At 41.1% G+C, this 55,023-nt stretch overlaps 1 protein-coding gene across 2 annotated transcripts; it reads left to right on the forward strand.

Moving 5' to 3' along the window:
- Positions 1-5,900: 5,900 nt before the first annotated feature.
- Positions 5,901-52,694, forward strand: rab34b (RAB34, member RAS oncogene family b). Of its 2 annotated transcripts, none has more exons than XM_052035799.1 (11): positions 5,901-6,238; positions 10,891-10,958; positions 16,438-16,529; positions 32,334-32,399; positions 32,998-33,099; positions 36,097-36,161; positions 42,326-42,377; positions 44,196-44,277; positions 45,168-45,258; positions 47,402-47,509; positions 49,905-52,694. In XM_052035799.1, the coding sequence occupies exons 2-11, from the start codon at positions 10,905-10,907 to the stop codon at positions 49,970-49,972; spliced, it is 780 nt and encodes a 259-aa protein (XP_051891759.1). In that variant the 5' UTR covers positions 5,901-6,238; positions 10,891-10,904; the 3' UTR covers positions 49,973-52,694. The 2 variants fall into 2 exon arrangements, with proteins under 2 accessions (XP_051891759.1, XP_051891758.1); XM_052035798.1 differs by having other exon boundaries at positions 6,053-6,192.
- Positions 52,695-55,023: the final 2,329 nt, after the last annotated feature.

The following is a 55,023-nucleotide window of genomic DNA, read 5'->3' on the forward strand; positions in this document are numbered from 1 at the left end:
AGTAACCAGGCATCGGCTACTGATTCTCTGGTTCCTCGCAGGCTGCCCTGATCGCTTTATGAAAGCTTACTGCAATGCTTTTGAATTGCTTTTAATGGTCCTTGACAATCAGAGGTATTTAAAATAATTTATATTGAAAAGAATAAAGATTACAAGTTAGAATATATATTTTTAAAATAATGCTACACGTTAGTTAAATCATATTAAGAGTAAGTAAAATCATTAAATAAGCACAGTTACCTACACATATCTTTTTAATGAAGGTTGGCATCCTCATTCAAAAGAATCAGTTTGCACTCCATGTACTAGTCATTCCTGCCGAAAAGTTCAGAGGCCAGCTCAGTGCTGAATCCAGCAATGGAGCAAGAGGTCCAAGACTCTGCTATCTGACCTCCAGCTCATTCCTGACTTCCACCCCCGGTAAAGTTGCAACATGGAAGTCAGCAATGAGTTGACCTGCATGATGTTGCCATCCAGATGTTCTCCACTCAACTGCTTGCTGAAACTCAACACATTCCCTCCCATTAAAAATGATGTTCTGGACAGTCTGGCTATTGTGTCCAGATTGGCTACTTCATTTCCCACATTACAACAGTCACTATATTTCTAAAGAATCTCTTTGGTTTTAAAATAGTTTGAAGCATTCTGAAATTATGAACTAAAAAAAACAAGTCTCTTTTTCTTACAGTTACTTTAACATTGCAGGTCTTTTTGATAATTAAGACACTCATCTGATTCAGGTAGCACCCTCATCTTAAGATATAAATTAGGGTTCTATTAACCAGCTACTTTAATGAAATCCTGTGGCCATAATATTGCTTAATGGAAACAGGTGGAGCAAATGCAAAGGCTTGAATAAAATATAAAACTTAACACTGTGGGGCTGGGTGCGCCAGATGTCACCAAGAGTGTTTGGACTGCTTGCACATGATATCTCTATCATGTTAACCTCCATCACACCTAACTATCATGTTAACAAAACCCTTCCCATCTCCTCTGCCAATGCTGCAGTATTACTTGAGTGGTGGGTGATACAGACAGAACCCACCATCTTACCTCCAGACCCACTTCAAGTAAGCAGCTCACAACTTCACTGAGTCAGTGTTAAAGGAGTAATAATGTAAAACTGTGTCTTCAGGCCTTAGCGATGGAAAGCAGCTTGGAAGAGATTCCTCACAATTCCCTTCTCTCCATCAATCTTTCCCTTCTTCTTTTGCCTTCCTGCCCCATCACCCAGTATCCCTATCCTCTCCTGCACCACCCTGCTTTTGTTTAATCCTGTTGGCAAACTATAAATATGCGATCATGCAAGGGACAAGACATCTGAAGGGACAATTAATAGTCAACCACATGGGCGGATCAGGAGTCACTTATTGACTAGACCAAGGGTGGCAGTTTTCCTTCCTTGAAGGGCATGAATGAACTTTATGACAATCTCATGGTTTTATGACCATCATTACTGATACTATAGATTTTTTAAATTCCAAATGTATTCAATTATTAAATAAAATTCATCAGCTGCTATGGTGGGATTTGAACTTGTATCTCCAGATCAGTAATCCAATTAGCTGGTCTAGTGAGTTAACCATTAAGTTAATGTGACTGTTGGTACTTTTAGCCGACTGGCTATTCACCATTCATTTTACATCAACATGTTTATTTTAAAATGGTTGATACATCCACAGAGATAAAATTGCAAATAACAGCTGACTGCATTAACCTTTCTTCACCATGTTGTGTCAGCATTAGACTATCTATTGGAAATAAAACAGCAAATGGTGGAAAAACTCAGCAGGTCAGGCAGCATCTGTGGAAAAGGAAACGGTCAATGTTTCAGGTCAGCGACCATTCATCAACCCTTTACGCAGATGCTGTCTGACCTGCTGAGATTTTCCAGCATTTTCTATTTTTAATTTAGATTTCTGATACTTGCAGTTTTTTTCTGCTTTTCAGACTATTTATTGAGTTGGATTGTCCTGGATCTGACCCATTGCCCAGACTCACTTCCAGAAGTCAGTCCCTGCCCAACCACATGTACGTTTTCTAGATATGGAGGGTTGGACACATTGTATTTTCACAACTGACAGGCATCTGCTGAGGCAGACCGGGCTCTGAATGACAACTGGGCCTCAGACAGCAGATTCTGAGACCCTGCCCCTAGACAACCATCACTGTCAAAAGCTGTTAAATTCTCTTTACCAGAGGGTCGCAGTCTCAAAATAAAAGCTAGGTCAATTAGGACTGAAACAAGAAGAAGTTTCTTCATTCAGCCAGTGGTGGTTAAAGAGATTTAAAAACACTTGAAACAGAGAAGTAAAATAAATAAAGCACATACCTGCACTAAACTTTTTCCAGAATCAATGAACCTATTCAAATGACTGGGTCATTGATATGTGCCATCTCTCCCAGGAGGAAAGCAAAGGGTCAGCTGCAAAGTGTCAGGCCTTGGAGGAGTTAGTCAGATGTGCAGGAATCTCCAGCATGTAATGGACATTTTGCTTTTCACTGGGCATGTATTGAAGTCTCCTGAATGGCTGATAGTCCACTTCAGAGCTGAGAGCTATTGCTCAGCACCACTTGGACCAACACCATAGTAGGCTTAGCCCGTTAAAGATCATACAAATATAAGAAACATAAGTAGGGCAATGGGCCCCTTAAGCCCAGTGCATCATTCAAAGGATTATGGCTGATCTACATCATTACCATCTTCCCACCTTAAATTTACATCCCTTGATTCATCTAATATTTAGAAATCCATCAATCTCTATTTAAAATGGAACTGAGCCTCCATAGCCCTCCAGGTTAGAGAATTCCAAAGATTCACCATTCCCGTGAATGAATAATTGTCTCCTTGTCTCAGTCCTAATTAGCACACTCCTGATTCTCGATCAGCACCCCTGTCCTAGACTCCTGAGCCAGGGGAAGTATTTTCCCTGTGCCTAGCACATCAAGCCCTCTGTGCTGTCAGGGTTCTCCATGATTCTGTTTGCCCTTACAATGTCACCCTTAGTTCTAAACACCAAGGGAAACATACACTCTGTATCTACACTGTCAGTCCTCTGAGACTGCTCATTCTTTTAAAACTCTAGAAAATGCAGACATAGCCTACTCAATGTCTCTTCATATGACAGATCTGCATCCCTGGACCCAGTCTGTTGAACCTTTGGTGCACTCACTATAAGCAAGCATATCCTTCCTTAAGAGAAGAGATCAAAATTGTGTAAAATGCTCCAGGTGTTGTCTCACTGAGATACTAGACCATAAGATATAGGAACAGAATTAGTCCTTTTGGCCCTTCGAGTCTGCTCCACCATTCAATCATGGCTGATTTTTTTTAACCCCATTCTCCCACCTTCTCTCTGTAACCCTCAACCCCCTTACCAATCAAGAATCTATAAATCTCTGCCTTAAATACACTCAATGACTTGGTCTTCACTGCCCTCTGTGGCAATGAATTCCACAGATTCCCCCCCCCCCCCACCCTTCTGGCTGAAGAAAATCCTCCTTATCTCAGTTTTAAAGGGATGGCCCTTCATTCTGAGGCTGTGCCCTCGGATCCTAGACTTTCCAAAGAATGGAAACATCCTTTCCATGTCCACTCTATCCAGGCCTTTCAGTATCTGGTAGGTTTCAATGAGAACCCCCCCTCATCCTTCTGAATATTATGTAATTGCAGAAAAACATCTCTACTTTTGGAGACACAAGAGACTGCAGATGTTGGAATCTGGAGCAACAAACAGCCTGCCTGAAGAATTCAGCAGGTCAAGCAGCATCTGCGGAGGGAAAGGAATTGTCGACATTTTGGGTCAAAGCCCCGCACTAGGACCTCTACTCTTGCACTCAAATCTTCTTGTAATAAAGGCCAACAAACAATGTGACCTTCTAATTACCTGTTGTATCTGCAGGTTAGCCTTCAGAGACTTGTGCACAAGGATGCCCAGGTTCCTATGAACAGCAACATATCCCAATCTCACTATTTTTTAAAAAATGCTCAGCATTTCTGTTCTTTCTGCTGAAGTAGCTAAACTGTATTGTAACCCAGCTGCCAAGTTGTTGCCCACTTACTCATTCACTTGAGGCATCTTTGCATTGTCTTCACCACCTCATATTCACCGCCAAACTTTGAAATGTTATATTTGATCCTCTCAGCTGAATTGTTGATATAGATTGTGGATAGATGGGGCTCAAGTACAGCTCTCTGCAGTATCCCCACAAGTCACAGCCTGTGAAGAACTCATTTATTCTAGGTCTTTGTTTTCTAGCTGTTAACAAACTCTCAATCCAAATTAGTATCTCACAGACATTCCATGTGCTCTAGCCTTATTTACCAACACCACATGCAGGACTATTGAAAGTCTTCTGAAAATCCAAATATACCACATTCACTGGTTGCTCTTCTTCTAATCTACTGGATATATCCTCAAAGTACGAGATTAGTCAAACATGATTTCCCTTTCCTAGATCCATACTACATAAAGCCAAGCGTTTAGACATATATACACTCATGACTGTGTGGCCAGATTCTGCTCTAACTCCATCTACAAGTTTGCAGATGATACCTCTGTTGTAGGCCATATCTCAAACAGCGATGAATCGGAGTACAGGAAGGAGATAGAGAGCTTAGTGACATGGTGTCATGACAACAACCTTTCCCTCAATGTCAACAAGACAAAAGAGCTGGTCATTGACTTCAGGAAAGGGGGTGGTGTATATGCACCTGTCTACATCAACGGTGCTGAGGTTGAGAGGGTTGAGAGCTTCAAGTTCCTGGGGGTGAACATCACCAAGAGCCTGTCCTGGTCAAATCACAATGCCACAGCCAAGAAAGCTCACCAGCACCTCTACTTCCTCAGGAGGCTAAAGAAATTTGGTTTGTCCCCTTTGACACTCACCAACTTTTATTGATGCGCCATAGAAAGCATCCTATCTGAATGTATCACGGCTTGGTACGGCAATTGCTTTGCCAGGACCGCAAGAATCTGCAGAGAGTTGTGGACACAGCCCAGCGCATCATGGACACCAGCCTCCCCTCCTTGGACTCTGTCTTTACCTCTCGCTGTCTTGGTCAAGCAGCCAGCATAATCAAAGACCCCACCCACCCAGGTCATTCTCTCTTCCATCGGGTAGAAGATACAGGAGCCTGAGGGCACGTACCACCAGACTTAAGGACAGCTTCTACCCCACTGTGATAAAGACTATTGAACGGTTCCCTTATACAATGAATGGATTATGACCTCACGATCTACCTTGTTGTGACCTTGCACCTTATTGCACTGCACTTCCTCTGTAGCTGTGACACTTTACTCTGTACTGTTATTGTTTTTACCTGTACTACATCAATGCACTCTGTACTAACCCAATGTAACTGGACTGTGCAATGAATTGACCTGTATGATCAGTATGCAAGACAAGTTTTTCACTGTACCCGGGTACCAGTGACAATAATAAACCAACACCAATACCAAATCTCCTTTTGCGACTGGGTATTACATTTTGCTTGATTCTGCTCCTGCAAAACACTTCAGAGCAATTGCTACGTTAAGGCGCTATACAAATACAAATCAGAGACAAAAGAAATTCTGCAGATGCTGGAATCTGGAGCAACAGACACAAAAAGTGCTGGAGGAACTCAGCAGGTCAGGCAGTATCCATGGAGGGAAATAAACAGTCGACGTTTCGGGCCGAGACCCTTCATCAGGAGTGGGAAGGAAGGGGGCAGAAGCCAGAATAAGAAGTTGGGGGGGGGGGGAGGGGGAGTACAGTTGTTGTTAATGCCAAATACTGGGGGAAATCGTACTCACATTCTTAAAATATCTTTGAATGAACAATTCTCTTAAGAGTTTTAAAAGAGCAACAAAACTCCTCCCTATACCTGCGCATAAAGCTGTGATCTCTCTTTTCCTTTAGCTGAAATATCCAGCAGTTGCTGAGGTTCCTGAGATAAATCAACAGGGTGCCCTGGAACGGGGAATGGAAAACAGCTGCCGACTTTAGCTGGGCGCCTTGCGGGGATTGGGGAATTTTCTCCACAAGAAAATCCGGCCACGTTGGGATGATCTTTACTTCTCCTGGGCGGCGAAAGTAAGGCGGAGATCGCCGATCGTAATTACATCTTGCTCCAGCCCGCCGGTCCGCTCGGAAACTTAACGAAACGCCGCGGGATTGTGTGGCACTTTCACAGACATTAACAAGGTGAACAGAAACTTTATTCCAAACTCTCCGTCAGCGCCGCAATCGGGTAATGTTATTTCTCATTACTTTGGAAGCAACTCGAACTAATCCGCGTTGCTTTAAAACAACAATCGCACTTTAACTGTGATTTTATTTTCGTATGAAACCAACCTTTCAGGCAGAGTATTTGTTTTAATGTTTAGCGATTTGTAGAGAGAGGCGATTGCACCGATATAATTGCATCGAGACTTGCGGGCTCAAAAGTTAGGGAAGTAAGTATTGGTATAAAATCCAGATTTCTCACTGGCCTCAAACGTTAATACTTTGTGCCAAGGTGATGTAATTGTAAAAATTCGTGCAGATGATTATTCCTTTGAGTTTCGATTTACAAACACAGCGGACCCATTAATACAAACTTTGCAATAATCGTTCATTGTAACATTTATCTTGGCTCCCTTCCAGTGGCGAGGAAGTCATGTTTTGTAGTTTCCGGAGAGAGAGAGAGAGAGAGAGAGGGGGGGGGGGGGAGATGACGGTTTGAGATTGAGAAGTTTTGAGCAAGGGAATGGTTGGGAGGACAAAAGGTGGAGGAGAAAGGCCTCCTTTCTTTGGGGGGCGGAGTGGGGGGGAGAGAACGGGACGAGGAGGAAGTCGAGGGAAATAAAGCCAGTGAATTCACCTCTCCAGAATCCCATCTGTTGATCCTGCATTCCTTTCTTATTTTCAGGCGACTGACTTCCCTGAAAAAAGTTGCTGTGTATGATTTTGCCAACAAGAGCTAAGTTTAGTCGAGTTTAGAGTCGCCAGTTGTCCAGAACCGGGCCGAGGGAGAGCTGTTTATATTCAGCTGCATTTTGTTGCCAGTAAATTGCAACCAACTGTTGGCAATCGGACTGGGATGCAGGCACACGTCACAGTACAAGGGGGGGGGGGGGGGGGGGAGAGAATGCAGATGTGCCCCTAGCACAGGCAATGCATTTCCATTCCGCAACCCTGTCCTATTTTAATGGTTGTCTTCACAGTTTGGAATTTTCGTAACATGGGGAATTACTATGGACAGCAGGTTATGTGTTGTGGAGGAAAGGGTTTTTGAAGCTCATGACTTGAAAAACGTAAGAAAGAGAAGCAAGAGTAGGCCATTCAACCCCTTACGCCTTGTCCATTCTTCAATAAGATCACGGCTGATCTTTCTGTGCACTAATCCCGGAGACCCTGATCCAGCTAATATCCAAAAATCTGTCGGTCTTTGACTACTTAGTGACTGAGCTTCACAGACCTCTTGGGTGGAGACTCACGACAATCTGGATGAAGAAGTTTCTTTTTACTGAGCACTGAATGGATTACCCCTTGTTTTAAACCTACCACCCCTGGTTCTAGATTCCTCAACCAGAGGAAAGCTCATTCCCACATCCATCCTGTCAAGCTCTCTAAGAAATTTGTATGCTTCAATGAGATCAGCTCTCATTCTTTTAAAATCTAGAGGGCGTACAGCTTTTCTACATATTTCTCCTCATGGAACAAACCTAGCATCCCAAAAATCAATTTGGTGATTCCTTGTTGCATCCTCTCTATTGCAAGCATAGGAGGACTAGAACTGCATACAGTGTTCCAGGTGTGGTCTTACTGGGTCACTACGTTATAGCAATATGATGTTTTTTACCCTTATGCTCAAATTCTCTTGTATTAATGAGCAACATACCATCAGCCTTACCAATTTCCTGCTGTGATTCATGTACAAGGAAGCCTTGGTCCTTCTGAACACCAATACTTTTCAGTCCTTCATTTTTTTAAAAAAACATGTTTTCTACCAAAGTGGATAAACTTGCATTTTTCCACGTTACGTTCCACTTGTCATTACCTTGCCCATTCAATTAGTCTGTCAATATCTTCCTGAAGCTTCCCTGTGTTCTCCTCACAACCCACGTTGCCAGTTTTGTATCATCAGAAAACTTGGATATATTACACTTGATCCCCTCATCTAATTCATTGATATAGATTGTGAAGAGCTAGGGTGCAAGTACCAGCCCCATCCCATTAGTTACAGTCTTCCAGTCTGAGTTATTTTCAGACTGGAAGACTATAACTAATGGGATGGGGCTGGTACTTGCACCCTAACTCTTCACAATCCATATCTTCTCTGGTTCTGTCTAATCAACCAATCTGATGTGCTTTAATTTTGTTTAATTACCTCCTGGGAAACTTTTATCAAAGTTCCTCTGACAGTGCAAAAGCCAAGAACCAACCTTGTAGATTTTTTGCATTGTTGATCAAGTTTGCACTACCTCTGTGGGGATTCACTCAGTTACCCTAAATCCATGGAGCATTGGCATGAACAGAATTCAGAGAGATTTTTAGAAAGGAGAGAAGAAAGATTTGCAATTCTGTAGCTTCTTTCATTGCTCATCTCAAAGTACTATGGCCAAAGGTATACTTTTAAAGTACTCTTCTGCTAGGGTAGGCTTCACACTACTTAGCAAATTAGGACTTTGCACTCACTAAGCATCAGATTGCAGGATTACCTGAAAGCAAAGACTGGTGTATATGTTGCACCTTTCATGTCACTTTCAGGACATCCCAAATGTTTTACACTCAGTGAAGTACAACGGAAGTGCAAGTTCTGTTGTAATGGAGGAAACACGGCAGCCAGTTTGCATGTGCAAGTTCCCACGAACACCAGCATGTTAATGGCCATATAATCTGTTTTAGTAATGTTAAGAGCAGGATAAATATTGGCCAGGCCAATTGGGGATAGCTCCTCTACTGTTCTTTAAAATACTGCCAAGGAATCTCTTCTGGGAGAGCAGATGACAGTCCGGTTTGACATCTCATCATAAAGGCAGCACCACCAACAGTGCAGCATTCACTCAGTGCTGCGTTGATATATCAGCCTTTTTATCTGTTCATGGACATGGATGTTAATGAAATGGCTGGCATTTATTATACACCATGAATTGCCACTTGCTGGGCCATTTCAGAGAGTAGCGGGGGCAACCGCATTGGTTTGTCTGATGATGCACATGGACCTAACTGGATGAGAACCAGAGACTTCCTTTCTTGATTTACTTAAAGGGACCAGATGGATTGTTTGGAGCTAAGAAACACAACCTCTGATGTCGTGAATATTTTTTCATAACTAATTAGTGAGCCAGGCCAGTTGTTCGAATTGCCAGTGGTGCCCAAGAGTGTTGCAAGCCTGCCCAGCGCAGATACAGTGTTTCACAAAGGGGAGAGTGGTTCTAAACTTTCAATGCCAGGCACACCATCTTGGTGCTACTTCTCCTCGAAGCAGCTCCACTTAATTTTATTGGAGGCCAACTCCTAATTAATTGCGAAACTTAAGTTTTCGGCATTGTTACCTCATTGGTGAGTAAAGTCAAAAAATGAAGATCAACAATGTGAGATATAAGAAAATGAATGTAGTATTGACCCAACCTTTGGATGTGGCCTTTGGGATTCCATGACGCCAACAATGGAATCAAAATAAAGAAGAACCCATCTGATAATTATTACTCTGAAGTGAAAGGAATGAAGACTGATTGGCTGCTGAAAAAGGCCAAGGTCTCATCTCATCAGATCGTGACCTTAACTATTATGGTAAAAGGACAAACACTTGACAAAGACACAGAGAAACCGGCGCAGGCCAAGCACTCTAAAACTCATTCTGCCATTCAGTAAGATCATTGCTGATCTGCGACCTTGGCTGCATTTACCCTTTAGTATTTGATCCATAATTCTTGTTACTTTTACCCCAGAGAAATCTATTATCTCAATATTGAAAGCAAAAATTGGCTCAGCACCCACAATATTTTAAGGAATATGTTCCAGATTTTCATCATCCTTTGGGGGAAAATGCTTCCTGATTATAGATATTAAATGGTCAATATCTAATTTTAAGATTATACTGTCTTCTTGATACCTTGTTGTAGTGGAAATATCTTGAACAGATTATTTCTCAGTTTTCTTAACCATATTTGTGAAGTCCAGCCTCATAATCTGACAAGCCCCCCCCCCCCCCCCCCCCCACCAAATCATCTTGGTGATATTTTTTCTTCTCACACCTTGTGACTTCCCTCACCGACCAGTTTACAATGTTATAAAAACAGAAAGTGCTGCAAATATTCCACAGGCCAGACAGCATCTGTGTTAATGTTTCATGTCATCAGAACGTTTCTGATGAAGGGTGTGTGACCTGTAACATTAACCAGGTTTCTCTAACTATAGATTCAGTTTGACCTGCTGAGTATTTCCAGCACCTTCTGATTTTATTTCAGATTTCCAGCATCTGCAGTTGTTTTTTTCATTTTGTTTTTGACTCTATCCTTTTCACAAGGTGTTTTTTGTGGTGTTGATGGAGGAGATGCTATCCATTCAGACTTCCCAAATTGAACTTCATAATTTGCCGCAGTGGGATTTGAACCCACAGCCCCAGGGTTGCTGGTCTGGTATTCTAATCACTCAGCTGCCATACACGTATAAGTGCCCTATTCTTGGGCATTGGATTATTACTTCCATGCAAGAATTTTATTTACTGTGATCAGAACATGATAATAGTTTATTTTATTTTGCATATTTATATTTAATTTAAAAGAAGATTCATTATAGATAAAGAATGAAAGATGACTGATTTATCATGGATTACACAAAGCAGTTTTGTGAATGAAATCACTTTTTAACATTCAAAAAATTCACTGTTTTTATTATCTTATTTTCTCTTCTCAGAGGAACTACCAAAAATGAGTGTCCTTCCACCAGTTAGAAGAGACCGAATTATACCAGAGCTGCCCTCGGTAAAGTAGGCTTTTGCTAATGTTTGGACCATCGTTCACACTTTTCTAAATCTGTTTATGTATATATAAAAAGACACAGTACAAGAAATGGCCGAACAATAACGTGTTCACATTAGTATGCATGCAGGATTGTTGGAATCAATGACATTAGTAATGCAATTAGCTTTCTGATTGGCTAAACTCCAACTCATCAGATGATAAAATGGGATAGATTCCAGAAATTTAACTTTTTAAAGGACACATAATACAGTGTAAATCAGATTCACTCAGCCATGGTGGGAGTTGCCATCCATATTCCCTTATGATATAAACAAAGGTCTTTCAGCCTGTTTGAGCCTATGCCAGATTCCATTCCCCGAATAATGTTCCCTGTAACCTATTCTTCCCAGGTTCCCATGATGTCCCCCAGATTCTACTACCCACCTCACGAGGGGAAACTTAGGGTGGGCAGCTAACCTACCAACCTACCCATCTTTGGGATATTGGAGTAAACCAGAGCACCTGGAGGAAACCCACTTGGTCACAGGGAGAACATGCAAGTCAGCACCGGAGGTCAGAATTGAATCCAGGTCACCAGCAGTATGAAGGGGCACATACTAGCTGTGCCACTGTGCTGCCTTGATCGTAAAGTCCTCGATTCACACAGTAATAGCAGGAGCTCCATGAGGTTATTTAATTGGTTAATTTAACAGACATCTCGATAAACACTAGGAACTGGTGTCCTCAGATTCTGCACAATATGCACAGTGTGTAACTCTCTTGAAATTTGAATTTTAAGAACAGAATCCAGGCATTTTCAATACTATATTGCATGAGTGACAATCAAAAAGTTTATATATACACCTTGTGACTGTATAAGCCTGTAAGTAACCTGTCAGATTATATCTAACAATGATGCAGGTAATTTTCAAATTAGCTGAAGTAAGAATGTCTGCGGAACTACTTTCTCTCAAAAAGGTGGCGCAGTACTGTGTCCCTTTCTGTGAATGCCAAATTATCAGCAGATATACAGCCATGGTGCACCACATCTGGTCCAGGGAATGTTTCTGTCCAGCCTAAACAGCATATCCTTGCAGTTCTGCTTTTGCAACAATGACTCGCTCCAGTGCCGATAGTCTCCAGGACAGCCTCAACAAAATAAGTAGCCTGTGACATCATCAGGGAAATGCCTGGGCACCAGGAGACAATCTGTGCAGGCTGCAGCTTAAGGTCTGAGATGGAACTTGACTTCCCCCTTTGTCTGCTCTGTGAATATGAGGCCTAGATCCCCACTGCCCTCCACAAGTCATGCTCCAGAGCTTGGGACCCACCCAGTGTTCTGCTTTGATCAACAATCTGTCTGGTACTGGCACCAGAGGCTAGAGACCCAGGGACAATATCAGGCCCACTCTGGTTTTCTGAGGTTGAGATGAGATCCCAGTCCATATCCAGCTCTGGACCTCAGTGTACAGTGCTGGTGGACACTGATCTGGAAAGGAGCTCCAGAGATATGGTAAGTGGACCAGCCTGGGGGCAGTGAATGAGGCAGCAAGGAGACAGCAGGGGAGCAGTGAGAACCTTGAAATGTGTGTCTTCAAAGATGAGTTAAAATATTGGTATCATGGTTAAAATGAAACATGTTTCTTATCTGTGACCCTGGAAGTGGTTTGGATTGTCAATATGATCTGCCTCTCAAAAGAAGTTATGCACCACTGATGTGTAGCTTATGGATTACAGGTGGCAAAAGGTGCTTATTAAAAGAAGTGAACTGTCATAATCAGCTTGTAACGTCAATACACCATATGGAATTGAAATATATGTGTTTGTGTAAGGAATGTGTTACAAAATACTCCATGTTACAAAATGCTCCACCTAACAAATCCCAGTGCTAGGAAAGAACTTAGTTTTTTTTGTTTCATTTGATATTAGGATTTCAGATGATCATATTATCTATCTGGTGTCAGAGACTGATTTACGTGCCTGTAAATATATTCCCAGGTAAACCACTGAGGCTTCCTACATTGAATCAATTAAACACAGTGGATAAAGAAACATTACATTTAACATCAATACACTTCCATCTGCTAATATGTACACCATTTCAAGGAAGCGGATTTGTTAGTCAAATGTATTCTGCAATGGAAATGTTGTATTTTACTTTAAAGCAACCATTTATAATTAAAGCCAATTTACTAGTCCAAAACACTTGGTCAAATGAAGCCTTGACTAAAATTTTCAGATTGAAACACCAATATCTTTTGTAATTCAGCCATGCCATTACTCACCTTATCTTGGTTAGCATCTTCTCTTCATGCTGACAATGCTAAAAGTGATTGGGTTTCTGTTAGTGTTGCAACAAGCAATTGGGCCCTATAATTCTGGAATAGCAGTCACAATCTCCCCTTTAACAAGAAACTAGAGTATGTTTAAATATTGGAGTTCATGTATATACATATATCAAATGGATCAAGTTAGAAAGGGTGTGTGTTACAAACATGATGGTAGATTTGCCTATGCTTGTGCTGTTGTCTGTGATTGATAGAAATGCTCACTGTTTATAGCCCCAAATGTATCTGGGTGAAGGCCCCAGAGGTTCGGGTGAGGGGGAAGGGGGAGAGGGATCCTGTGAAACTGCACCTCCAGCAAGATTTTGCACTTTCAGGAGAGGAAAAAGAAAAAGAAGCTAAATTACAAAATGTAAGAGATAATTGAACATTAAAGAAGACTCACAGAGTCCAAAGGAAGAGTTGAAAGCCTCTCAAAGTTTGGAGAGAATGCTCAGCCTCTGTTGTCCTTGTTTACGAGGTCTTCATCAGTATATATTTATAAACTGTTACAAGTAATTTTACAGCAACTAAATTAAAACAACAAATCTTAAAACTAATCTGTCAGTATAAACACAAACCTTTGAATTACTTCTCTTTGTTGTTAAGAGATCGATAGATTTATGGGTATTAAAGGAATGGAAGGATATGAGGATGGTACAGGAAAATGGCGCTGAGGTAAAAGATCAGCCAATGTCTTATTGTGTGCCAGAGTGGCCTTGAGGGGCTGAATGGCCTACTCCTGCTTCCACTTCTAACATGGTGAAAATAATTAGTTACCAAAGCAGCTGGGAAAGGAGTTTTGGATGATTGTGTCAAGCACTCATGCAACTCAGGTCATTCACAATAATTTCAAGGCTCTTGCTTATATTCACACAGAAAATGGCAATGTTTAAAATTAATCAAGAAAATTAAAAAGCCCAAAGATTTGGCTTAGTGGGTGGCAAAATGTTAACTGCACCCATTGAGAAGTTCTATAGGTCTGAGCATGAATTGATTTTAATGATCGCCAACAGCAATTTTACTTCAGTCACAATACATTGCATTTGCAAAATAACCTTGGCTTTCATTCACATTTAGAAAAGTTTGGAATGCTTGATCAAAGAGCTGTTTTTGGCACTGTGGTTCTTGTTGAGACTTGTCACTCAAAAGGAAAGCTTTTCTCACTTACTAGAAGGCTCCTTATCCTCCATTGGCACGCATAAATTTAGCTGTCTTATTACAGCCAAGGCTATTTATTTTTGTGTGGTCTGCCAGTTAGCCATCTACAGGCTAAAAAGCATCAAAGCTTTGGAAATAAAAATAACAACACATGCTGGAAATCTGAAATAAGAATAGAAAATGTTGGAAATATTCACCAAGTTGGGCAGCAGCTGTGGAAGGAGAAACAGAGTTATCATTCTGGGTCAAAGACACTGTCAGCTTTTTTGAAAGAGAAGTTGCAGTGGATTCAACAGTAAGTGGGGTGGTGGTGGAGGCAAATACGTTGGTCAAGTTCAAGAGATTGTTAGATAAGCATATGGAGGAATTTAAAATAGGGGGACATGTTATATAGTCTTAGGCGTGGTTTAAAGGTCGGCACAACATGGTGGGCTGAAGGGCCTGTATTGTGCTGTATTGTTCTATGGTTAAAAAGCTGCAGGTGTTAGCCACCTGAAATAAAAGTGGAAAATGCTGGTAATGTTCAGCAGATCAGGTAGCATATTTGGCCTGAAATGTTAACTCTTTTTTTCCACAGATACTGCCTGACTTGCTGAGGCTTATCAGCATTTTCTGTTTTCATAACGTCAAAGTTTGAACAGAATTTAGTATCATAGGTTACTATTCCAATTTCTCAGAACTGTATTCAGAATAGGATATGAATGTACAAAACCTAGAGATTACAATCTGTACAACTGTTAACCATGAGTTTCAAGGAGACCCTTGTTTGTCATAAACCCTTAATATAATCCTGAACTGCATTTTTAAAGCTTGTTGAGACATTTTGCTGATATGACTAGCAACTTGATGGAGCACTGGGATGGTTGAGCAGCTTTTAAATGGATTAGAGATATTGAAACCCTGGTACTTACACAGGAGTCAGTGGGCAATGGATTGGTGCTGGAAGATCCCTGTAAAATGGAGGCTGCCACAATAATGCCACTAAATTTGGTGGCTAAAATGTGCGCGAATGGTGGTGGACAATTAACAAAAAGTGCCTGTCAGCAGAAGACACTGTGAACAATGACTGAGCCAGAACAATGAAGTGCAAGGCCTGCAGAAGCTCAACAAGTTCTCACAGAGAACACATAGCAATCTTCTTTCACATAGCAATCATATGGAAATAATATGTTGATATAAGACAGCATTTATACTGCATCAGCATTATGGAGGGACTGTGGTAATACCTCTTTGACACAACTCATTCATGAATTAGAATAAATTGGTTGCACTGATTCTGAACTCTAGTCAGAAATTTTTAACTCTGTTTATGTAGAATGAATTAGAAAGATTGAAATTGGTGATAATGAAGGGTTGCTGAGGACAGCATTAAGAACAGGTGTTCAGACCATGTCACTGTGCCCATTAAGACAGGACTAACCTTCAGGTGACAACTAATTACTTTGTTGATTGTAACTTGCATTTAAGCCCATTGCACCTGTTTTCAAGGTTGCAGAGGTATTTCAGGTGCCCCCTCCACACTTTCACTGTTTATTTCCTCAGTGGCATTAGATATCTGTGAACATATTGACTACATTCCTAGGGGAAGTGTTAGTAAAGTGTGTGTGAACAGAAAACAGATTATGAATGGAGATGATTTAAATATTCTCTCTCAATCTGCTCAACCAGTTATTTCCTAATTTGCATAATGTTGAATGCTTCTTTCCAATGTTATCACTTCTTTCTTGAAGAGATTGTTTCAGTTAACCTAAAAGAGGCTTGTTCATGTGGCCACTCTTCTTGTGTGAGTGCAGGTGGTGTGTGTTGGCTCTTTGTTCAACTGAGGAGAGAATCAGAACCCAGCCTAATCCTGTCCTCATGTAATGAACAGCGCCTTTGTTGCGTTTTTAGTCTGGTGGTATTGATTTGTTGCTCCCTTCAGCTCAACTCATTCAGTCAGGTTTAGTTGAAGACTACCTTCAATTTTTAAATAAGAACACCACTTTACTGTGATTTGACACTTTTTGCTTTTTCAGTGTTTCACAAAAGAAGCTGCCCTCCACACACAAGATGTATTCAATCCCAGAGTGAAGCGTGCCTGCCACAATGACCGGACAGGAACAGTTGGGTAAGTCCCTTCTAAGAACTTGCAAGTACCCCTCATGAATGGAGGTGACCTATAAACATCAGAGTAAAAGTAATTCTATCTCTTGAATTTGGTGAGAACAAATCCAGTGGTTAGTAAGTTCTTATCAATGAATATTTTAGCAACCAGCAGATTGCTGTAGAATTGTTTGAGGGGAAAAAAAAGTCTGTTGTGAGATCTCAGGAGTTGTTGTTGGGGTGATGTGCCCAGTTGATCTCAAAACATCTTAATTCTGTTACATAAACATTAGGTGAATTAATTCAAAGTTTAATTACTTCCAGATTTTGACCAACTTTTTCAAGTGTAATTATTAACTTTCACTAAGGGAATACAAACACTCTAGTCTAGGTTTTCATACTAAAGTCAAGTTTATTGTCGTATGCACAAATGCAATGAAAAACTTACTTGTAGCAGCATCACAGGCACATAGCATCAGATAAGCAGCATTCACAAGAAAAACAAATTATACTCAATTTTTTTTTTACAAGAAAGAACACCATAAGGAGAAAAAATACAAAGTCCATATTAGTGCAAAGTGGTTACAGTGTTGCTATACTGAGGTAGTGATTAGGGTTATGCAGGTTGGTTCAAGACCTGAATGGTTGAAGGGAAGTAGCTGTTCTTGAACCTGGTGGTATGGGACTTCAGGCTTTTGTACCTCCTACCTGATGGTAGCCATGAGAAGATGGCATGGGCCGGATGGTGGGGATCTTTGATGATAGATGTTGCTGCCTCCTGTAGATACTACTAACGGTGGGGAGAGATGTGCCTGTGATGTATCGGGCTGAGTTCACTACTCTCCGCAGCTTCTTGCATTCCTGCGCATTCAAATTGCTATACCAGACCACAATGCATCCTGTCGGGATACTGTCAACAGTACATCTGTAGAAGTTTGTTAGAGTGTTTGGTAACATGCCAAACCTTCTTAACCTTCTAAGAAAGGATAGACACTGGTGTGCCTTCTATGTGATTGTATCTGTGCTGGGCCCAGAACAGATCATCCGATATGTTAACGCCCAGGAATTTAAAGCTGCTGACCCTCTCCTCCACCAATCCACCAAGGTGGATAGGTGCATGTTCACCCTCCTTCCCCTTCCTAAAGTCAACAATCAGCTCTTTAGTTTTACTGACATTAAGCAAGAGGTTGTTGCTGCACCACCACTCAACCAGGTGTCCTATCCCACTCCTGTACACTGACTCATCACCACCTGTGATTCGTCCAACAGCAGTGGTGTTGTCGGCAAACTAATGTTATTTTAATGCCTCGAGTTAAAATAATGAGAATCAGAAGTTTTAAGCCCTGATTCGGGATTTTCTGTTCTTGAAAAGGTGATGCACGTATTTCAAGCTTGTTTTCTAATTTTTATTTTCAGAAGGTTACATAGAATGTTTTGCCAATCACTTGAATTACGTTGAAGAAACTTGAACTTTTGCAGTAATCATGTAGACTTCCTGAGTACTTTGGCACAAAGCAAGAGTCTTGCAAGGAAAAGATAGGTAGAAATACGTGCGCTAACATTAACTGGAGTGCACCATTGGCAGAGGTGAGGAAACCATGCTCACCATTGACTTTGAGGTTGTATTGACCTAACCATCTCGGTGACGTGGACTCCTTTTGTGAAGCTGCCTCAAAGGCGTTTCTGGTGTACATGTAGCTAACACCAGGACTATCCTTACAGCTCATCATATTAACAATTTTGTTATGGACCACAAATCAAGAAGGAAGGAAAAGCAGTTTTTAACCAATATTTTAAAGAGCATAAAATAAAGGATGCACTAGATTACGATCAAAACTGGAACATAATAAGTTTAAAAAGATAAATATTTATTATTTTGAAACAATTATCTGATGGAACTACAAACGATGTGTATAAGATGGGTTTTGCTCAGACCAGGGAGTTTGCTAAGCAGTAATTATGGCTTAGCGTGCTATCATTAAAGATTCACTAATACCTTCTTAAACAAAATGCAATATTTTAAAGGGATTTTACAGCAAGGTTTAGGTTACAGCAAGGTTAGTTTACTCACTTCTCTTGATTGAGGTGGAAAAAGTTGCAAACAGTGCACTTTGGATGAGAGCTGGATTACTGACGGAAACTTTGGGGTTTCCACAATGTTATACTTGTCTGACAATCCTGAAGTTCCAGTCAATTTCGTAGTGTAATGACAGTGAATATTATTAACTGATTGCTGCTTCCACAAAATTGAGACCATTATTTAATGAAGGAAATTGGTGTTATAGTTCGAAAGTAGACTACACACTAAAGATTCCTCTTTTTTTCCTTAATGGTTCCTGCAGAGCCGTTTGTTTTTCACATACTTAAAAGTTACTGGATCTGAATTGAATACTGAAACTTCATTGTTTTCATAATCTGGCCCTTTGCCATTTGTTTTTCCTCATTAAACGATATAGACTGACTCAAAAGTCAAGTGTTTATTTATGCACTGTATCAATGAAACTTGCACCAAGCTGTTATGTGGCACTGTGACACATTTAATTATTGGCTTATCCAGTCCAAGTCTGTTGCAATTACGTTAAACACTTTTTATTTCATGTCAATCTAATCGGGGGCCAAGCAAAATCCAAGTTTGATAAAAGAAATGTAAAATTCTCAACTTGGCCTTTGTACTGTATAGAGGGATCAGACAAAATTTATTTTAAAGTCTGTATAGACATCATTGGCTAGCTGACATTTATTTCCTATCCTAGTTGTTTAAATAGCTTGCTAAACCATTTCAGAGGGCAGTTACATTTGTGTGGGATTGGAGTTACAAGTAGGCAGATGTTAGTGAATTGTTTTTTTAATAATTAAATTGCTTCATGGGCAGATTTTCTTTAGAGACCAGATTTCTTGCTGAAATGAACTTGTCACATAGGAATTGAATTCCTGACGAGAGGCTTTCACTTAGCATGAAGAACAACTGTTTATTAGTCTTTCCAGGACCACAAGATTAGTAGCAGGAAGTGTCCATCAAACCATAATAGTAGATTGCAGGGGCTTGGACAGATACTTTAAACCTTCACTTGCCACAGGTGAGATGCCAGATGACTAGACTGCAAATGTGGTAGTGTTCAAGAAGGACAGCAGGAATAAACCAGGTAATTACAGACCCTTGAACCTATCGTCGGTGGTAGGTAAGTTACAGGAAAACAAAAATTGAGGAACAGAATTAATCTGCACTTGGAAAGGTGGGAATTAATCAAAGACGATCACCATGGTTTTGTTAAGGAAAGACCCTCGCTGACCAATTTGATTTAATTTTTTGAAAAGGTAACAAAGGGTATTGATGAGGGCAGTACGATTGATGTAGGGTATCTGGAATTCAGTAAAGCCTTTGACAAGGTCCCGCACGGAAGGCTGGTCTGAAGCGTTAGAGCTCATGGGATTCAGATCAAGTTGGCAAATTGGATCCAAAATGGGCAGGAGGCAGAGGTTGATAATGGATTGTTGTTTTAGTGATTGGAAGCCTCTGATCTGGGGTGTACCACCGGGATTGGCGCTGGGACCCTGACTGTTATAAACATTAATAATTTGAATGTGAATATGGGATATATGATTAGAAAGTTTGCAGATGACACAAAAACTGGTGGTGGTGTTGAAGTTGAAAGGTTTTCATAGGTAACAGGATAACATTGAGTTGGTAAAATGGGCAGAGCAAGGCCAGATGGAATTTAATCCTGATAAGTGTGAGTTGATGCATTGTGGGAGGATGAATAAGGCCTGGTTATACACAATGAGTGGTAGAGCCTTGGGGACTGTTGAGAAAAAAAGGGACCTCAGTGTACAGTATCAAGGATCCAGGACATAGAATATAAGAACAGAGGCTATGGTACAACTTTATAAAACGTTGGTTAGGCCACAGCTGGAATACTGTATGCAGTTCTGGTTGCCACACTATGGGAAGGACATGATTACACTGGAGAGGGTGCAGAGGAGATTCACCAGGACGTTGCCTGGGATGGAACATTTTGGTGATGAGGAAAGACTGGATAGGCTGCGTTAATTTTTTCCTTGGAGCAAAGAAGACTGAAGGGGTCATGATTAAGGGATACAAACTTATTTGGGGCATAAATTGGGTAGCCATGTTCCCCATAGCAGAGGTACCTTTAAGGTAAGGGGTTTAGAGGGAACCTGAGGAAGAATTGCTTCACCAGATGGTGGTTGGAATCTGCAATGCATATCCTGAGAGAGGTGGTGAAGGCAGGTACTTGCACAACATTTAAAAAGTATCTAGATGAGCATTTGAATCGCCAAAGCAGAAAAGAGTCTCCCCAGATCACGAATGACCCTGACTTCGAAAATCTGACCTGACGCAAATTCTCCCATGCATTTTTAAAGCATTTTTCAAGCTAGTAATAACAATAAAATGTTTCATGGTATTCATTAATGACTGGATACAGTATATACTCCTTTAGTTTAATTATGGGTAGCATTAGGGTGATAATTAAATAAAATTAAAGAATTATAGAAAGTGTATGTAGAGAATATGGTATGGGTAGCTATAGAAAAATGATGTATCTGATTTGCGGACAGTTCTCAGGAACGTAACCCTTGTAACTTGGGGATTGCCTGTACTGGAAAATGGGATTAGCACTGGATTCTTGATGGTCTGTTCTGTATGACTCCATGACTCTCTGACGTAGCGTTGGTGGTTAATTGAATTGCTGTCCTTTGAGGTGTGGGTTTTGTTCAGTCATTGGCAGTTCCCTGCATGAACCTGCAGAATTCCCTAAATCTGGCTTCCAGGTATATCTAGCAAAGTGCATTCAGCAGCTTTGGGTTGCTGCTAGCTAAGTGAGAGCCGTACTTTAGAAATCTTGAGATACTACCATCACAATGACACCAATATGAAAAAAGATCTACAAACAATTTATCCTGGCTGCACTGATTTGTCCCGTTTATACTGTGGGGAAGATTCCATCAACACCAGCAGCGCGCACAAAGAATCAAGTGCACCTCAATCACATGCTTAATGTCAAGCACTTCAACATTGGCCAATGAAAATAAAAACAAAATGCAGATGCTGCAAATCTGAAAATGCTCAAAATACTCAGCAGGTCAGGCAGCATCTGTGGAAAGAGAAGCAGAGATCATGTTTCAGGACAAAGGCAAAAGGTTCTGTCTTTTTAAAAAAAAAATTCCAATCTGGAACTGTTTCCTTTTCAACAGATGGTACCTGACCTATGGAACGTTTCCACTATTTTATGCTTTTATTTCAACTTTGGCATACTCTATAGTTAGAAAAAATTATATCCACTGGTTGTAGCATTTGTGTAGGTGGTCAACCAGTGCAAAGTGGAAAGCCATCCATTAAGCTGCTTCTCATTGTTCTTTGTGAGGAAAACCATCTGATCTGGTTTCCTTATCCAGTAATTGAGAGCTGCCACCATCAGCAAATGCACTGTTAAGTAGATATTGTTCAGATGCTTCTGAGGGAATAAAGGGTGTGGCCAAACAGTTGTAAAATTTAATGTTGCCACAGTTTCCTAATCATGTGTTTTAAACCATTCTAAACAGGCAGCCTAGATATCTCTAATACCCATTCTTTTACCCTCATCAGTTCCAGTTATCATTGCCAAGGGTTCTGAAGTTAGGCCACACATATAGCCAGTGGCAGAAGATAATAGGCTGGTGGGTGTCTTACAGCAGTGGCACTCTTAATAGTATACCAGGCAGGCACGGTGGTGTATTGGTTAGCGTAACGCTATTACAGTGCTAGCGAGCCAGGTTCAATTCCGGCCGCTGTCTGTAAGGAGTTTGTACGTTCTCCTCGTGTCTGCATGGGTTTCCTCCGGTTTCCTCCCACATTCCAAAGACGTACGGGTTAGGAAGTTGTGGGCATGCTATGTTGGCGCTGGAAGTGTGGTGACACTTGCCCCCAGAACATTTCACTGTTTTGATGTACATGTGACTAATAAGAAATCTTATGCATGCTAGCAAATTTCTCTGTCAGGGCTGAGGGTTGATGAGGCTAAATCAGCAATGAACAGAGGCTTTAACCACTGGGCCTCCTCTTAGTCGAATTAAGAGTAACTTACACAGCACTGAAGTGTCTTTTCCTGAAAGGTTTTTCCCCTAATTAGTGCTGGGTTTGCATCCCAAGAACCCTGCTGACTGAAATCTGGATGCACTCTGCATCCTATGATTCAAATCTGGCTGTACTCTGCACTCCAACTGAAATCTGGCCGCACTCTTCTTCTCCTGTCTAGAATTTGTCTGTACTCTGCATCTTCCAACTGAAATCTGCCCGTGCACCTCCCCCCAACTGAAATCTGGCTGTAGTCCATGTCTTTGGACTGAAAAATATTCACCTCACAAGTGACTGAAGCAGATTTAAAGAAAATGCTTTGACTAATGTCTGAAATGACAGCAGTTTCCTAGAGACCACAGTATCTTGATTTGTTTCCATTAGGGGTGGCCTGTACCTTCCATATATGTCTGTCAAAGTGAGCTAACTGAAGAGGAATGTGGCAATGTTGGAGGTTCTGGCACTGCACAGACAGAAGAGGGGTGGGGACTGTGAGGAGAATCTTTTATTACTTCACTGCCTCAGGGTATTGTAATCCTTGAGTGTGTGTCTCAGCAAGAACAGAATAAATCTGATTGTGGGAATTCAGCATCTTCCCATGGGATTTTAACCCTGGTCTCAGTAGCTCTCAACAAACAGTGGTTTGGGTTTGAGATTTTCCTTTGCTTCTTGAGGATCTTCCTCTAATTCTGGTTGGAGTTTTGTGAAAGGGACTGAAGTTAAACCTAAAAACGGTTAAACCAGCCCCTGCAGGAAGTCCCTGATAAGCATTCATATGACTCGGATATAGAGGGGGGCAGGGACACCTTGCAGTAGAAGTATCCACAGCCCTGGGCTAGAAGTGAGTATGTGTCTGAGTTTCTTTAATGTTACTGCACTAGACCTAGAGAGAGCTAACATCCTTTATTGAGAGCAGAGACACGAGGTTCTGTGGATGCTGGAATCTGGAGCAACACACACAATGCTGGAGGAACTCAGCAGATCTGGCAGCATCTATGGAGAGAAATAAACAGTCGATGTTTCGGGTCAAGACCCTTCATCAGGACTGGAAAGGAAGAGGGCAGAAGCTGTTCGAGTAACTTCTGGTAACCCCACCCCCCCCTCATCTCTCCCTTTTTTTATTTCTCCTTTGTCTTCCCTCATTCCTGTGGCCCTATCTCTTTCCCCTTCCCCCATCCTCATGACCTGCCCATCTATTCCCCTCCTCCTTCCCTTTATTCCATGGTCCACTGCCCTCTCCTACTGAATTCCTCCTTCTTCAGCCCTTTGCCTCTTCTACCTATCACCTCTCGGTCCTGATGAAGGGTCTCGGCCCAAAACGTCAACTGTTTATTTCCCTCCATGGATGCTGCCTGAGCTGCTGAGTTCCTCTAGCCATTTTTGTGTATTACTCCAGATTCCAGCATCTGCAGAATTTCCTGTGTCTCCACCTCTCAGCTTCTTGCATCTTCCTGCCCCCACCCTCCTACCTTCCCTCTCTCACCTGGACTCTCGTATCACCTGCCTGAATGTACTCCTCCTCCTCCTCCTCCTCCTCCTCCTCCCCTGACCTTATTCCTGCTTCTGCTCTCTTCCTTTCTGGTGCCGATGAAGAGTCTTGACCCAAAACATCAACTGTTGATTTCTCTCCATAGATGCTGCCTGATCTGCTGAGTTCCTCCAACATTTTGTATGTGTTGCTTTATTGAGAGCAGCCATTATCAAACTGAAGAGCAGTCTCTGGTATAACAATTTTGGAGATAAGACCACATTGCACATTTCATTCTTAACTTCCAATTATCATCTCAGTGTGGATGGCATAGCTTTGGATGCTGTGCAGTCAACATGACTTCTTGAGCAGTCCCTTAGGGTTAAGAAACAAGATGCTGGAGGAACTCGGTGAGTCAGACAGCATCTGTGGAGGGAATTGGACAGTCGACAAAGGGTCTCAACCCACAGTGTCGACTGTCCATTTCCCTCCACAGATGCTGCCTGACCCGCTGTTGCTCTGGATTCCAGCATCTGCAGTCTCTTGTCTCCCTTACAGTCAAGAATGACCTACTTCCACTCCATTTCTGTGGGATGGGTGGCTGGCACTGCCACAGGTGGGACAGTGGGTGCCAGAAAACATCAGGAGAACCCCCAGCCACCCACCTGGTGCCACAATGTCAGCAGATCAGTCTCCTCCTTCTGTGGGCGAGCTGGTGGGTCCCAGCTGATAAAGGCAGATCATTACTGTGGGAGTCAGAGCTACTCACTTGGCCTCCATCTTTCACTAGGGAAGTTCTGCTGACTGCAGAGAAGCACTTGTCTGGTTTACTCATGAGCAGGGACCTTCTCAAGGTACTACAACTGTGATAATGAGGAATTAATGATGTATCTTTGGTTTCGAGCTCCCTGCTTCTGCAGAGTAAATGCATGGGATAGCTGTGCTCTGTAGACAGTTGAGTCCATAAGTCACAACAGGCACCAGCATCAGAGGAAAACTGAGAGGAGATGGGAGGAATATTTTATGATAATCTAAAAATAAACTTTAGAAAAGTAAAGAGCAAATGCAAGAGACATGTAAAGTTGAAAGAAAGAAATGCTGGTTGTTCATGAAAAGGAACAGAGGTTCATCTTTTGAATCCTTGCCAGAATGCTGTTGTCACTGATGAGAGGTCTCGACCCGAAATGTCGACTGTTTATTTCTCTCCATAGATATTGCCTGACCTGCTGAGTTCCTCCAGCATTTTGTGTGTTTTTCATTGCATCGAAGGTGGAATGCAATTGGAGCTCGTTAGACTTAACCAATACTAACTATGAAAACAAGCTGTAGTTTGCACCAGCCAGTTGATGTTCTATATGGGGACAAAATAGCCATTTATTTTGTTTGCATGTTTGTACCTGCCCATGCTCCATTGATGGGGGAGGGGTGTTAACAACAATGCAAGAATTTGCACATTCTTTAAGTATCAATCATTGTTCAGTCGGCTTGTTCTGCAGAAAGCTAATACTTTAAACTCACTGCTGTCTGTGAACTTGCCAACTAAGGGATCAGGCTCAGGCTGTGAGCACTTCTGGCTTAATTCACGCTCCCCCAGGGCCACTTCAATTAAAGCCTCAAAAAGCAAAATCACTACAGATGCTGAAAGTCTCGCATAAAAACTGAAAATGTTAGAAACACTCAGCTGGTAAGGCAGCATTTGCGCAGAGAAACAGAATTAATATTTCAGGACGATGACCTTTCATCAGATCTGAAACATTAGCTCAGATTCTTGCCCCACAGGTTTAGCCTGACCTACAAGAGACTTGTTATTGATGGAAAAGGTCTCGGTCACTTAGTTGATGCCAGAAGACTGGTTCACCAATATAGACCTTGCCCCAGATCCCATAAAGTATATCACAGCAGAAGTAACTGCATTAATAAAGTTAAAGACAGTTGCGAAGGGGAGAGGGTGGTTGGAAAGAAGAACTGGAGTACAATGAAGGAAAGGAGCTTGATAGAGTGCAATAAAGCAGGGTGACCATCACTTCATAAGAAAGGATAAAGTGCAATACATGCCTTTAAAAACAAGGGATGTAGTCTGGCAGTTTGCATGGGCAGAGCTTGTTTGGGCCAAACCTCTCAGGAGGCCCTGTTGACATGTAGGGTCTTACTACGAGGGCCAGTACGTTCCAGTAAGGACAGGTTTATTTTTGCAGTTTTTTTTGCAGACTCTGCAGAAAATAATTTATAAAGATGGTGGTGGTTTGGGGGGAGAAGATACTTGTGTTACCCCATTTACCTGCTGATGGTTGTTGGGCCCATGTAGGTCAGGCAGCAGGAACTGGTTAGGCAGAGTGAACAACCTGGCATCTGTAGTGCAGAATCAATGACTTCCCTTGCTCAAAGAGGGAAGGGAGCTAGGGTGGCTTGTGGATCATATCACTGCCGCGAGCAAGACTTCCACTCCTCCCCCACTGCCATGCTGGTGGCTTTGGACCCCAACCATTAAAATGCTGTTTGCTTACAGCCATTTTCCAAGGTCTAGGACTGGATCTTTCTAATGGAGACACAAGAAACTGAAGATGTTGGAATCTGGAGCAAAAAACAGTCTGCAGGAAGAACTCGGTGGGTCGAGCGGCATCCTGATGCAGGGGTTCGACCTGAAACATCAACAATTCCTCCTCTTTCCCCCACCCCCCACCCAGATACTGGTCAACCTGCTAAATTCCTCCAGCAGATTTAGTTGCACTGGATCTTTCTAAGTTGAGCCTGAGTCAAGCAAGCAGGGACAGTGGTCACCCTGCTCTTTCTTCAGCTGAATATTCTTCCTAAAGTGTCATAGAGTAGATGATGAAAATGCCCTCTAAGGCTGTTCTGTACCTTTATTAATATATTAATTTCTCAATAGAAGCTTCCTCAGTTTAATTGCTATCCTCCGCAGAGAAATATGCAATAATCCACCTCAGCTAATCACAGTTTCCTGTGCCCAGGAAGATTTCACTCAAACTAACCCCAGGCTCTCCTCACTCTTTGCAAACAGTGTGAAACTATTGGATGTAGTCCCTTGCCCTAAGTATCTCAAAGCAGAAAACAATGTCCTCTGATGCTGTACTGTATCCTCCATAAAATGTTGGTTCCTCACTATTTTTAGTAGAGACTTCCTCAGTTTAATTGCAATCATAGCTAGCCTAATCCCAGGGTTAGGTATAGGGTGAACATCACAGCTTGAAAGCAGTCTCAGCTTCATCTTATGTGCGCACACAGATTCCTGCATGAGTCACTAAAGAACATTAAAAAAAACCAGAGGGCATGCATTTAAGGTGAGAGGGGGTAGGTATAGAATAGACATGAGGGGTATGTTTTTTACTGAGAGTGGTGAGTGACTGGAATGCATTGCCTGATAGGGTGGTGGATGCAAATTCATTGGGTGCTTTTAAGAGTGGTTTGGATGGGTACATGAATGAGAGGAAAATAGAGGGATATGGGCATTCAGTAGGTAGGAGGAAATAGCTATGTCGGCACAACATTGTGGGCTGAAGGACCTGTTCTGTGCTGTACTGTTCTATGTTAAATAGAGACAGAAGGAGACCAGTCAGGCACATCACTGCTCCGCCATTCAACAAGATCATTCACCTTGGTGCCACGTTCCTGCACTAACATCATAACCTTGATTACCTTAAAATCCAAAACTGTAATCTCAGTCTCAAGTATACTGACTGACTGAAGTTCCACTGTCCTCTAGGCTCGTGAGTTCCAACCATTCACTGCCCTTTTGGTGAAGAAATTTCTTCTTGCCTTCTTCCTGAATGGCTGACCCTTTATTTTAAGGTTATGGCCCCTGGTTTTTGGCATACAGTCAGTGAAAACATCAGCTCCCCTTCTACCATGTTAAGCCCTATATTTCAATGAGATCACCTCTCTTTCTTCTAAACTCATAGCCCAGTCTGCAAATCTTTTCTCGTATGACAACGTGCCATCTCAGCAATGTGTCTAATGGGGCTGGCACAAATACACAATGCAATAAAGGACTGGGGCTGGATTTTTGTAGATCAGGATTATCATGACCAAATAGGGACAGATAATCACTCAATGATAGGGAGGAGGGAAAGAGGAGATGTTGGCCCATGAGTGAGAGAGAAAAAAGAAATCCTTAAAAAGCTGATGAAATGGAAGATAGTAAATGATTATAAGAAGGACAGGGATTACTTCTTTTCAGGCTTTACACATGCAAGTTGCCCATAGCTTATCTAGTCATGCAAAGGAATTCATCCCTAGTCACATGCACGAAGCATACGGAATTATCCAAAATTCAGCTTCCCGGACTTCAGTCCTGCTCCTCCTACCAGTAGAAATACCCTAATAAGCACCTACCTGTCAGAGCAGACAGCTTCCACCTCCCTATTGCTGTCAGGTTTCCTGAACCCTGGAAGTCCTAGCTGGCACCTATTACATTTAAAGTTGATTATTGACTGCACCATTGGTTGCCTGATTGAAATGTGATGAATACATAGGACACAAACCCAGACTGTAACCTTCTACAGTAAGGGTGTCAGCAGGTGCAGAAGGAACCTTTTGGAAGACATTTCCTGATTTATCATCTGTAACTTGTACTCCCAGATCTCCCACCTCCCTCCACCAACCCTGCCCTGCCTGTCATGGCAGTGGATAATGTCAGGGCTAATATTTTTTGGGTTATTTTAGGCATCCAGTAAAGCTTCTCATGTGTAAATAAATAACGACACAAATTCAACAAATGACCATGGAAAAATGACATAGGCAATCCATAAGCCTTGTTCAAGCAGAGTATCAAGATTAGGAAATCGCAGGAATACAGCCATATCCAATCACTCCAAGCAGGCACCCCATTGTTAAACAATGGGGACCTCCATCCTCTCCTTTGCTGACGATCTCGTTTATTATTTTCATCCTTCTGTTAACAATCCAAGTGAGATTTACAACCTTATAAGAAATGAGAACAGGATTGCCATTCACTAAAATCACTGTAAATCTTTGACCTCAACTCCATTTTTCTATCTTTTCTTCATGATCAAAAGTATTCTGTGTAACCAGCACTATTGTTACTCTCTATGGCTCAACCACACTGACCAAACACGTAGCATCACCCCACTGACCCTATGAGAAATGGTAACATTCAGTCACACCAAGATGCAGAATCTGAATGCAATTAAGGTTTGGAATTTGGGACCAGTTCCTCCAAATGAGTGTGTGTTCCTCTAACGTAAATCTTACCAGATTACTCTTTAAAAAGTATCAAGTATTCAAATAAAACAAGTTTCTTTTCATATCTGAAGGACAAACCTAAATTAGTTAACGTTGACTAAACGGCACCAACTGGTAATTCGGTCTGCTCACTGTGACTCAGCAGGGACAATGTTTGAAACTCAGTACAAAGTGACGCTCAATATGTTGACTATATAATTATGGATATATTTACTGAACCTATTACTAATTAGGCAACAGAAAACTGCTTGCTCTTTACAAAGTACAACAGTATAGGGCTTATGTTGAGTTTACCAATATCCATTGAGTTCACACAGATTGTGTTGAACATGTTGAGTTTACCAATATCCATTTATAGAGAAATTGGTTTGGATTATACAGAGCACATCCATTTGCTCAGCATTAAGGATTTTCCAATCTGATATTGAAGCTTGATTAATATGAGGTTGCTAAGATAGCTCTATGCACAATATTTTTGATGGCACGTTATAATATGCTTCAGTTCAGATGTAGCTAGGTAACTGGGCCTTGTTCATACAAACCCAGGAGCTGTTGTCACATTGAGCAAAGGTTAAAATAGGGAGGAAGAGGCTGGAAGGTAAACACTGTGTTTTGTTTTGTTTTGTTTTGGAAAAGAGAAACAAATATGCAGATTCTTAAATAGAATGAAAGCCTATGCCAGAGGTATTGGTTTCTGACTCATGAATCTCTCATATCTGATACAAATTAAAAGTAAACATGCTGAACATTGCCAAGAGTAACAGAGCATTTACTTTTGAGTTACAGCAAGTTGTGTGACATCTTTCCATGAGGGTCCAGTGCCATTAGCAGCACTCTTATGGGAAGACAGCTTAAGACAATCAATAAGCAATAAAATGGTGATTGCTTTGGTCACCATGGCTATTAACATAATAAATACCTCAGTACAGTTTTCATCCATTTATTAATTCAAATTGTAATGGTGGAAAACCTTAACGATTTGTTAGAAATACTAAACAGAAATTGTTGCAATTATATTTATGAAATTGCTGACATGCCCAGATATTCACCTTTGTATCTGAAGTGTTAAATGTGTGATGTAATGGTGTGTGCATGTTGTCCCCTGCAGAGGAAATTCAACCTATTGATACTAATTTGTTCAAAGATGAATTTCTCCCCCAGAGCCACCAGTGAGGTTATTAGCCCAATGCATTGTTTCAACTATCCAGGAAATATTTTTAAGTCTAACTGGTGCAAAGTACTAGCAACCAGTAACACTCTGTGGGATTGTACTGACTGTACACCTGTATCAATGCAAAGTGTACAATATTTGTATTTTCCCTACTTTTATCGAAAATGTTATTGAAGGAAATAACTCAGTGCTGTTAAAGCTTCAGATATTAGGATTTCCTTGCTTTTGGCAACTCATGCAGAGTCAATGTTAAACACTTCCAGATCAAGCACAGCACATTCCAGATGTAGAATGAAGCTTCCTTAATTTTTTCTTATCCCCAGAAGAGCACAAGTTATTGCATCAGTGCAAATCTTTCCACTTTCCAAACCACTATCTATCCTGGTCAGAACCACGGCCAAGAAAGCTCACCAGCACCTCTACTTCCTCAGGAGGCTAAAGAAATTTGGTTTGTCCCCTTTGACTCTCACCAACTTTTACCGATGCACCATAGAAAGCATCCTATCTGGATGTATCACGGCTTGGTACCGCAACTGCTCTGCCCAGGACCGCAAGAAGCTGCAGAGCGTTGTGGACACAGCCCAGCACATCATGGACACCAGCCTCCCCTCCTTGGACTCTGCCTTTACCTCTCGTTGTCTTGGTGAAGCAGCCAGCATAATCAAAGACCCCACCCACCCAGGACATTCTCTCTTCTCTCCTCTTCCATCGAGTAGAAGATACAGGAGCCTGAGGGCACGTACCACCAGACTTAAGGACAGCTTCTACGCCACTGTGATAAGACTATTGAATGGTTCCCTTATACAATGAGATGGACTATGACCTCACGATCTACCTTGTTGTGACCTTGCACCTTATTGCACTGCACTTTCTCTGGAGCTGTGACACTTTACTCTGTACTGTTATTGTTTTTACCTGTACTACATTAATGCACTCTGTACTAACTCAATGTAACTGCACTGTGTAATGAATTGACCTGTACAATCGGTTTGTAAGATGAGCTTTTCACTGTACCTTGGTACAAGTGACAATAATAAACCAATACCAATACCAGAGCTGTGGAATTTGATTACAAATGATTCACCAATTTTCATGTAGTTAGGCGGTTTGTAGTGGAAATGGGGAGTGGGGAATGCCTCCATGGAAAAGGAGCTTGAAATTGTAGGAAGAGATCATTCAACCAGATGCTCTCTTTCAGTGTGCCCTTATTTCTATTTGAACATTCACTGCATTAATATTATCTCTGCAATCATGTTAGGACTGAGAACTGCAAGCTGTTAGGAGAAAAGGAGCGTTGTGTTGGGACTAAGGACTTAAGAAATTTTGTAACTATCAGATGCTTTACTCTTTCAAACTAATTCTGGTCCACAGTGACCCCACAAGGCCAATTCTCGGCCATACCATCATATGGGATCCAAGTGCTCACACAGATGGAGCAAATAAAGACCTTTTGGGTTTAATGGTATTTACAAATATAACACAACATTTACGTGCAGACTAATGAAATAGGACAGTTAAGTGGCCTGGGGTTACCCCCATTCATTCAACTGGTCATTCAGCTGTAAAGAACTGGAGCTATTTTCTCCAAGCTAGAGGATATGGGACAAAAATAGGTCAAATCGTACTGTATTATTAATGGACAAATGTATATCCACAAGAGGTTGTCTTGTCTACTAATTTCATAAAGACCTTATTCCCTTAAAATGAAATTGAGCAGCTCCTCAGTTAAAACAATGGGCAGTGAAATTTCATACAAATGCAATAACATGGCTGTTTTAAATATCACTGGACTCCCTACAGGAGGAGATCAGCTTTTGTCAAATATAAATCTAAGTCATACATGCAATTTTCTGTAGTTCTTTTTAAGGTCTCTAAAATAAATGTATTTTTATTTTAGGTTGAAGATTTCCAAGATTATTGTGGTTGGGGACCTGTCAGTGGGAAAAACATGTTTAATCAACCGGTGAGTATGGATAGGCTAAAATGGACCCACACCTAGTTATGTAACATAACTAGCTGAAATAAATACTGGCTGAAAATGCATTAGCAGAAGAACTAGCCTAAAGTAGAACAGCTGTTTTAAAAATTCATTTTCAGGATGTGGTTATCACTGGTGGGGCCAGCACTGATTCACCATCCATACATGGCTCCTGGGCCACACAGGGCATTCAAAGTCACTTGCATTGCTGTGGATTTGGTCTCACATTTTGTTCAGACCATTAAGGATGGCAGATTTCTTTCCCTGAAGGACTTTAATGAAGAAGCTGGGTTTTTACAATAATCCTGTAGTTTCATGATCATTCTTAATAATATAGTTGAAAATCAGAAAAACTGCAGACTCTGGAAATCTGAAATAAAATGTTAATTGTATTAATACTCCAAATGTTTTTCCAAAAAAAAAATCTGTACAACTTAATTAACAACTAATTAATTATCCATCTGCTGTGGTGGGACCTTTGCTAATGTTTCTGAATTGCTGGGCTAGTAACAACCACAGCGGCTATGTATTGATAAGGTGATGTGTATTTCATATTTCTTTAATTTCTCTACATTCTCTTCAGTTTCTGCAAGGATGTCTTTGACAAGAATTACAAAGCTACTATCGGAGTGGATTTTGAGATGGAACGGTTTGAAGTACTAGGAGTCCCCTTCAGTTTGCAATTGTACGTATGTGGCTGAACCTGTCAAATGCAGATATTTACAGAATAGACAAAATTTGATATAGAGACATACGAAATAATGCATTTTGGAAAGACGGTTGGAGAGAGGAAATATAATTGTACTATACTGTACTGTCTGGTACTGGAACAGACACACTTGGGGTTATACTTACACCGATCATTGAAGATGATGAGACAAAATTGAAAAGCCTGTTTAAAAAAAGGCATATGGGATTATTGGCCTCATGTAGAGGCATAAAGTACAAAAGCAATGAAGGTAGGCACTGCACAATGGGAAATGAGGGAAAGGGTGTAAAGGCAATTGACCTGGATGATAAGTGATGTTAGATTCCAATGATGTGGAGAAACAAGACAAGGTGTGATTTCTGTCCTTTAGAAGTTTAAGGGAAGATATAATGGAGGTGTTCAAAATTATGAAGGGTTTTGATAAAGCACAGTGGAAGAAATATGTTCACTTACAGGAAAGTCAGTAACCAGAGGGATGTATTACTTGCTAGAGGTAGGACAAGGAGACACACTACCACTTAATGGTTTCCAATCCCAGTGATCAACAGAATGTACCCAGACAGGTTGGATCTGCTTGGATTTCAACCTTCATGCACTCAAATGGAGTCCATTTAATACATTAATTAGCATTCACTCTGTCACCTCCCAGCTTCTGACACCATTCCCACTCCCAGACCTCCTCCATTTGCCTATCACCCCTCTCACTTGGATCCACCTATTGCCTGCCAGCTCTTGCTCCACCCCACCTTTTTATACTGGCTATCTCTCCTCTATCTTTCCATCCAGATGAAGCATCATGACTGTCCATTTCCCTCCATAGATGCTGTCTGACCTGCTGAATTCCTCCAGTGCTTTTTATGTGTTGCTCCAGGTTCCTGTATCTGGAGTATCTTGTCTCCGATTAGTATTCAATAGTCTTTGATCATTATTAGTAATTCCTGATCAATATTTATTGATGCTGATTGATATTTAATGACCCCTGATCAAGAGATAGTGGCCTGTTCATTGGTGCTCAATGACCCATGCTCAGTACAAATTGACCTCTGCTTGATATTCAGTAACCATAAATGAGTATTCAGTAAATCATGACCAATATCACAATTCCTCACTGATTTTCTGTGATCTCTGATTAATAGCAATTGATGACAGATCAATGAACCTTTGATCTATTGACCCTTGACTGGTCTCCAGCTATCAAGCAGGAAATGCCTTGCTTTGAAAGCAAGATTGGGTTCAACTTTAATGAATTTGAGGTTGAGTAGCATGCTGGTAATCTGCATAAAAGGCTTTCAGTTTTTGGACTGGAGCAATCTAGCATCTTCTTTGTAACTAATTGCTAGCAAAAGAAAAAGCAATAATGCAATTCTGGAAATGATCTGAAGTAACAGGGTAGGTCTGATTGCAATAGTGTACAGGAACACGCTTTAAAAACTATATATAATAGATATATGAACCAATACTCCTGTGTAGATTTGGCAAGATATAAGATTCTGGCCCTTTATACTTTAACACTGAGGTGACGGGTATCTACACCACAGATGTACTTTCACGGTTTTAGCTAGCCCCTATCTGGAGGATAAGTTTTTAGTGTACTGGTCTTGTAAGGACCCTGAAAAAAGCCAAAGAGAGACTCTAATTTTGGCAATGAGAGGTCATACTGTCAGGTGAAAGGCAAAGGTAAAATAACAATCTAACAGGTGTTGGAAAGAAAAAAGAAACTTTTTTCCAAGGAGGGTTAAAGGAACAGAACTTACCAGACAGAAATACATATTTTACTTCTTCCCTCCAAAATTGCTCTCAGTTGCTCTGATGGTTGTGGCGTAGCAGCAGTTAGATTGGATGTGCAGTTCCAGTGTTGAACATGGTTGTGAATGTTTGTGCAGAGGTTTCAGTTTAGAGTGAGTTCACCTATTGCCAGAATAGCATTCAAACTGCAGCACATCTAGGCAGAGAGGCACTGACCTGAGGGCAAGGTGTGAAGCTATGGCCCTCATGAAGAACACCATTGTCTGACCTATATCAAGACTGCGGTACTGAATGTTCTGCCCTTTTTCTCACGCAAGCTGGAATTGAAGTGGCTCCATTATGCCTCTTCTTCAGTCCATGCTCTTCCAAGTATTTGCCTCAGGAATGACTGGATGACTCTTTCACTGGGAATATTATTTATATGTGACATGCTTTTGTAGAGCTCTTACTCCTCAGTCAGACCGAGAATGGTGGAACAGTAAAGGTTATTTAGGTATGTGATTAGGGTAAGTGTATTAAGGCCAGGTAGATGTAGATTTGCTAAAGCCTGTCTTACTGTCGCAGGCATACCAGATTTGAAATGAGATAATGTAGCCAAAACTACATTACTGAAGAAATTTAATGGCTTGTGAGGCCCGTTTGACAGAGTACGTGTTGCAGATAAGGTTAGAATGCTAATTCTATGACTTTTGTTCATTGAGTTTTGGTTGGCATAAAGGATTACTGACTTTATCCTAGATTTTGGTGAATTTCAGTTTGTCAAGAAAAGGTATATGGTCAAAATCTAATTAAGAGATGGAACATGCTCCAAGATTGGAATAGTAGCTCCCTTTTCTATGTTCCCAGGGACAATAATACCAGTAGGTTCCTTAAGAGTAATTCATCCTTTATTTTTCATCACTGAACTGCTGTTGACTTGGAGGTACAGATAACAAAAAGAAAGTATAAAGGACGCATGCCAAGTAAGGTAAAGCATGAGCAAGTGGAACGCACATAGGGAGAACAAAGGGGGGAGGGGGAAGATTTGTGCCCAATTCCTTGTTGAGACAGAACCAGATTGATAAAAAAAACATGGAGACTAAGGTGTGAAAACTGCCATAGCAGATCAAATAGTTAGATACAAATAATAGAATTATGATAATACAAAGGTACATTTAGATGCAGGTGAATTTTGCAGTATCTGTTACACTGAAATAAATCTAAACGTCTCTATACATTCTCTAATAGATGGGACACGGCAGGTCAGGAGAGATTCAAGTGTATCGCATCAACGTACTACAGAGGTGCCCAAGGTATATTTTATTTTCAATAGTATCTGATATTGTGAAATGTAGTTTTATCAGATTTGACCTAGGCCAAAAGGTTCACTCAAGAAGCCTATAATGCATGCCTAGAACTGTGCTAAGGGGGTACAGGTTTACTGGTTGCTTCTGCCTTATCTGATGAGATTTTCAGCTGATTTATAAAAGATCCTTTCGCACTATTTGCTGAAGAGAGTGGGATCCCCAAGGGCATCAAAGAAATGTCATTCATCTCATTTTCTGTTGGAACGATACATTTATTGATGTAACATTAGTAGTCATTGGACTTCCAAGTAATCCATTTTATCAGGTACCTTGAGGTATTCCAACACAACTAGAGACTGTACAAATACAAGTATTTTTAGTTGTGACACATAATCTGAGTTTGTGTTTGTATTCAATCAGGGAGCACAGAGAACCCAGCAGACTTAACACTTCCCACAAACCTGAACCTGTGTTTGATGGAGAATGAGTCCCCACCATTCCCCCATCCTCCAACCTGTTGTCTTGTTAGACTTCCCAGCACCCCCATCCCACCCCAGCAAGCCCAACACAGGAGAAGTGAAATCCTCTGCAGAATTTGCAATTGGTGGTGAAGCAGTGATGCTTCCCACTGCTCTCAGGAAAAAGTACCTGACAAAGACCTTGTGACCTCTGAGGCATGCACTTTCCTTTGTCCAATACCTGCTGCTGGTGTCCATTATCCATGATGTTATCAAGCTGGATGAGCAGCCAATCACAAGAAAGAATTCTTACAGGCAGATAAATAGGAAGCAATATTAATGACATTTTTAGCATATTATATGGAGTGAAAGAGACTGGATAATCTAAAAATAATACAATTCCTTGCATTTCATTATATTCATTTAAGGAAATCCAATACACAATTTTTTTTTGACGGGAAGTTTGCTAACAATTGTGGCTTAGTCTACCATTAAAACTCACTTGGGCATTAAGTTATTAAATATATTTTACTTTGGAGTCAGTATATATCTTGCATTCACACTGGTTCAAGTGAGTTTTAGCATGATTGCACAGGAGAGTGCTGCATTGTATCACTGACAGCAACTTTGTGATTTGTGTTAAGTTGTACATACAGTGGCATGCAAAAGTTTGGGCACTTCTGGTCAAAATTTCTTTTACTGTGAATAGCTAAGCGAGTAAATGATGACCTGATTTCCGAAAGGCGCAAAGTTAAAGGTGACACATTCCTTTAATATTTTAAGCAAGGTTACTTTTTTATTTCGATCTTTTACAGTTCCAAAATAACAAAAAAGGAAAAGGGCCCAAAGCAAAAGTTTGGGCACCCTGCATGGTCAGTACTTAGTAACACCCCCTTTGGCAAGTATCACAGCTTGTAAATGCTTTCTGTAGCCAGCTAAGAGTCTTTCAATTCTAGTTTGGGGGATTTTCGCCCATTCTTCCTTGCAAAAGGCTTCTAGTTCTCTGAGATTCTTCGGCCATCTTGCATGCACTGCTCTTTTGAGGTCTATCCACAGATTTTCGATGATGTTTAGGTCAGGGGACTGTGAGGGCCATGGCAAAACCTTCAGCTTGTGCCTCTTGAGGTAGTCCATTGTGGATTTTGAGGTGTGTTTCGGATCGTTATCCAGTTGTAGAAGCCATCCTCTTTTCACCTTTGCCTTTTGTTTTTTTACAGACGGTGTGATGTTTGCTACCAGAATTTGCTGGTACTTAATTGAATTCATTCTTCCCTCCACCAGTGAAATGTTCCCCGTGCCACTGGCTGCAACACAAACCCAAAGCATGATCGATCCACCCCTGTGCTTAACAGTTGGAGAGGTGTTCTTTTTGTGAAATTCTGCACCCTTTTTTCTCCAAACATACCTTTGGTCATTGCGGCCAAAAAGTTCTATTTTAACTTCATCAGTCTACAGGACTAATTTCCAAAATGCATCAGGCTTGTTTAGATGTTCCTTTGCAAACTTCTGACAGTGAATTTTGTGGTGAGGACGCAGGAAAGTTTGGAGAAAAAAGGGCGCAGAATTTCATGAAAAGAACACCTCTCCAACTGTTAAGCACGAGGGTGGATCGATCATGCTTTGGGCTTGTGTTGCAGCCAGTGGCACGGGAAACATTTCGCTGGTAGAGGGAAGAATGAATTCAATTAAATACCAGCAAATTCTGGAAGCAAACATCACACCGTCTGTTTAAAAAAAAGCCAAAGATGAAAAGAGGATGGCTTCTACAACAGGATAACAATCCTAACCACACCACAAAATCCACAATGGACTACCTCAAGAGGCACAAGCTGAAGGTTTTCCCACGGCCCTCACGGTCCCCCCACCTAAACATCATCGAAAATCTGTGGATTGACCTCGAGAAGTGCATGCAAGACGGCCCAAGAATCTCACAGAACTAGAAGCCTTTTGCAAGGAAGAATGGGCAAAAATCCCCCAAACCAGAATTGAAAGACTCTTAGCTGGTTACAGAAAGCATTTACAAGCAGTGATACTTGCCAAAGGGGGTGTTACTAAGTACTGACCATGCAGGGTGCCCAAACTTTTGCTTCGGGCCTTTTGCCTTCTTTGTTATTTTGGAACTGTAAAAGATGGAAATAAAAAAGTAATCTTGCTTAAAATATTAAGGAAATGTGTCATCTTTAACCTTATGCCCTTTGGAAATCAGGTCATCTTTTACTCGCTTAGCTGTTCACAGTAACAGAAATTTTGACTGGGGTGCCCAAACTTTTGCATGCCACTGTACATGAAAAACCTGAAGTAGTTTTCAGCTGCATGGAGCAATAATGGGTAACACCCATCCATTCACTGCCATTGCAATTGAAAAATCAGGGCCAATCACGTGGATGAAAGAGCTGTAGAAGGTTTGTCGACTGGAATGGGTAATGCACATCTGGGAGCTAGGAGGCTGCCTTTCAACAGATTCTGGTACTGATCATTCAACACATCCATAATGCTGTTAAGAGAGTAAGAAAGGGCCAACTTGAAGCAAGGCAGATCACAAAGCAACAGCCCCGTACTAACGTCACACAGAATGCAACAACCTAAACCTAGAAGATGCTTTCCTTTTTGGCCAAGCCTTTGACAGTTCCTGAATCACCAGTGCAGTCCCTAATGGTCTGAACCCAGGCTTGATGTCTGGAGCACCCTAAGTGTGAATACAACATGAAGCCCTATTTGCTCTCGCATCTCCTCAGTTTCTCATACTTCTGCTCTCATCCCACCTCCCTCCAGACATTCCTTTCTCACAGTTTCTCTGTCTCCGCCACATCTGCTGCCAGGTGAGGCTTTCTGTTCCAGGACATCTGAAATGTCCTCTTTCAGGAAGCGTGGCTTCCCTTCTGCTGTGGTTGATGGAGCCCGCTCTCGCATCTCCTCTGTTTCTCATACTTCTGCTCTCATCCTGCCTCCCTCCCGACACCATCTACATCCTATTTGCTCATTCAAGTGGCTGTAGTTTGTTGCTCCTCATCCTACATCGTCCATTACCTAATCTTTGGCCTGTCATCATGTGATCATGGCGGGGAAGGATCAGCAGGTAGATTTAGCAGCCCTAACATGTGAAGATTGCATTAAGGGTGGCATGGTGGTACAGTGGTTAGTGCTGCTGCTTCACCCTCCAGCGCTCTCTGTGTGGAATTTGCATGTTCTCCTTGTGACCGAATGGGTTTCCTCCCACATGCCAAAGATGTGAGGTTAAGAAGGTTAAGATGCCAAAGGTTAAGAAGGCATACAGTGTATTGTCCTTCATCAATCGTGGAATTGAATTTAGGAGCAGAGAGGTAATGTTGCAGCTACATGGGACGCTGGTCAGACCCCACTTGGAGTACTGTGCTCAGTTTTGGTCACCTCACTACAAGAAGGATGTGGAAGCCATAGAAAGGGTGCAGAGGAGATTTACAAGGATACTGCCTGGATTGGGGAGCATGCTTATGAAAATAGGTTGAGTGAACTCGGCCTTTTCTCCTTGGAGCGATGGAGGATGAGGGGGGACCTGATAGAGGTGTATAAGATGATGAGAGGCATTGATCGTGTGGATAGTCAGAGGCTTTTTCCCAGGGCTGAAATGGTTTCCACAAGAGGACACAGGTTTAAGGTGCTGGGGAGTAGGTACAGAGGAGATGTCAGGGGTAAGTTTTTTTTTACTCAGAATGGTGAGTGCATGGAATGGGCTGCCAGCAACGTTGGTGGAGGCGGATACAATAGGGTCTTCTAAGAGATTTTTGGATAGGTACATGGAGCTTAGAAAAATAGAGGGCTATGGGTAAGCCTAGTAATCTCTAAGGTAGGGACATGTTCGGCACAGCTTTGTGAGCCATAGGGCCTGAATTGTGCTGTAGGTTTTCTATGTTCTAAAGTACGCCATGGTGCTATTTTGAAAAAGAGTATTTATCTCTGATGTCCTGGTCTTTATTTTTCTTTGGTTATCCAATCATTAATATATTGATGTTTTTGGGAACTTGCTGTGCACAGGTTGACAGTGGCATTCCTTCCATAAGCAATTACACTTCAAAAGTCCATTCATTGCTGGCTGTAAACCACTTTAAAGCACGAGAGGGACTAAAGAAATGCACATCCTTATTCACAAAAATAGAACATTCAGCACCATCATGTGGTGGGGAAATGATTGACAGCTGTTGGCAATTTATCAGTCTCATCTGGGCTCTTTGTCATGGGGTAGAGAAAATTAAATACTAGTGCTGTCTTTGTTGCTGAGAGCCGGTCATAGAGTTGCATTACCAGGTGCCACCCTGTCAGAGAAGGGGAGTTGGATCTGCCTCCAGTGACCCAGGTTTAATCCTGACCTCTGTTACAGTTGGGTGGAGGTCGCATGTTTTCTCTGCGAACATGTGGGTTTCCTCCAAGTGCTCCAATTTCCCCTCGCAGCCCAAAGGTGTGTAGGTTGGTGAGTTACTTTGTCACAATAAGTTGCCTGTGGTGTGTAGGTCAGTGGTAGACTTTGGGGGTTGTTGATGGGTGTGTGGAGAGAATAGGTTTCAGGGAAAGTTAATAAGGTATTGGGATTGCTTTGAACTTGGCCAAAGTGACTTCTTTGTATGTCATGAGGAAGTTTTAATAATGTGTGAATAACAAGAAGCTGAAGGAATTAAGTCTTTCCAAACAGATAATTCCTGAAATAAAACAGAAACAGCTGGAAATACTCAGCAGGTTAGGCAGCATCTTTGGCAAGAATACAGAGTAACAGATACTCCCAGACCTGGAATTCTGTTTAACTTCACACTTTTGTTTTGCGATTGTATAATTGGTGGTCTTGGGCTGGGAAATAACCTGTGGTAAGGATATGCGTGTCTTGTGGCAGTGAAACAGGGCACAGTTCACTTATACCTTTCTTCTAGAATATAAACTCAGGTATCTGATGCAATTTTAAGTTTTGCTTTTATTTTGTAACTAAGCAATTCTGTAACAGTGATGAGGTTACGATGATGGAGAAGAAAGATGGAGGATTTGTCTCTATTAGAAACATGATGGAAATCTACCAGTTGGAGAGTTAGAAAGTAGGTTCAATTTCTCCTGGATGTGGGTAAGGCATGGTTAAATCTTCAGGCTTTGAACTTAAGGAAAAGAAATTCAGTGTGTTCAAAGGCAAGTTACTGATGCTCCTAGCAAAGACCAAAGTCACCTAAGACTGCAGTCTGGAGCATTCATTTAACAAGGAGCCACCCACACGCCAGTCCTGTGCATTATTGTGAGAAGTGAGGAACACTGCTGCTCAGAACGTATCTGTCAGTCATCTTTGGGACAAGGTGATAAATCAATACCTTCCAGGGATTCCATGGCTGTGTGCTGCAGGGCAATTATCTCTGGTGACCTGGCCCAACATTTATCCTTAAATCAGCCTTCCTTTAAAAAAAATAGTTTATCTGGTCATAGTTAGTTAATGGGCAGAGTTTGGTGTGAGCACATTGACTACCATTTTTTTCTTGCATTACAACAGTGGCTACTTTCCATTGACCATAAAGCTCTTTTGTGTATCCTGAAAGGAATGTGAAAGGTGCAATATAAATGCTAATTATTGTTCTTTTAGTTGGATCATTTTTCTCAGCTAGCTATATTTTCTAACATTTAGTTTTTGCCTTTCAGTTGAATGTATTTAGCTCACTGTTCCATTTCCTGTTAGTTAAAATAACAGTAATAATGCGATCTTTTTTTCAGCAATAATAATCGTGTTTGATGTTACTGACATAGCATCTCTGGATCATGTAAAGTAAGTAGCAAAATGAGGCTTAATGCTGCCATTATGAATAGAAACCTTCAAAACAATCTTTTTGTTTCTGGTATGTTTACTTTCCACTGTTGAATTGTTGGATTTGTGATAACTGCAGCTCCCCAAATTCAGTGATAAGGAATAAGTAATAACAGCGATAAGCTCCACTGTTCTACCCACAAATATACGATCCTTCTGAAGTTCCTAATGAAGATAATGGAACCAAATTTTGTAAGCGATGTCCAGTGTACATTTAGTGCTACAAAGGGGAATAGAATTCCAAATATCCAGCAGCCCAGTAGGCTGTTGTATGGCACAAACAGCTTGGAGCTTCTCCACAGGGAACAAGGTCAAGATTGGTAAAGCTTTAAGACCCCAACATGCTCTTTTAATAATGGAATGGTACAATAATGACTGCACTTCAATAGTACTTCATTTACAATAAAGGGTTCTGGCCCTATGAGAGTCTCTAATCTATGAAAGTTTCTTTCGTTTTTGATGGTGCCCCTCTCAAAAGCCAGGGACAAAAGTGTTAACACCAGGTAAGGGAAGTGAGCAATGAAACATTGCAACTGTAACTTATTTTAACACAACTTTATTAATAAGGCAAGTGTGTACCAGGCAACCAAGTCCCCTCCTATCCTCAACTATGTCTTACAGGTGGCAGCTACACAGGGTTAGGTCCCTTAGGGTATGCTATGTACTGAGAATTCTTCAAATTTGCTAGAAAGAGAACTGAGCATCCGTGAGAGATGGGGTTGAGTTGAGTAGTCCAACATAAGGCAGATTCACTCCCATTGCAAAAGTTTCCTAATTTTTTTGCATCTGCTGTTGTCAACAAGGCAAGAATCTGCTTTTCAAGCACCAGAGTAGTTAGATTGCAAATCTCTTCCACTTCTGCCCAGTGTGTGACAATGAAACCACTTCCTGAGTTGGACACTGTTCCAAAGACGAAAGTGTTTGAAAGGCTACACAAACACCTTCGGTTGGAGTCAGACAGCTCTGTGAGGGGTGGAGTCAGGGGTTGTGGGTTCTGGCCCCACCACACCCTGCTTTCTTGCACTGCCTATCTCATTTGGCGTTGGATTCCTCCTCCATCTGTGGACAGGTGTACATAGAAGGTGTGTGCTTCCCCAAGGTACATCTATCTGCAAAAGTTGCCAATGGCCATTAGTGTTTTCTATACATTTATGGGTATCTGAGTGAGAACGTTTTTATTTTGCATCTGGGTCTGTGCAGATTCTAATGGAGCAAAAGTTGAATAGGGGAGGCCATATTTTAGCTTTTGAAAGTGGCCCAGAAGGTACATTTACTTCAACCAGGTCTTCTAATCTGACATGCATGTTGCATCCTCAATGTTGAAGTAATTCTGAGGCCAAATGCTTAGTTAAAATCTGATGGGAGACAGGACCATGATCCTAGAAGTTCCCAAAGATGTCTACTATGTTTACTGGGGCACAGAAATTGTACCCTGGCACTTCTGTGGTTTGGAGTTGGATTATTTGCCAATGTAGCAATGGGGCTTCCTTTGGTAACTTGTGCATCATCTCTGCAACAACTTTTCATTTCCCCAATACTTTCATTGCTCTTTGCAGCGTCTTGATAAAATACGTGCAACAGGTAAGCAATTTTTGATAGAACTTTGTTTCAGCGTAGAATGTTGATGTTGTGCATAAATAACAAACCTAACAAATGTTTCTATGTATTAAATTAGTGTTCTGAACATAAGATCAGCTTTGGAATTAAAACATTGTGATTTTCTTCTCCATTTTCTCCTGTATCCTCTTAATACATGTTTTTGTACTTTTTTGTCCTTAGACAATGGTTAAAAGATGCTCTCAAAGAAAACGACCCTGCCTCTGTACTGTTGTTTTTAGTTGGGACAAAGAAGGATCTTAGTGTAAGTACCAACCAATTCTAGTAAGCAATTTATGAAAATGTCGAAGGGTTGTTATATTTTAATTCAAACACTGCAACAGTTAAATTTCAAATATTAGGATTTCATGTGCTCCAGAATCACGGGACAAAGGAGAAGCCATTGATGTCAACAAGTTCCAGAGGATAGCTTCAAAAAACATTTCCCTCAACGCCCCTTACTACCTTTTCTACCGCTCTGTTCCACTATTTAATTTATCTGCCTTGATATCCTTAACTAAAACAAATTCTATCTGTCTCAGTCTCTGTTTTAACCCAATGTTTGCAGGCTACAGGGGGATAATTCCACATTTCCATTGCACTTGTAGATCTGTTTTACTCCTTTTTATGTGAAGATATTCCTTCCAGTTTTTGGTCTATACTTTGTTTTCATTAATTTACATTTATGACTGACTGTTTACCTGACTTTATTGATTTAAAACAATTTTTCAGAATTGCTCCTAGGGGTGCACAGGGTCAGGAGAATCAGAAATGCTCACTTTAAATACATCTCCTTCCCTTGGTTCCCCCTCAACACCTCTCTTCACCTTTCCCCCAACTGGGATTCATCCTACATATTGTGTTAGGAAATATTTTGGTGGGTCTCCACTATGGGCAGTTTTATAATAGCAATTTCTATAGACCGCCTGGACCTATTGATCAAGAGATTTTGGTGTAGGGTACGTGCTGTGGATGCCCAGTTCTTGAAATCAGCCAAGCCACTCCTCTACTGTCCAGTGAGTCCAAACACTTGCCAGGCAGCATACCCATGTGGGAGATAAAATCAACTCCTCCTTAGCTGAGAGTGCTACAGCAAACTTCAGGTCTGTTTTGCTTCTACTATTTACGCAGTATATCATTCATTGTTCTGTACAGTCTGCTTCCCAGTACAACCTGATAGAAAAAGATGCTATCAAAATTGCCAAGGAAATGAAAGCTGAATATTGGGCAGTGTCTTCCCTAACAGGTGAGTACAGTTTTATTACATCCTAAATAAACAGTAGCTATAATCAGCACATAATCTGATGTTGGTCATCTCTTTATAGAAGAGAACTATAAAATTCTGAATGAAGAGGTGCCAATAGTAAAGGGCGGACCATTCCCTAGTTTGGACGAAGGGGTGTTCTGAGCTTCTAACGATAATATAATTAGGGAGGTATTAGATCTGCTGGATATTATAATCTCTCCCAATGTTTACATTTAATGGAATTTAAAGTGAGGAGCAGTGTGTAAGAGTCAACTGATTCTAAATATGCTTTTCTATTGCAAAAAAACAAACTGCTAGAGGAACTCAGCAGGTCAGGCAGCATCTGTGGAGAGAAATGGACAGTCGACATTTCCAGATGAAGGGTCTTGACCTGAAATGTTGACTGATCATTTCCATCCACAGATGCTGCCTGACCCAGAGTTCCTCCAGCAGTTTGGGTTTTTTTCGCTCCAGATTCTGTAGTCTTTTGTGTGTCTGCTTTTCTAATGCCAGGTCAAAAGTCTTCCATAGTCACTGATCAGCCGTTCCCATTGAACGGCAGAGCAGGCTCGAGAGGTTGAATGGCCTACACCTATTCCTCCTCTTTATCATCTTTGTGGCAGCTTTAATCTCTCAGTATGACTTTGTTATTTATACATTTATTTAAAAATAACAAGGTTATAGATTTTTATGCTGAAAATAAAAGACTGACAACATTCTGTTGCCATGAGTAGTTTCTCATATTTCAGAATGAACATGGAATAAGATATTGTGTTTTGGGTTCCAACCCTGCTGGGAATGTATTCACCATGTTTTAGATTGAAAACTGGGAAAACTGTAGAGGTAGTGCCATAATTTCAAATTTTGAGAAATGGATTCAAAATTGTAGGGAGATTGTATCAAATATTTCCTTCATGTGTTCCCGGGCATTTGAGTGTCTGCGTGATTGCATGGGTATGTCCAGTGTGTGGTGCGTTGTGGCCTGTGAATGAGGGATTTGGAAGTAACTTGTTTGGTGGCAAAATTGAATTAGTTTGCAAACCCTACCGGAACCTCATCCAGCCCCATATCCTGGCTCTCATTCTACAAATATTGTGCACTCCTTCTCTCACCCTCTACAGTTTGAACAGAGTTGGTATTTTCATCAAAAATTGTATTGCAGAATTCTCTTCATAAATCTCATACCTCTTGGAGTGGTTTTCCATCATCTAACTTTCTCCCAAGCCCTGTGTTGTGTACAATCTTCCCTTCTTAATTCCCTGAAGTTACCTTGCGACAGCAAAAGGACTCGCCAGAATTCTCTGAGTAGGATTTTCCCAAACAGTTATTGAAATTTTAGTGGGAGCTCTGGATGAATCATGAAAACAAGGTTTCCATCGGTTATTGCATTCAATTAGGAGAATTCCCAGTGACTTTAAGTTGTAAAAGTGCAATTTTATTACCCACTCAACAATTCCATTAGGTGGCACTGTTCAACCATTTTTCTGCAAACATTTTAAGCTCCAAATGTCTAATCAGCCCCATGTCTAAAATGGCAGTGACAAAATTCCTGAAGTAAACGGTTTACTTGATCAGAGTTTGTGCTGTCAGCCTTTTAAGCTGAAGTGAGGTGGACCTAATGCTTATCTGTTCCCTTTCAAAGCCAGCATTTTTGTTAAAGAATCTATAATGATTTTGGGATCTTTATAGAATAACAACAGGGTGCTGTACTTTATGGCGCAAGTAATTAGTGATGTGCATCTAAAGTGCATGTCACGTAATATGTCTGAGTGCATTGTGAACACATTTATATTTCTGCAGGCTTTGCTATTTTCCATTCCTGTGGCTCTCCGTGGCTGCACATTATTACCAACTCTACTGGGCATGTGATCTGCATTTGGGTATCTTCCACTTGAACTTCTGAGTAGCTTACAATCTGAGCACCAATTGTGATTAATCTTTCTGTTTCACTCCTGGTCTAAGTGCCAGGCCTTAACCACTGGCATACTGCCACGGTGATTGGATATGTCTCCTGCTCCTCCAAGGCATCAACAAGGCAGCACATTCTTGTGGTGCTGTATTTAGAAGAATGTTACAGCAAGGAACTTTTACAAGCCGTGGCCCTTCTTTTGAAAGCTAACACACTCTCCTTCATTGCCCATAGGAGAAAATGTAAATGAGTTCTTCTTCCGGGTTGCCTCCTTGACCTTTGAAGCCAATGTATTGGCTGAGCTGGAAAAGACTGGCCCAAGGAGGATTGGTGACGTTGTTCGTGAGTATAGCCATTAATTAAGCATGAAGCATTCCTTTTCAATGGTAGATTTTCAGTTCGTATCAGTAGAGATGGCAGGAGCAAGGGATGGACAATAAATGTTGCTCTCCTGTACATAGAACAGTACAGCACAGGGACAGGCTCTTTGGCCCATCATGTCTGTGCCGAATATGATGCCAAATTTAAACTAAATCCCTTCTGCCTGCACATGATCCATATCCCTCCATTCCCTGCATATTCATTTGCCTATCTAAAAGCCTCTTAGACGCCACTGTTGTATCTGCTTCCACCACTATTCTGGCAGCCCGTTCCAGGCACCCACCACTTTGTGTGTAAAACAAAAAACTTGTCCTGCACATCTCCCTTAAGTTTTCCTCCTCTCATCTTAAATTCATGTCCTCTAGTATTTGACATTTCTACCCTGGGAAAAAGACTCTGACTATCTACCCTCTCTATACCTCTCTACTCTATCTAGTAGATAAGAGTTTTATCTAGTAGATAAAACAACCCCAGTTTGATGTACAACAGAAAGCAGTCAATGCAAAGAGATGTTATTTTAAGAGTTGATATTGTTCCCCAAATGATGAATTGCTGATCTTGCGAGATCATTGGACGTGAGACAAGCCATCTAGACTAGAAAATTAAAATGGCAGTCAGTTTCTCGTAATAGAGAAGGAGGCAAGTCAGCCCACTGAGTCTGTGCCAGTACTCAGAGCAATCCCACTGTTATCCCCCATTTCCTCTTGATTTATTCTCTCTCACATGCCCATTGATTCCATCCAATTCTCCTGCCATCCACTACACCAGTAGTGAATTAATGCACCAGCATGTCTTTGGGATGTGCAATGATAATGGAGCATGTAGGGAGAAAGTGTGAACTCCACAAAGACAGCACCAGAGATCAGGATCGAACATTGGTTGCTGGAACTAAATGGCAACAACAGAGCTAACTGCTGCACCACTCTCCAGGGTCATTGGATGTTCTCTGTACCTTGGAGCAGATGGTGGCACTTAACAGAGGGAGAAGCAGATCATCTAATCATGCTATCAACCGGTAAAGTTGGATAGCATGCTGATCATTAAGTCAGGGATAGGGAGATCACACCTATTTTAAAAAGTAAATCCTAGTGAGTGTGGAACCAGCAGGCATCAGTTGGGATTGTTTTTAATTTCACAGCCTGAGCTCTAACTTAGATCTTATTCCTGTTCTAAAATTATATGTACAGGTGACCCACATGTTATGGCAGTTTGGGTAACAAAAGTTTGCTCTTGCAGAGGTTACAAATCACTCCTGAAAATTTTGAGATGCGGAATAAAAATTCGCTCTTATGGAATTTATCTGAAAGAAACAAAAAATGTATACTTTTAACTTCCTAGCAGTAATCAAACAGACACCATTTTCTGTAAATATTGCAACTGCCAGCTGATTTGGCAGTCAGAACATGAGAGTGGCGGGGAGCTTCAGTATGTTCAAGGTAATGGGGCATGATTCACTGGTTTATACCACAAAATTGTATTCCAGTTCCTATGAAGGTGAAAGGAACCAAATTGAACCATTATGCCTAATGTTGCAGCTAGAAAAGCTCAATAACCCACTGAAGGTGGTGCTACCCAAAGTGCCAGCATAATAAAGTGAAGAATAAACCAACACTCTCTCCCTGCAGTCATCATTCACTCAAACCTGTTCATACCTCAAATGGGTCCCGAGGCTTTTGTCTGAGAACAGCGGTGATTCCAGCACTGTTGATGGTATCTCGCGTCAGGACACATGTCTTCATCTTTTTTTGTACTGCCCTACATCACGTGGCCTGATTTGACTCCTTAAAGCATCCGGTCTGGTGTTCAGTGTAGGGCTAATCTGGGTAATATGCCAGGTGGCATTGAGCACACACACCCCAAGTTATCATTTGAGACTTTTTCCCAGGGCGACAATGGCTAACACAAGGGGACATAATTTTAAGGTGATTGGAGGAAGCTATAAGGGGGATGTCAGGGGTAATTTGTTTTGCACAGAGTGGTGGGTGCGTGGAACGCATTGCCTGCAGAGGTTGTGGGAGCAGATATGTTAGGGATATTTAAGAGACTCTTAGACACATGAATGATAGAAAAATAGGGGGTTGTGTGGGACGGAAGGGATTGATAGATTGTAGAGCAGGATAAAATGTCAGCACAACATTGTGGGCCGAAGGGCCTGTACTATGCTGTTACGTTCTATGTTATCACTTCATGTTTGGACAAACCAGACTTCCTTGGCTCTGGGGCAGAGAAAGCCTGTTTAGGGTACAAATTGTAGAGTTTACAAATATCTACTCTGGTACCTTCTAAATTAAATACCTTTGAATTAATTGTTACTATAAACCATACAATAAGAAAAATTGTTTTTCTTTCTTTACAGGCATCAACAATAATGATAAAAACCTATTTAGAAATGGGAAGAAATCTAAGCCTACCTGCTGTCAGTGAGTCGCACTGCCAACATAAGTGGTTACCTGTTGCACTATAATTCCTACTTTAACCAAAGATTTGTCACGCCAACAAAATATTGGCACCAACTGCTCACTGATCACCTTCGTAATAAGAAAACTTATTTAAAAGCTGATGGAAAGTGAGCATCCGGCAGGGAATCCTGCTTGAGAATTTTCCCAAATAATTGCTGTTAAACCACTGCCATTTATGTTAATCCCACATCTCGCTATCTGTGCCAGTGGAAGAAGTAACATTATGATGTTCAATACACACTTTGATGATGACTGGGTTAAAGTTGTTGCTGGAACCAGAAAGAAAACCATTGTAGGTTTTTTTTTGACTCACTCAACTGTTATAATTATCCTTTGACATTACAGGATAGGGATTTATTCCTAGCCACACACATTAAACACATGGCATATGGGCATGGAATTTACTTCTGAAATTTGGTTCCATTGAAGTCAATAGAGTGGAATTTGGGAGTGGATTTCAACATCACTGCCTTGTATGTTTAGCACATACGAATGAGGAAATATTTTTAGTCCACCTCTCTGATCCGAAATTTCAAAAGTAAGGACAATGTCCTGTCACTGTCCTACATTTCTGTAGATTTTCCTGATTTTGTATGTGGGACACAAGTATGGGAAAAACAGTTACTTAATAGCATATGCTCTGGAAGGAAGCCATTTAATTTCCTTTCTATTTACATTAAGGAATGGGAAGTTGGGTGGGTGCCTTGGGGTCTGAGCAGTATCCCACCTGATTTTTTTTTCCCTATAGTTACCACCCCTGTTGATCCAATAGCCTCACGTGCTAGACTAAGATCACTGCCCAAAGTTTGACAGAATGTGAAAACTGGGCAAGACTTCTGGTGACAACAAATGTCCTCTGTATTCCCAGTCTTGCAACTTGAACCAAAGCCACGTGATGCCTGTATGTACACAGCACTGACGTGGGGAGTTATAGAAGCAAAATGCATCCTCTGTTTGTCAAACGTATGACTTGTTAACATCGACAGTCCATTGACTTCTATGGAACCAAATTTCAGATGTAAAATTCCATGCCCATATGCTACTATACCATGTGTTAATTGAACACACACAATGCATTTAGCACATGCAATCAGTGATAAATTTCCACTCCTCTTTGTGTTTACATGTTAGAAAGATGCTGTTGCCACCTCTCGGACATCTTTAACAAGTTTTCCAATACCATAATATGATCCTTAATTCTATTAGCACAATTCCATACAATGCAATTCATAATGTAAATAATTTTGAGATGACTTAACTGTAGGGTTATTGGTAAATAAATACAAGGTACTACTTTTCCCTTTTATATGTTTAAGATAGCCTTTTGCAACACTCACTTACAAATGAAGTTTGAGCTGAAATATAAAGTGAAATTACTCTTTCGTCCACTAAAAGGATATATTTTTTCTTGAGAGTTAAGGTGCTTCGAGTAGTACTTCCTGGTCACCAATGTTATGGGTCCTTTACCCCTTGACAATGACCTAGGATTTCTGGGTCTCTCTCAAGGTACAGAGGGGATGGTTTTGCAGAGTAGAGCAGTCATTTAAAAGAAGTGGCATAGGGATTCATTTCTCATGAGAGCCTTGTCCCCTCGGGAGCTAGAAAATGCCCTGAGTCTAGATCCCCATTGATTGAAGGAGCAGGTTAGGGCAGGCAGCAGCACTGCAGGAAAGACTCTTTTCTTCTCGGAGATCAGCTCTAAGCTTCCTATTTTCTTTTGAATAGTGGTCTCTCTCACTCTCATAATTCTATGAAAAGCAGCACGCCGACTGAAGCAGCATCACCAGTATTTGTTTTGCCACTTTTCTGGAGATATTAATGTACACTTTCTCTCTTTAGTCCATGATTTTTTTTTGCTTTGGCTAACTGTTATTAATTTAATTTTTAATATTTGTTTCCTGAAGGATGCACTGAAACAGAAGCTGGTACTTTGGGCAGTATAAGTTTAAGAGCACCTGAACAGAGGGAGGACATTTCAAGGCAATTCCACCTTGAAGTCTTATGCAGTTTTCACATTCTGTCAAACTTTGGGCAGTGATCTGCAGCTTAACTCTTCCCCCACCCACTTTGGTTCCATAATCCTTAATAGCTTAGCCCAACCAAAAATGACCAATCTTGTCCGATGCAGCCAGATCTTCCAACGTGAGAAATAATTCCTCAGCTAACAGCTGGTTGAGTTTTACAATGCTGTCTGCAAATGAGCGCTGCAGAAATTGAAATGTCCATTAATCTTTGCAACCTGCAAGAGCCTTTAATTAAAATATAAGTTGTGCAGGCTGTGGTTTGCCCATATAAAGCATATAGAATAAATTCATACTCATGGAAAGAACTATTAGTTAAAACAAGTCCAGCAGAGTATTCTTTCAGTATACGTTAATCAGGCTTAACCTGGATTTACTTGTCTTCATGGTTAAACCTGTTCTCTTCAGCTTCCTACCTTTAAACTTTAAAGTTATTGTATCTATGCTATTAGCAGGTCAGTGCTATGGCAATAAATGGTGCAGGGCAGCTCGTGATTAAGTACTTCGATGGATTGTTAGAGGAGGCAGTTTTCATTCAATGTCTAACCCTCCAAGAATGCAGGAAGCATCAGAAAAATATGTGGGTTCCCCCGCATGTTTGCCTCATGTTCCAAAGTATTTCTAATGCCAATGTGACACAGTCTATGTGACTCCCCCCTCCACCACCTTCCCCCCCCTCCCCCCCCCCCCCCCCCACTATACTCCACTTCCCACAAAACTGCATCCTTTTACATCATCTTCCCTCTTCATGTGGCTGGTAGTGAACACTGTTGGTGGTCAGGAGTACCTGGGGTCTGTTCCTCACCATTAGATTGGTGCGAAGAAAGCTTGCTCAATACTTCTTGTACATGAACTACCCACATTGCTTGAAGGAAAAGCTGTGCACAAATTGAACAGCATCATAACTTGATAATACTGTCCTTTAGACTTTTTCCTGCATTTATTACACTACATTTGTCCTTTCTATCTGTGAAGTACTTTGATGCCAATCTACTTTATGTATTTCAATCCATTTCCTTCACCTTCCTTCCAAAATGAGCTCTTCCCAGCTGCAATAGTTCTCTGGGTGACCTGGCCAATGTTCTTCTTCATCCAATATCATTCCTCACCCAAAATGCCTGCAATGATTAACTACACTTAAAATAGTCAAATGCTTTGGGATAACATGATGATGTGCTAAAAAATTTGTTTGCTGATATGGTACCACAAATGTAGTAACAAACTCTAGATAAAATGTTGGAGCAAGGCTCAGAGAGGGATGTGTTGTGAGAAAAGTTAAAGGAAAGTTTGGTTGATCAATATTAATAAATTTATCATTGTAACTTTCATTAAGAAGAAAGTATACCTTGACTCTATACAGAATGCATTTCTTATGATTGAACCTATGGCACACAAAAACTGCTTGATGTATCATAAATTTATTGACTAGAGGGAGTTATCTTTACTCATTTCTGTTTTAGTAAACAAAGTATTAAATCCTTATCCATATGGAAATTATAGGGGGGCATATTTAACCTGGGAAGATGAGAAAACTACTCCCTTTCAAGGTGATTTTCATTGAATTCAATAGAATGGAACATTGGGCAGATTGTACAATGGGCCACTGATCCCTAACTACTCAGTCCCCTGAGTCCTGCAAAAGTCAAACTCCACCTAATGGTGTTGCTTTGTTCAAGTAACCTGGACAGTCTTTCCCTGAAAACTTGTAAGCAAAGGAATTTAGATCAAAATAATCAAGTTCTTAGTGGACCAACATCCACAATAACTTTTTTTTAAATTTAAGTCTGGCAGATATACAACTCTCATCCATTTAGAGGATAGTAATAAATGAAAACAGCAAGTACAAAAATTTAGAAAGTTACTGATAATTCAGTCAACTAGTTTTAAAAGTGCCATTGATGGAACAAGATTAAGTCGCAGTGGATAACATCTTAAGCATATGCATTTGGAATTCGGGAGTTGGATTTATTTGTCTATTATTAGGAGAGTAACATTTAGGCATTCAATCCCATCAGGTGAAAACTAAAGAACATTAGTCCAAAACTGATTTGAATGAAGCAGTGAGAACTTTGGGACAAAAGGGTGATGGTTACTTCTAAGACAATTGTGCAGAGTATCACATGTTGATGGAGGTCCCATTGGTTGCCATGGTTGGTGTATCATTTTCTGTGTATTCATTTTTATGATCATAATTTTTTTTAAGGGCTGTAGCTTTGTGCTCACTAGAAATTTCATTTTACTGTAGAACGATACATGTTCTTGTAATAAAGATCATTTTGTCATCGTAAGAGTCATCGTGTCATGTGTGAAACTACATTGAAGCCCAAGACCTGTACAGGGAGCAAACTGTTAGATGTTTAGAGACAGGTGCAGTAAACTAGGAGAGGGCATGAGGTCCTTATTAATCAAGCTTTACCCATCAGCAAGAGGTGAAACTTCATTCCACGTGCTGCAAGGCACTCTCAGATAATATCTAAATATGGGATAGAATGAAGCAGAACAGGAAAAGAGCAAAGAATGAAGTGGTCAGCAAAAGTACCAAAAGTGTGTGAGTGATTAAAATCCAAAGCACACAGATGGGGAATAGTGCCAACAGATTCAACAATGGCATTCAAAAGGCAATTGGAAAAGCCGTTGAAAGGAAGAGAAATGCAGGGCTGTTGGGAAAGGGTGAGGAAGTGGGACTAGTTCATTGTTAATGAAAAGAGACAACTGCCTCTTTGCATGCTGAAACCTTTCTGTGATTCTGTAAGTAAAAGTGCGCCAGTTTTGTACAAGGCCTCATTCCAATAGTATACCAATGCATGAGGCCCAAGGCATTGTATATGGTAAAATAAACCCTACATACAGAAACACTCACGCTTTCTCCTTGTATTGTGAGGAGTGGACATCACTATAACGTTGAGGTGTCGATTGAGGGGGTTGGGTGGGAGATGATAAGCAGGGAAGACAGGAGTGGGGGGCAGGGGTCAGAAGAGATGATATTAGATCACCA

The sequence above is a fragment of the Pristis pectinata genome, chromosome 21 (genome assembly GCF_009764475.1).
Source record: "Pristis pectinata isolate sPriPec2 chromosome 21, sPriPec2.1.pri, whole genome shotgun sequence".
NCBI classification, from domain to species: domain Eukaryota; kingdom Metazoa; phylum Chordata; class Chondrichthyes; order Rhinopristiformes; family Pristidae; genus Pristis; species Pristis pectinata.

Coding starts and splice junctions, on each gene's coding strand:
- rab34b (XM_052035799.1), top strand. CDS start 10,905: ATGAGTGTCCTTCCACCAGTTAGAAGAGACCGAATTATACCAGAGCTG. Junction 16,530..32,333: donor GACCGGACAGGAACAGTTGG/GTAAGTCCCTTC, acceptor TTTTTATTTTAG/GTTGAAGATTTCCAAGATTA. Junction 32,400..32,997: donor AAAACATGTTTAATCAACCG/GTGAGTATGGAT, acceptor CATTCTCTTCAG/TTTCTGCAAGGATGTCTTTG.